The sequence below is a fragment of the Oncorhynchus mykiss genome, chromosome 11, assembly GCF_057628025.1.
Source record: "Oncorhynchus mykiss isolate SJ-2025 chromosome 11, ASM5762802v1, whole genome shotgun sequence".
NCBI classification, from domain to species: domain Eukaryota; kingdom Metazoa; phylum Chordata; class Actinopteri; order Salmoniformes; family Salmonidae; genus Oncorhynchus; species Oncorhynchus mykiss.
The window spans coordinates 356831-428728 of NC_143032.1; the positions used below are offsets into that span (position 1 = coordinate 356831).

The window sequence follows — 71898 nt, forward strand, 5'->3', positions numbered from 1 at the left end:
CTCGCGTGGCCATCCTTCCAATATGTTCAGCGCTAGCCTCGCGTGGCCATCCTTCCAATATGTTCAACACTAGCCTCACGTGGCCATCCTTCCAAAATGTACAACACTAGCCTCAAGATGCCATCCTTCCAAAATGTACAACACTAGCCTCAAGATGCCATCCTTCCAATATGTTCAGCACTAGCCTCAAGATGCCATCCTTCCAATATGTTCAGCACTAGCCTCAAGATGCCATCCTTCCAATATGTTCAGCACTAGCGTGGCCATCCTTCCAAAATGTTCAACACTAGCCTCGCGTGGCCATCCTTCCAAAATGTTCAACACTAGCCTCGTGTGGCCATCCTTCCAAAATGTTCAACACTAGACTCGCGTGGCCATCCTTCCAAAATGTTCAACACTAGCCTCGCGTGGCCATCCTTCCAAAATGTACAACACTAGCCTCAAGATGCCATCCTTCCAATATGTTCAGCACTAGCCTCGCGTGGCTATCCTTCCAATAAGTTCAGCACTCGCGTGGCCATCCTTCCAAAATGTTCAACACTAGCCTCGCGTGGCCATCCTTCCAAAATGTTCAGCACTAGCCTCGCGTGGCTATACTTCCAATATGTTCAGCGCTAGCCTCGCGTGGCCATCCTTCCAATATGTTCAGCGCTAGCCTCGCGTGGCCATCCTTCCAATATGTTCAGTGCTAGCCTCGCTTGGCCATCCTTCCAATATGTTCAGCGCTAGCCTCGCGTGGCCATCCTTCCAATATGTTCAGCGCTAGCCTCGCGTGAACATCCTTCCAATATGTTCAGCGCTAGCCTCGCGTGGCCATCCTTCCAATATGTTCAGCGCTAGCCTCGCGTGGCCATCCTTCCAAAATGTTCAGCGCTAGCCTCGCGTGGCCATCCTTCCAATATGTTCAGCGCTAGCCTCGCGTGGCCATCCTTCCAATATGTTCAGCGCTAGCCTCGCGTGGCCATCCTTCCAATATGTTCAGCGCTAGCCTCGCGTGGCCATCCTTCCAATATGTTCAGCGCTAGCCTCGCGTGGCCATCCTTCCAATATGTTCAACACTAGCCTCACGTGGCCATCCTTCCAAAATGTACAACACTAGCCTCAAGATGCCATCCTTCCAAAATGTACAACACTAGCCTCAAGATGCCATCCTTCCAATATGTTCAGCACTAGCCTCAAGATGCCATCCTTCCAATATGTTCAGCACTAGCCTCAAGATGCCATCCTTCCAATATGTTCAGCACTAGCGTGGCCATCCTTCCAAAATGTTCAACACTAGCCTCGCGTGGCCATCCTTCCGAAATGTTCAACACTAGCCTCGTGTGGCCATCCTTCCAAAATGTTCAACACTAGACTCGCGTGGCCATCCTTCCAAAATGTTCAACACTAGCCTCGCGTGGCCATCCTTCCAAAATGTACAACACTAGCCTCAAGATGCCATCCTTCCAATATGTTCAGCAGTAGCCTCACGTGGCTATCCTTCCAATATGTTCAACACTCGCATGGCCATCCTTCCAAAATGTTCAACACTAGCCTCGCGTGGCCATCCTTCCAAAATGTTCAACACTAGCCTCGCGTGGCCAGCCTTCCAAAATGTTCAACACTAGCCTCGCGTGGCCATCCTTCCAAAATGTACAACACTAGCCTCAAGATGCCATCCTTCCAATATGTTCAGCACTAGCCTCGCGTGGCTATCCTTCCAATATGTTCAGCGCTAGCCTCGCGTGGCCATCCTTCCAATATGTTCAGCGCTAGCCTCGCGTGGCCATCCTTCCAATATGTTCAGCGCTAGCCTCGCGTGGCCATCCTTCCAATATGTTCAGCGCTAGCCTCGCGTGGCCATCCTTCCAATATGTTCAGCGCTAGCCTCGCGTGGCCATCCTTCCAAAATGTTCAGCGCTAGCCTCGCGTGGCCATCCTTCCAAAATGTTCAGCGCTAGCCTCGCGTGGCCATCCTTCCAAAATGTTCAGCGCTAGCCTCGCGTGGCCATCCTTCCAAAATGTTCAGCGCTAGCCTCGCTTGGCCATCCTTCCAAAATTTTCAACAATAGCCTCGCGTGGCCATCCTTCCAAAATGTTCAACAATAGCCTCGCGTGGCCATCCTTCCAAAATGTTCAACACTAGCCTTGCGTGGCCATCCTTCCAAAATGTTCAACACTAGCCTCGCGTGGCTATCCTTCCAATATGTTCAGCGCTAGCCTCGCGTGGCCATCCTTCCAATATGTTCAACAATAGCCTCGCGTGGCCATCCTTCCAAAATGTTCAACACTAGCCTCGCGTGGCCATCCTTCCAAAATGTTCAACACTAGCCTCGTGTGGCCATCCTTCTAAAATGTTCAACACTAGCCACGCGTGGCCATCCTTCCAAAATGTTCAACAATAGCCTCGCGTGGCCATCCTTCCAAAATGTACAACACTAGCCTCAAGATGCCATCCTTCCAATATGTTCAGCACTAGCCTCGCGTGGCTATCCTTCCAATAAGTTCAGCACTCGCGTGGCCATCCTTCCAAAATGTTCAACACTAGCCTCGCGTGGCCATCCTTCCAAAATGTTCAGCACTAGCCTCGCGTGGCTATACTTCCAATATGTTCAGCGCTAGCCTCGCGTGGCCATCCTTCCAATATGTTCAGCGCTAGCCTCGCGTGGCCATCCTTCCAAAATGTTCAACACTAGCCTCGCGTGGCCATCCTTCCAACATGTACAACACTAGACTCAAGATGCCATCCTTCCAAAATGTACAACACTAGCCTCAATATGCCATCCTTCCAATATGTTCAACACTAGCCTCGCGTGGCCATCCTTCCAAAATGTTCAACACTAGCCTCGTGTGGCCATCCTTCTAAAATGTTCAACACTAGCCACGCGTGGCCATCCTTCCAAAATGTTCAACAATAGCCTCGCGTGGCCATCCTTCCAAAATGTACAACACTAGCCTCAAGATGCCATCCTTCCAATATGTTCAGCACTAGCCTCGCGTGGCTATCCTTCCAATAAGTTCAGCACTCGCGTGGCCATCCTTCCAAAATGTTCAACACTAGCCTCGCGTGGCCATCCTTCCAAAATGTTCAGCACTAGCCTCGCGTGGCTATACTTCCAATATGTTCAGCGCTAGCCTCGCGTGGCCATCCTTCCAATATGTTCAGCGCTAGCCTCGCGTGGCCATCCTTCCAATATGTTCAGTGCTAGCCTCGCTTGGCCATCCTTCCAATATGTTCAGCGCTAGCCTCGCGTGGCCATCCTTCCAATATGTTAAGCGCTAGCCTCGCGTGAACATCCTTCCAATATGTTCAGCGCTAGCCTCGCGTGGCCATCCTTCCAATATGTTCAGCGCTAGCCTCGCGTGGCCATCCTTCCAAAATGTTCAGCGCTAGCCTCGCGTGGCCATCCTTCCAATATGTTCAGCGCTAGCCTCGCGTGGCCATCCTTCCAATATGTTCAGCGCTAGCCTCGCGTGGCCATCCTTCCAATATGTTCAGCGCTAGCCTCGCGTGGCCATCCTTCCAATATGTTCAGCGCTAGCCTCGCGTGGCCATCCTTCCAATATGTTCAACACTAGCCTCACGTGGCCATCCTTCCAAAATGTACAACACTAGCCTCAAGATGCCATCCTTCCAAAATGTACAACACTAGCCTCAAGATGCCATCCTTCCAATATGTTCAGCACTAGCCTCAAGATGCCATCCTTCCAATATGTTCAGCACTAGCGTGGCCATCCTTCCAAAATGTTCAACACTAGCCTCGCGTGGCCATCCTTCCAAAATGTTCAACACTAGCCTCGTGTGGCCATCCTTCCAAAATGTTCAACACTAGACTCGCGTGGCCATCCTTCCAAAATGTTCAACACTAGCCTCGCGTGGCCATCCTTCCAAAATGTACAACACTAGCCTCAAGATGCCATCCTTCCAATATGTTCAGCAGTAGCCTCGCGTGGCTATCCTTCCAATATGTTCAACACTCGCATGGCCATCCTTCCAAAATGTTCAACACTAGCCTCGCGTGGCCATCCTTCCAAAATGTTCAACACTAGCCTCGCGTGGCCAGCCTTCAAAAATGTTCAACACTAGCCTCGCGTGGCCATCCTTCCAAAATGTTCAACACTAGCCTCGCGTGGCTATCCTTCCAATATGTTCAGCGCTAGCCTCGCGTGGCCATCCTTCCAATATGTTCAGCGCTAGCCTCGCGTGGCCATCCTTCCAATATGTTCAGCGCTAGCCTCGCGTGGCCATCCTTCCAATATGTTCAGCGCTAGCCTCGCGTGGCCATCCTTCCAATATGTTCAGCACTAGCCTCGCGTGGCCATCCTTCCAAAATGTTCAGCGCTAGCCTCGCGTGGCCATCCTTCCAAAATGTTCAGCGCTAGCCTCGCGTGGCCATCCTTCCAAAATGTTCAGCGCTAGCCTCGCGTGGCCATCCTTCCAAAATGTTCAGCGCTAGCCTCGCGTGGCCATCCTTCCAAAATGTTCAGCGCTAGCCTCGCTTGGCCATCCTTCCAAAATGTTCAACAATAGCCTCGCGTGGCCATCCTTCCAAAATGTTCAACAATAGCCTCGCGTGGCCATCCTTCCAAAATGTTCAACACTAGCCTTGCGTGGCCATCCTTCCAAAATGTTCAACACTAGCCTCGCGTGGCTATCCTTCCAATATGTTCAGCGCTAGCCTCGCGTGGCCATCCTTCCAATATGTTCAACAATAGCCTCGCGTGGCCATCCTTCCAAAATGTTCAACACTAGCCTCGCGTGGCCATCCTTCCAAAATCTTCAACACTAGCCTCGTGTGGCCATCCTTCTAAAATGTTCAACACTAGCCACGCGTGGCCATCCTTCCAAAATGTTCAACAATAGCCTCGCGTGGCCATCCTTCCAAAATGTACAACACTAGCCTCAAGATGCCATCCTTCCAATATGTTCAGCACTAGCCTCGCGTGGCTATCCTTCCAATAAGTTCAGCACTCGCGTGGCCATCCTTCCAAAATGTTCAACACTAGCCTCGCGTGGCCATCCTTCCAAAATGTTCAGCACTAGCCTCGCGTGGCTATACTTCCAATATGTTCAGCGCTAGCCTCGCGTGGCCATCCTTCCAATATGTTCAGCGCTAGCCTCGCGTGGCCATCCTTCCAATATGTTCAGCGCTAGCCTCGCGTGGCCATCCTTCCAATATGTTCAGCGCTAGCCTCGCGTGAACATCCTTCCAATATGTTCAGCGCTAGCCTCGCGTGGCCATCCTTCCAATATGTTCAGCGCTAGCCTCGCGTGGCCATCCTTCCAAAATGTTCAGCGCTAGCCTCGCGTGGCCATCCTTCCAATATGTTCAGCGCTAGCCTCGCGTGGCCATCCTTCCAATATGTTCAGCGCTAGCCTCGCGTGGCCATCCTTCCAATATGTTCAGCGCTAGCCTCGCGTGGCCATCCTTCCAATATGTTCAGCGCTAGCCTCGCGTGGCCATCCTTCCAATATGTTCAACACTAGCCTCGCGTGGCCATCCTTCCAAAATGTTCAACACTAGCCTTGCGTGGCTATCCTTCCAATATGTTCAGCGCTAGCCTCGCGTGGCCATCCTTCCAATATGTTCAGCGCTAGCCTCGCGTGGCCATCCTTCCAAAATGTTCAACACTAGCCTCGCGTGGCCATCCTTCCAAAATGTTCAACACTAGCCTCGCGTGGCCATCCTTCCAAAATGTTCAACACTAGCCTCGCGTGGCCATCCTTCCAAAATGTACAACACTAGCCTCAAGATGCCATCCTTCCAATATGTTCAGCGCTAGCCTCGCGTGGCTATCCTTCCAATATGTTCAGCGCTAGCCTCGCGTGGCCATCCTTCCAATATGTTCAGCGCTAGCCTCGCGTGGCCATCCTTCCAATATGTTCAGTGCTAGCCTCGCTTGGCCATCCTTCCAATATGTTCAGCGCTAGCCTCGCGTGGCCATCCTTCCAATATGTTCAGCGCTAGCCTCGCGTGAACATCCTTCCAATATGTTCAGCGCTAGCCTCGCGTGGCCATCCTTCCAATATGTTCAGCGCTAGCCTCGCGTGGCCATCCTTCCAAAATGTTCAGCGCTAGCCTCGCGTGGCCATCCTTCCAATATGTTCAGCGCTAGCCTCGCGTGGCCATCCTTCCAATATGTTCAGCGCTAGCCTCGCGTGGCCATCCTTCCAATATGTTCAGCGCTAGCCTCGCGTGGCCATCCTTCCAATATGTTCAGCGCTAGCCTCGCGTGGCCATCCTTCCAATATGTTCAACACTAGCCTCACGTGGCCATCCTTCCAAAATGTACAACACTAGCCTCAAGATGCCATCCTTCCAAAATGTACAACACTAGCCTCAAGATGCCATCCTTCCAATATGTTCAGCACTAGCCTCAAGATGCCATCCTTCCAATATGTTCAGCACTAGCCTCAAGATGCCATCCTTCCAATATGTTCAGCACTAGCGTGGCCATCCTTCCAAAATGTTCAACACTAGCCTCGCGTGGCCATCCTTCCAAAATGTTCAACACTAGCCTCGTGTGGCCATCCTTCCAAAATGTTCAACACTAGACTCGCGTGGCCATCCTTCCAAAATGTTCAACACTAGCCTCGCGTGGCCATCCTTCCAAAATGTACAACACTAGCCTCAAGATGCCATCCTTCCAATATGTTCAGCAGTAGCCTCACGTGGCTATCCTTCCAATATGTTCAACACTCGCATGGCCATCCTTCCAAAATGTTCAACACTAGCCTCGCGTGGCCATCCTTCCAAAATGTTCAACACTAGCCTCGCGTGGCCAGCCTTCCAAAATGTTCAACACTAGCCTCGCGTGGCCATCCTTCCAAAATGTACAACACTAGCCTCAAGATGCCATCCTTCCAATATGTTCAGCACTAGCCTCGCGTGGCTATCCTTCCAATATGTTCAGCGCTAGCCTCGCGTGGCCATCCTTCCAATATGTTCAGCGCTAGCCTCGCGTGGCCATCCTTCCAATATGTTCAGCGCTAGCCTCGCGTGGCCATCCTTCCAATATGTTCAGCGCTAGCCTCGCGTGGCCATCCTTCCAATATGTTCAGCGCTAGCCTCGCGTGGCCATCCTTCCAAAATGTTCAGCGCTAGCCTCGCGTGGCCATCCTTCCAAAATGTTCAGCGCTAGCCTCGCGTGGCCATCCTTCCAAAATGTTCAGCGCTAGCCTCGCGTGGCCATCCTTCCAAAATGTTCAGCGCTAGCCTCGCTTGGCCATCCTTCCAAAATTTTCAACAATAGCCTCGCGTGGCCATCCTTCCAAAATGTTCAACAATAGCCTCGCGTGGCCATCCTTCCAAAATGTTCAACACTAGCCTTGCGTGGCCATCCTTCCAAAATGTTCAACACTAGCCTCGCGTGGCTATCCTTCCAATATGTTCAGCGCTAGCCTCGCGTGGCCATCCTTCCAATATGTTCAACAATAGCCTCGCGTGGCCATCCTTCCAAAATGTTCAACACTAGCCTCGCGTGGCCATCCTTCCAAAATGTTCAACACTAGCCTCGTGTGGCCATCCTTCTAAAATGTTCAACACTAGCCACGCGTGGCCATCCTTCCAAAATGTTCAACAATAGCCTCGCGTGGCCATCCTTCCAAAATGTACAACACTAGCCTCAAGATGCCATCCTTCCAATATGTTCAGCACTAGCCTCGCGTGGCTATCCTTCCAATAAGTTCAGCACTCGCGTGGCCATCCTTCCAAAATGTTCAACACTAGCCTCGCGTGGCCATCCTTCCAAAATGTTCAGCACTAGCCTCGCGTGGCTATACTTCCAATATGTTCAGCGCTAGCCTCGCGTGGCCATCCTTCCAATATGTTCAGCGCTAGCCTCGCGTGGCCATCCTTCCAAAATGTTCAACACTAGCCTCGCGTGGCCATCCTTCCAACATGTACAACACTAGACTCAAGATGCCATCCTTCCAAAATGTACAACACTAGCCTCAATATGCCATCCTTCCAATATGTTCAACACTAGCCTCGCGTGGCCATCCTTCCAAAATGTTCAACACTAGCCTCGTGTGGCCATCCTTCTAAAATGTTCAACACTAGCCACGCGTGGCCATCCTTCCAAAATGTTCAACAATAGCCTCGCGTGGCCATCCTTCCAAAATGTACAACACTAGCCTCAAGATGCCATCCTTCCAATATGTTCAGCACTAGCCTCGCGTGGCTATCCTTCCAATAAGTTCAGCACTCGCGTGGCCATCCTTCCAAAATGTTCAACACTAGCCTCGCGTGGCCATCCTTCCAAAATGTTCAGCACTAGCCTCGCGTGGCTATACTTCCAATATGTTCAGCGCTAGCCTCGCGTGGCCATCCTTCCAATATGTTCAGCGCTAGCCTCGCGTGGCCATCCTTCCAATATGTTCAGTGCTAGCCTCGCTTGGCCATCCTTCCAATATGTTCAGCGCTAGCCTCGCGTGGCCATCCTTCCAATATGTTAAGCGCTAGCCTCGCGTGAACATCCTTCCAATATGTTCAGCGCTAGCCTCGCGTGGCCATCCTTCCAATATGTTCAGCGCTAGCCTCGCGTGGCCATCCTTCCAAAATGTTCAGCGCTAGCCTCGCGTGGCCATCCTTCCAATATGTTCAGCGCTAGCCTCGCGTGGCCATCCTTCCAATATGTTCAGCGCTAGCCTCGCGTGGCCATCCTTCCAATATGTTCAGCGCTAGCCTCGCGTGGCCATCCTTCCAATATGTTCAGCGCTAGCCTCGCGTGGCCATCCTTCCAATATGTTCAACACTAGCCTCACGTGGCCATCCTTCCAAAATGTACAACACTAGCCTCAAGATGCCATCCTTCCAAAATGTACAACACTAGCCTCAAGATGCCATCCTTCCAATATGTTCAGCACTAGCCTCAAGATGCCATCCTTCCAATATGTTCAGCACTAGCGTGGCCATCCTTCCAAAATGTTCAACACTAGCCTCGCGTGGCCATCCTTCCAAAATGTTCAACACTAGCCTCGTGTGGCCATCCTTCCAAAATGTTCAACACTAGACTCGCGTGGCCATCCTTCCAAAATGTTCAACACTAGCCTCGCGTGGCCATCCTTCCAAAATGTACAACACTAGCCTCAAGATGCCATCCTTCCAATATGTTCAGCAGTAGCCTCGCGTGGCTATCCTTCCAATATGTTCAACACTCGCATGGCCATCCTTCCAAAATGTTCAACACTAGCCTCGCGTGGCCATCCTTCCAAAATGTTCAACACTAGCCTCGCGTGGCCAGCCTTCCAAAATGTTCAACACTAGCCTCGCGTGGCCATCCTTCCAAAATGTTCAACACTAGCCTCGCGTGGCTATCCTTCCAATATGTTCAGCGCTAGCCTCGCGTGGCCATCCTTCCAAAATGTTCAGGGCTAGCCTCGCGTGGCCATCCTTCCAATATGTTCAGCGCTAGCCTCGCGTGGCCATCCTTCCAAAATGTTCAGCGCTAGCCTCGCGTAGCCATCCTTCCAAAATGTTCAGCGCTAGCCTCGCGTGGCCATCCTTCCAAAATGTTCAACAATAGCCTCGCGTGGCCATCCTTCCAAAATGTTCAACAATAGCCTCGCGTGGCCATCCTTCCAAAATGTTCAACACTAGCCTCGCGTGGCCATCCTTCCAAAATGTTCAACACTAGCCTTGCGTGGCTATCCTTCCAATATGTTCAGCGCTAGCCTCGCGTGGCCATCCTTCCAATATGTTCAGCGCTAGCCTCGCGTGGCCAGCCTTCCAATAAGTTCAGCGCTAGCCTCGCGTGGCCATCCTTCCAATATGTTCAGCGTTAGCCTCGCGTGGCCATTCTTCCAATATGTTCAGCGCTAGCCTCGCGTGGCCATCCTTCCAATATGTTCAGTGCTAGCCTCGCGTGGCCATCCTTCCAAAATGTTCAGCGCTAGCATCGCTTGGCAATCCTTCCAAAATGTTCAACAATAGCCTCGCGTGGCCATCCTTCCAAAATGTTCAACACTAGCCTCGCGTGGCCATCCTTCCAAAATGCTAAACACTAGCCTCGCGTGGCCATCCTTCCAAAATGTTCAACACTAGCCTCGCGTGGCCATCCTTCCAAAATGTTCAACACTAGCCTCGCGTGGCCATCCTTCCAAAATGTTCAACACAAGCCTCGCATGGCTATCCTTCCAATATGTTCAGCACTAGCGTGGCCATCCTTCCAAAATGTTAAACACTAGCCTTGCGTGGCCATCCTTCCAAAATGTTCAGCGCTAGCCTCGCGTGGCCATCCTTCCAAAATGTTCAGCGCTAGCCTCGCGTGGCCATCCTTCCAAAATGTTCAGCGCTAGCCTCGCGTGGCCATCCTTCCAAAATGTTCAGCGCTAGCCTCGCGTGGCCATCCTTCCAAAATGTACAACACTAGCCTCAAGATGCCATCCTTCCAAAATGTACAACACTAGCCTCAAGATGCCATCCTTCCAATATGTTCAGCACTAGCCTCAAGATGCCATCCTTCCAATATGTTCAGCACTAGCCTCAAGATGCCATCCTTCCAATATGTTCAGCACTAGCGTGGCCATTCTTCCAAAAATGTTCAACACTAGCCTCGCGTGGCCATCCTTCCAAAATGTTCAACACTACCCTCGTGTGGCCATCCTTCCAAAATGTTCAACACTAGACTCGCGTGGCCATCCTTCCAAAATGTTCAACACTAGCCTCGCGTGGCCATCCTTCCAAAATGTACAACACTAGCCTCAAGATGCCATCGTTCCAATATGTTCAGCACTAGCCTCGCGTGGCTATCCTTCCAATAAGTTCAGCACTCGCGTGGCCATCCTTCCAAAATGTTCAACACTAGCCTTGCGTGGCCATCCTTCCAAAATGTTCAACACTTGCCTCGCGTGGCCAGCCTTCCAAAATGTTCAACACTAGCCTCGCGTGGCCATCCTTCCAATATGTTCAGCACTAGCCTCGCGTGGCTATCCTTCCAATATGTTCAGCGCTAGCCTCGCGTGGCCATCCTTCCAATATGTTCAGCGCTAGCCTCGCGTGGCCATCCTTCCAATATGTTCAGCGCTAGCCTCGCGTGGCCATCCTTCCAAAATGTACAACACTAGCCTCAAGATGCCATCCTTCCAAAATGTACAACACTAGCCTCAAGATGCCATCCTTCCAATATGTTCAGCACTAGCCTCAAGATGCCATCCTTCCAATATGTTCAGCACTAGCCTCAAGATGCCATCCTTCCAATATGTTCAGCACTAGCGTGGCCATTCTTCCAAAATGTTCAACACTAGCCTCGCGTGGCCATCCTTCCAAAATGTTCAACACTAGTCTCGCGTGGCCATCTTTCCAAAATGTTCAAAACTAGCCTCGCGTGGCCATCCTTCCAAAATGTACAACACTAGCCTCAAGATGCCATCGTTCCAATATGTTCAGCACTAGCCTCGCGTGGCTATCCTTCCAATAAGTTCAGCACTCGCGTGGCCATCCTTCCAAAATGTTCAACACTAGCCTCGCGTGGCCATCCTTCCAAACTGTTCAACACTGGCCTCGCGTGGCCAGCCTTCCAAAATGTTCAACACTAGCCTCGCGTGGCCATCCTTCCAATATGTTCAGCACTAGCCTCGCGTGGCTATCCTTCCAATATGTTCAGCGCTAGCCTCGCGTGGCCATCCTTCCAATATGTTCAGCGCTAGCCTCGCGTGGCCATCCTTCCAATATGTTCAGCGCTAGCCTCGCGTGGCCATCCTTCCAAAATGTTCAGCGCTAGCCTCGCGTGGCCATCCTTCCAAAATGTTCAGGGCTAGCCTCGCGTGGCCATCCTTCCAATATGTTCAGCGCTAGCCTCGCGTGGCCATCCTTCCAAAATGTTCAGCGCTAGCCTCGCGTAGCCATCCTTCCAAAATGTTCAGCGCTAGCCTCGCGTGGCCATCCTTCCAAAATGTTCAACAATAGCCTCGCGTGGCCATCCTTCCAAAATGTTCAACAATAGCCTTGCGTGGCCATCCTTCCAAAATGTTCAACACTAGCCTCGCGTGGCCATCCTTCCAAAATGTTCAACACTAGCCTTGCGTGGCTATCCTTCCAATATGTTCAGCGCTAGCCTCGCGTGGCCATCCTTCCAATATGTTCAGCGCTAGCCTCGCGTGGCCATCAATCCAAAATGTTCAACACTAGCCTCGCGTGGCCATCCTTCCAAAATGTTCAACACTAGCCTCGCGTGGCCATCCTTCCAAAATGTTCAACACTAGCCTCGCGTGGCCATCCTTCCAAAATGTACAACACTAGCCTCAAGATGCCATCCTTCCAATATGTTCAGCGCTAGCCTCGCGTGGCTATCCTTCCAATATGTTCAGCGCTAGCCTCGCGTGGCCATCCTTCCAATATGTTCAGCGCTAGCCTCGCGTGGCCATCCTTCCAATATGTTCAGCGCTAGCCTCGCGTGGCCATCCTTCCAATATGTTCAGCGCTAGCCTCGCGTGGCCATCCTTCCAATATGTTCAGCGCTAGCCTCGCGTGGCCATCCTTCCAATATGTTCAGCGCTAGCCTCGCGTGGCCATCCTTCCAATATGTTCAGCGCTAGCCTCGCGTGGCCATCCTTCCAATATGTTCAGCGCTAGCCTAGCGTGGCCATCCTTCCAAAATGTTCAGCGCTAGCCTCGCGTGGCCATCCTTCCAAAATGTTCAGCGCTAGCCTCGCGTGGCCATCCTTCCAAAATGTTCAGCGCTAGCCTCGCGTGGCCATCCTTCCAAAATGTTCAGCGCTAGCCTCGCGTGGCCATCCTTCCAAAAGGTTCAACACTAGCCTCGCGTGGCCATCCTTCCAAAATGTTCAACACTAGCCTCGCGTGGCCATCCTTCCAAAATGTTCAACACTAGCCTCGCGTGTCCATCCTTCAAAAATGTTCAACACTAGCCTCGCGTGGCCATCCCTCCAAAATGTTCAACACTAGCCTCGCGTGGCCATCCTTCCAACATGTACAACACTAGACTCAAGATGCCATCCTTCCATACTTACAAAATGTACAACACTAGCCTCAATATGCCATCCTTCCAATATGTTCAGCACTAGCCTCAAGATGCCATCCTTCCAATATGTTCAGCACTAGCGTGGCCATCCTTCCAAAATGTTCAACACTAGCCTCGCGTGGCCATCCTTCCAAAATGTTCAACACTAGCCTCGCGTGGCCATCCTTCCAAAATGTTCAACACTACCCTCGTGTGGCCATCCTTCCAAAATGTTCAACACTAGACTCGCGTGGCCATCCTTCCAAAATGTTCAACACTAGCCTCGCGTGGCCATCCTTCCAAAATGTACAACACTAGCCTCAAGATGCCATCGTTCCAATATGTTCAGCACTAGCCTCGCGTGGCTATCCTTCCAATAAGTTCAGCACTCGCGTGGCCATCCTTCCAAAATGTTCAACACTAGCCTTGCGTGGCCATCCTTCCAAAATGTTCAACACTAGCCTTGCGTGGCCAGCCTTCCAAAATGTTCAACACTAGCCTCGCGTGGCCATCCTTCCAATATGTTCAGCACTAGCCTCGCGTGGCTATCCTTCCAATATGTTCAGCGCTAGCCTCGCGTGGCCATCCTTCCAATATGTTCAGCGCTAGCCTCGCGTGGCCATCCTTCCAATATGTTCAGCGCTAGCCTCGCGTGGCCATCCTTCCAAAATGTACAACACTAGCCTCAAGATGCCATCCTTCCAAAATGTACAACACTAGCCTCAAGATGCCATCCTTCCAATATGTTCAGCACTAGCCTCAAGATGCCATCCTTCCAATATGTTCAGCACTAGCCTCAAGATGCCATCCTTCCAATATGTTCAGCACTAGCGTGGCCATTCTTCCAAAATGTTCAACACTAGCCTCGCGTGGCCATCCTTCCAAAATGTTCAACACTAGACTCGCGTGGCCATCCTTCCAAAATGTTCAACACTAGCCTCGCGTGGCCATCCTTCCAAAATGTACAACACTAGCCTCAAGATGCCATCGTTCCAATATGTTCAGCACTAGCCTCGCGTGGCTATCCTTCCAATAAGTTCAGCACTCGCGTGGCCATCCTTCCAAAATGTTCAACACTAGCCTCGCGTGGCCATCCTTCCAAACTGTTCAACACTGGCCTCGCGTGGCCAGCCTTCCAAAATGTTCAACACTAGCCTCGCGTGGCCATCCTTCCAATATGTTCAGCACTAGCCTCGCGTGGCTATCCTTCCAATATGTTCAGCGCTAGCCTCGCGTGGCCATCCTTCCAAAATGTTCAACACTAGCCTCGCGTGGCCATCCTTCCAAAATGTACAACACTAGCCTCAAGATGCCATCCTTCCAATATGTTCAGCGCTAGCCTCGCGTGGCTATCCTTCCAATATGTTCAGCGCTAGCCTCGCGTGGCCATCCTTCCAATATGTTCAGCGCTAGCCTCGCGTGGCCATCCTTCCAATATGTTCAGCGCTAGCCTCGCGTGGCCATCCTTCCAATATGTTCAGCGCTAGCCTCGCGTGGCCATCCTTCCAATATGTTCAGCGCTAGCCTCGCGTGGCCATCCTTCCAATATGTTCAGCGCTAGCCTCGCGTGGCCATCCTTCCAATATGTTCAGCGCTAGCCTCGCGTGGCCATCCTTCCAATATGTTCAGCGCTAGCCTAGCGTGGCCATCCTTCCAAAATGTTCAGCGCTAGCCTCGCGTGGCCATCCTTCCAAAATGTTCAGCGCTAGCCTCGCGTGGCCATCCTTCCAAAATGTTCAGCGCTAGCCTCGCGTGGCCATCCTTCCAAAATGTTCAGCGCTAGCCTCGCGTGGCCATCCTTCCAAAAGGTTCAACACTAGCCTCGCGTGGCCATCCTTCCAAAATGTTCAACACTAGCCTCGCGTGGCCATCCTTCCAAAATGTTCAACACTAGCCTCGCGTGTCCATCCTTCAAAAATGTTCAACACTAGCCTCGCGTGGCCATCCCTCCAAAATGTTCAACACTAGCCTCGCGTGGCCATCCTTCCAACATGTACAACACTAGACTCAAGATGCCATCCTTCCAAAATGTACAACACTAGCCTCAATATGCCATCCTTCTAATATGTTCAGCACTAGCCTCAAGATGCCATCCTTCCAATATGTTCAGCACTAGCGTGGCCATCCTTCCAAAATGTTCAACACTAGCCTCGCGTGGCCATCCTTCCAAAATGTTCAACGCTAGCCTCGCGTGGCCATCCTTCCAAAATGTTCAACGCTAGCCTCGCGTGGCCATCCTTCCAAAATGTTCAGCGCTACCCTCGCGTGGCCATCCTTCCAAAATGTTCAGCGCTAGACTCGCGTGGCCATCCTTCCAAAATGTTCAGCGCTAGCCTCGCGTGGCCATCCTTCCAAAATGTTCAGCGCTAGCTTCGCGTGGCCATCCTTCCAAAATGTTCAGCGCTAGCCTCGCGTCGCCATCCTTCCAAAATGTTCAACAATAGCCTCGCGTGGCCATCCTTCCAAAATGTTCAACACTAGCCTCGCGTGGCCATCCTTCCAAAATGTTCAACACTAGCCTCGTGTGGCCATCCTTCCAAAATGTTCAACACTAGCCACGCGTGGCCATCCTTCCAAAATGTTCAACACTAGCCTCGCGTGGCCAGCCTTCCAAAATGTTCAACACTAGCCTCGCGTGGCCATCCTTCCAATATGTTCAGCACTAGCCTCGCGTGGCTATCCTTCCAATATGTTCAGCGCTAGCCTCGCGTGGCCATCCTTCCAATATGTTCAGCGCTAGCCTCGCGTGGCCATCCTTCCAATATGTTCAGCGCTAGCCTCGCGTGGCCATCCTTCCAAAATGTACAACACTAGCCTCAAGATGCCATCCTTCCAAAATGTTCAACAATAGCCTTGCGTGGCCATCCTTCCAAAATGTTCAACACTAGCCTCAAGATGCCATCCTTCCAATATGTTCAGCACTAGCCTCAAGATGCCATCCTTCCAATATGTTCAGCACTAGCGTGGCCATTCTTCCAAAATGTTCAACACTAGCCTCGCGTGGCCATCCTTCCAAAATGTTCAACACTACCCTCGTGTGGCCATCCTTCCAAAATGTTCAACACTAGACTCGCGTGGCCATCCTTCCAAAATGTTCAACACTAGCCTCGCGTGGCCATCCTTCCAAAATGTACAACACTAGCCTCAAGATGCCATCGTTCCAATATGTTCAGCACTAGCCTCGCGTGGCTATCCTTCCAATAAGTTCAGCACTCGCGTGGCCATCCTTCCAAAATGTTCAACACTAGCCTCGCGTGGCCATCCTTCCAAAATGTTCAACACTGGCCTCGCGTGGCCAGCCTTCCAAAATGTTCAACACTAGCCTCGCGTGGCCATCCTTCCAATATGTTCAGCACTAGCCTCAAGATGCCATCGTTCCAATATGTTCAGCACTAGCCTCGCGTGGCTATCCTTCCAATAAGTTCAGCACTCGCGTGGCCATCCTTCCAAAATGTTCAACACTAGCCTCGCGTGGCCATCCTTCCAAAATGTTCAACACTGGCCTCGCGTGGCCAGCCTTCCAAAATGTTCAACACTAGCCTCGCGTGGCCATCCTTCCAATATGTTCAGCACTAGCCTCGCGTGGCTATCCTTCCAATATGTTCAGCGCTAGCCTCGCGTGGCCATCCTTCCAATATGTTCATCGCTAGCCTCGCGTGGCCATCCTTCCAATATGTTCAGCGCTAGCCTCGCGTGGCCATCCTTCCAAAATGTTCAGCGCTAGCCTCGCGTGGCCATCCTTCCAAAATGTTCAGGGCTAGCCTCGCGTGGCCATCCTTCCAAAATGTTCAGGGCTAGCCTCGCGTGGCCATCCTTCCAATATGTTCAGCGCTAGCCTCGCGTGGCCATCCTTCCAAAATGTTCAGCGCTAGCCTCGCGTAGCCATCCTTCCAAAATGTTCAGCGCTAGCCTCGCGTGGCCATCCTTCCAAAATGTTCAACAATAGCCTCGCGTGGCCATCCTTCCAAAATGTTCAACAATAGCCTTGCGTGGCCATCCTTCCAAAATGTTCAACACTAGCCTCGCGTGGCCATCCTTCCAAAATGTTCAACACTAGCCTTGCGTGGCTATCCTTCCAATATGTTCAGCGCTAGCCTCGCGTGGCCATCCTTCCAAAATGTTCAGCGCTAGCCTCGCGTGGCCATCCTTCCAAAATGTTCAGCGCTAGCCTCGCGTGGCCATCCTTCCAAAAGGTTCAACACTAGCCTCGCGTGGCCATCCTTCCAAAATGTTCAACACTAGCCTCGCGTGGCCATCCTTCCAAAATGTTCAACACTAGCCTCGCGTGTCCATCCTTCAAAAATGTTCAACACTAGCCTCGCGTGGCCATCCTTCCAAAATGTTCAACACTGGCCTCGCGTGGCCAGCCTTCCAAAATGTTCAACACTAGCCTCGCGTGGCCATCCTTCCAATATGTTCAGCACTAGCCTCGCGTGGCTATCCTTCCAATATGTTCAGCGCTAGCCTCGCGTGGCCATCCTTCCAATATGTTCAGCGCTAGCCTCGCGTAGCCATCCTTCCAAAATGTTCAACACTAGCCTCGCGTGGCCATCCTTCCAAAATGTTCAACGCTAGCCTCGCGTGGCCATCCTTCCAAAATGTTCAACGCTAGCCTCGCGTGGCCATCCTTCCAAAATGTTCAGCGCTAGCCTCGCGTGGCCATCCTTCCAAAATGTTCAGCGCTAGCCTCGCGTGGCCATCCTTCCAAAATGTTCAGCGCTAGCCTCGCGTGGCCATCCTTCCAAAATGTTCAGCGCTAGCCTCGCGTGGCCATCCTTCCAAAATGTTCAGCGCTAGCCTCGCGTGGCCATCCTTCCAAAATGTTCAACAATAGCCTCGCGTGGCCATCCTTCCAAAATGTTCAACACTAGCCTCGCGTGGCCATCCTTCCAAAATGTTCAACACTAGCCTCGTGTGGCCATCCTTCCAAAATGTTCAACACTAGCCACGCGTGGCCATCCTTCCAAAATGTTCAACACTAGCCTCGCTTGGCCATCCTTCCAAAATGTACAACACTAGCCTCAAGATGCCATCCTTCCAATATGTTCAGCACTAGCCTCGCGTGGCTATCCTTCCAATAAGTTCAGCACTCGCGTGGCCATCCTTCCAAAATGTTCAACACTAGCCTCGCGTGGCCATCCTTCCAAAATGTTCAGCACTAGCCTCGCGTGGCTATACTTCCAATATGTTCAGCGCTAGCCTCGCGTGGCCATCCTTCCAATAAGTTCAGCGCTAGCCTCGCATGGCCATCCTTCCAATATGTTCAGCGTTAGCCTCGCGTGGCCATTCTTCCAATATGTTCAGCGCTAGCCTCGCGTGGCCATCCTTCCAATATGTTCAGCGCTAGCCTCGCGTGGCCATCCTTCCAAAATGTTCAGCGCTAGCATCGCTTGGCAATCCTTCCAAAATGTTCAACAATAGCCTCGCGTGGCCATCCTTCCAAAATGTTCAACACTAGCCTCGCGTGGCCATCCTTCCAAAATGCTAAACACTAGCCTCGCGTGGCCATCCTTCCAAAATGTTCAACACTAGCCTCGCGTGGCCATCCTTCCAAAATGTTCAACACTAGCCTCGCGTGGCCATCCTTCCAAAATGTTCAACACAAGCCTCGCATGGCTATCCTTCCAATATGTTCAGCACTAGCGTGGCCATCCTTAAAAAATGTTAAACACTAGCCTTGCGTGGCCATCCTTCCAAAATGTTCAGCGCTAGCCTCGCGTGGCCATCCTTCCAAAATGTTCAGCGCTAGCCTCGCGTGGCCATCCTTCCAAAATGTTCAGCGCTAGCCTCGCGTGGCCATCCTTCCAAAATGTTCAGCGCTAGCCTCGCGTGGCCATCCTTCCAAAATGTACAACACTAGCCTCAAGATGCCATCCTTCCAAAATGTTCAACACTAGCCTCGTGTGGCCATCCTTCCAAAATGTTCAACACTGGCCTCGCGTGGCCAGCCTTCCAAAATGTTCAACACTAGCCTCGCATGGCCATCCTTCCAATATGTTCAGCACTAGCCTCGCGTGGCTATCCTTCCAATATGTTCAGCGCTAGCCTCGCGTGGCCATCCTTCCAATATGTTCAGCGCTAGCCTCGCGTGGCCATCCTTCCAATATGTTCAGCGCTAGCCTCGCGTGGCCATCCTTCCAAAATGTTCAGCGCTAGCCTCGCGTGGCCATCCTTCCAAAATGTTCAGCGCTAGCCTCGCGTGGCCATCCTTCCAAAATGTACAACACTAGCCTCAAGATGCCATCCTTCCAAAATGTACAACACTAGCCTCAAGATGCCATCCTTCCAATATGTTCAGCACTAGCCTCAAGATGCCATCCTTCCAATATGTTCAGCACTAGCCTCAAGATGCCATCCTTCCAATATGTTCAGCACTAGCGTGGCCATTCTTCCAAAATGTTCAACACTAGCCTCGCGTGGCCATCCTTCCAAAATGTTCAACACTACCCTCGTGTGGCCATCCTTCCAAAATGTTCAACACTAGACTCGCGTGGCCATCCTTCCAAAATGTTCAACACTAGCCTCGCGTGGCCATCCTTCCAAAATGTACAACACTAGCCTCAAGATGCCATCGTTCCAATATGTTCAGCACTAGCCTCGCGTGGCTATCCTTCCAATAAGTTCAGCACTCGCGTGGCCATCCTTCCAAAATGTTCAACACTAGCCTCGCGTGGCCATCCTTCCAAAATGTTCAACACTGGCCTCGCGTGGCCAGCCTTCCAAAATGTTCAAAACTAGCCTCGCGTGGCCATCCTTCCAATATGTTCAGCACTAGCCTCGCGTGGCTGTCCTTCCAATATGTTCAGCGCTAGCCTCGCGTGGCCATCCTTCCAATATGTTCAGCGCTAGCGTGGCCATCCTTCCAATATGTTCAGCGCTAGCGTGGCCATCCTTCCAAAATGTTCAACACTAGCCTCGCGTGGCCATCCTTCCAAAATGTTCAACGCTAGCCTCGTGTGGCCATCCTTCCAAAATGTTCAACGCTAGCCTCGCGTGGCCATCCTTCCAAAATGTTCAACACTGGCCTCGCGTGGCCAGCCTTCCAAAATGTTCAAAACTAGCCTCGCGTGGCCATCCTTCCAATATGTTCAGCACTAGCCTCGCGTGGCTATCCTTCCAATATGTTCAGCGCTAGCCTCGCGTGGCCATCCTTCCAATATGTTCAGCGCTAGCGTGGCCATCCTTCCAAAATGTTCAACACTAGCCTCGCGTGGCCATCCTTCCAAAATGTTCAACGCTAGCCTCGTGTGGCCATCCTTCCAAAATGTTCAACGCTAGCCTCGCGTGGCCATCCTTCCAAAATGTTCAGCGCTAGCCTCGCGTGGCCATCCTTCCAAAATGTTCAGCGCTAGCCTCGCGTGGCCATCCTTCCAATATGTTCAGCGCTAGCCTCGCGTGGCCATCCTTCCAATATGTTCAGCGCTAGCCTCGCTTGGCCATCCTTCCAATATGTTCAGCGCTAGCCTCGTGTGGCCATCCTTCCAATATGTTCAGCGCTAGCCTCGCGTGAACATCCTTCCAATATGTTCAGCGCTAGCCTCGCGTGGCCATCCTTCCAATCAAATCAAATCAAAATCAAATCAAATTTATTTTATATAGCCCTTCGTACATCAGCTGATATCTCAAAGTGCTGTACAGAAACCCAGCCTAAAACCCCAAACAGCAAGCAATGCAGGTGAAGAAGCACGGTGGCTAGGAAAAACTCCCTAGAAAGGCCAAAACCTAGGAAGAAACCTAGAGAGGAACCAGGCTATGTGGGGTGGCCAGTCCTCTTCTGGCTGTGCCGGGTGGAGATTATAACAAAACATGGTCAAGATGTTCAAATGTTCATAAATGACCAGCATGGTCGAATAATAATAAGGCAGAATAGTTGAAACTGGAGCAGCAGCACAGTCAGGTGGACTGGGGACAGCAAAGAGTCATCATGTCAGGTATTCCTGGGGCATGGTCCTAGGGCTCAGGTCCTCCGAGAGAGAGAAAGAAAGAGAGAATTAGAGAGAGCATATGTGGGATGGCCAGTCCTCTTCTGGCTGTGCCGGGTGGAGATTATAACAGAACATGGCCAAGATGTTCAAATGTTCATAAATGATCAGCATGGTTGAATAATAATAAGGCAGAACAGTTGAAACTGGAGCAGCAGCACAGCCAGGTGGACTGGGGACAGCAAGGAGTCATCATGTCAGGTTGTCCTGGGGCATGGTCCTAGGGCTCAGGTCCTCCGAGAGAGAGAAAGAGAGAAGGAGAGAATTAGAGAACGCACACTTAGATTCACACAGGACACCGAATAGGACAGGAGAAGTACTCCAGATATAACAAACTGACCCTAGCCCCCCGACACATAAACTACTGCAGCATAAATACTGGAGGCTGAGACAGGAGGGGTCAGGAGACACTGTGGCCCACTCCGAGGACACCCCCGGACAGGGCCAAACAGGAAGGATATAACCCCACCCACTTTGCCAAAGCACAGCCCCCACACCACTAGAGGGATATCTTCAACCACCAACATACCATCCTGAGACAAGGCTGAGTATAGCCCACAAAGACCTCCGCCACGGCACAACTTAAGGGGGGGGGGGGGGCGCCAACCCAGACAGGATGACCACATCAGTGACTCAACCCACTCAGGTGACGCACCCCCTCCAGGGACGGCATGAGAGAGCCCCAGTAAAGCCAGTGACTCAGCCCCTGTAATAGGGTTAGAGGCAGAGAATCCCAGTGGAAAGAGGGGAACCGGCCAGGCAGAGACAGCAAGGGTGGTTCGTTGCTCCAGAGCCTTTCCGTTCACCCTCCCACTCCTGGGCCAGACTACACTCAATCATATGACCCACTGAAGAGATGAGTCTTCAGTAGAGACTTAAAGGTTGAGACCGAGTTTGCGTCTCTGACATGGGTAGGCAGACCGTTCCATAAAAATGGAGCTCTATAGGAGAAAGCCCTGCCTCCAGCTGTTTGCTTAAAAATTCTAGGGACAATTAGGAGGCCTGCGTCTTGTGACCGTAGCGTACGTGTAGGTATGTACGGCAGGACCAAATCACAGAGATAGATAGGAGCAAGCCCATGTAATGCTTTGTAGGTTAGCAGTAAAACCTTGAAATCAGCCCTTGCTTTGACAGGAAGCCAGTGTAGAGAGGCTAGCACTGGAGTAATATGATCAAATTTTTTGGTTCTAGTCAGGATTCTAGCAGCCGTATTTAGCACTAACTGAAGTTTATTTAGTGCTTTATCCGGGTAGCCGGAGAGTAGAGCATTGCAGTAGTCTAACCTGGAAGTGACAAAAGCATGGATTAATTTTTCTGCATCATTTTTGGACAGAAAGTTCCTGATTTTTGCAATGTTACGTAGATGGAAAAAAGCTGTCCTTGAAATGGTCTTGATATGTTCTTCAAAAGAGAGATCAGGGTCCAGAGTAACGCCGAGGTCCTTCACAGTTTTATTTGAGACGACTGTACAACCATTAAGATTAATTGTCAGATTCAACAGAAGATCTCTTTGTTTCTTGGGACCTAGAACAAGCATCTCTGTTTTGTCCGAGTTTAAAAGTAGAAAGTTTGCAGCCATCCACTTCCTTATGTCTGAAACACATTCTTCTAGCAAGGGCAATTTTGGGGCTTCACCATGTTTAATTGAAATGTACAGCTGTGTGTCATCCGCATAGCAGTGAAAGTTAACATTATGTTTTCGAATAACATCCCCAAGAGGTAAAATATATAGTGAAAACAATAGTGGTCCTAAAACGGAACCTTGAGGAACACCGAAATTTACAGTTGATTTGTCAGAGGACAGACCATTCACAGAGACAAACTGATATCTTTCCGACAGATAAGATCTAAACCAGGCCAGAACTTGTCCGTGTAGACCAATTTGGGTTTCCAATCTCTCCAAAATATGTTCAGCGCTAGCCTCGCGTGGCCATCCTTCCAAAATGTTCAGCGCTAGCCTCGCGTGGCCATCCTTCCAATATGTTCAGCGCTAGCCTCGCGTGGCCATCCTTCCAATATGTTCAGCGCTAGCCTCGCGTGGCCATCCTTCCAATATGTTCAGCGCTAGCCTCGCGTGGCCATCCTTCCAATATGTTCAGCGCTAGCCTCGCGTGGCCATCCTTCCAATATGTTCAGCGCTAGCCTCGCGTGGCCATCCTTCCAATATGTTCAACACTAGCCTCGCGTGGCCATCCTTCCAAAATGTACAACACTAGCCTCAAGATGTCATCCTTCCAAAATGTACAACACTAGCCTCAAGATGCCATCCTTCCAATATGTTCAGCACTAGCCTCAAGATGCCATCCTTCCAATATGTTCAGCACTAGCCTCAAGATGCCATCCTTCCAATATGTTCAGCACTAGCGTGGCCATCCTTCCAAAATGTTCAACACTAGCCTCGCGTGGCCATCCTTCCAAAATGTTCAACACTAGACTCGCGTGGCCATCCTTCCAAAATGTTCAACACTAGCCTCGCGTGGCCATCCTTCCAAAATGTACAACACTAGCCTCAAGATGCCATCCTTCCAATATGTTCAGCACTAGCCTCGCGTGGCTATCCTTCCAATATGTTCAGCGCTAGCCTCGCGTGGCCATCCTTCCAATATGTTCAGCGCTAGCCTCGCGTGGCCATCCTTCCAATATGTTCAGCGCTAGCCTCGCGTGGCCATCCTTCCAATATGTTCAGCGCTAGCCTCGCGTGGCCATCCTTCCAATATGTTCAGCGCTAGCCTCGCGTGGCCATCCTTCCAAAATGTTCAGCGCTAGCCTCGCGTGGCCATCCTTCCAAAATGTTCAGCGCTAGCCTCGCGTGGCCATCCTTCCAAAATGTTCAACACTAGCCTCGCGTGGCCATCCTTCCAAAATGTTCAACACTAGCCTCGCGTGGCCATCCTTCCAAAATGTTCAACACTAGCCTCGTGTGGCCATCCTTCCAAAATGTTCAACACTAGCCTCGCGTGGCCATCCTTCCAAAATGTACAACACTAGCCTCAAGATGCCATCCTTCCAATATGTTCAGCACTAGCCTCGCGTGGCTATCCTTCCAATATGTTCAGCGCTAGCCTCGCGTGGCCATCCTTCCAATATGTTCAGCGCTAGCCTCGCGTGGCCATCCTTCCAATATGCTCAGCGCTAGCCTCGCGTGGCCATCCTTCCAATATGTTCAGCGCTAGCCTCGCGTGGCCATCCTTCCAATATGTTCAGCGCTAGCCTCGCGTGGCCATCCTTCCAATATGTTCAGCGCTAGCCTCGCGTGGCCATCCTTCCAATATGTTCAGCGCTAGCCTCGCGTGGCCATCCTTCCAAAATGTTCAGCGCTAGCCTCGCGTGGCCATCCTTCCAAAATGTTCAGCGCTAGCCTCGCGTGGCCATCCTTCCAAAATGTTCAACACTAGCCTCGCGTGGCCATCCTTCCAAAATGTTCAACACTAGCCTCGCGTGGCCATCCTTCCAAAATGTTCAACACTAGCCTCGTGTGGCCATCCTTCCAAAATGTTCAACACTAGCCTCGCGTGGCCATCCTTCCAAAATGTACAACACTAGCCTCAAGATGCCATCCTTCCAATATGTTCAGCACTAGCCTCGCGTGGCTATCCTTCCAATATGTTCAGCGCTAGCCTCGCGTGGCCATCCTTCCAATATGTTCAGCGCTAGCCTCGCGTGGCCATCCTTCCAATATGCTCAGCGCTAGCCTCGCGTGGCCATCCTTCCAATATGTTCAGCGCTAGCCTCGCGTGGCCATCCTTCCAATATGTTCAGCGCTAGCCTCGCGTGGCCATCCTTCCAATATGTTCAGCGCTAGCCTCGCGTGGCCATCCTTCCAATATGTTCAGCGCTAGCCTCGCGTGGCCATCCTTCCAATATGCTCAGCGCTAGCCTCGCGTGGCCATCCTTCCAATATGTTCAGCGCTAGCCTCGCGTGGCCATCCTTCCAATATGTTCAGCGCTAGCCTCGCGTGGCCATCCTTCCAAAATGTTCAGCGCTAGCCTCGCGTGGCCATCCTTCCAAAATGTTCAGCGCTAGCCTCGCGTGGCCATCCTTCCAAAATGTTCAGCGCTAGCCTCGCGTGGCCATCCTTCCAAAATGTTCAGCGCTAGCCTCGCGTGGCCATCCTTCCAAAATGTTCAGCGCTAGCCTCGCGTGGCCATCCTTCCAAAATGTTCAACAATAGCCTCGCGTGGCCATCCTTCCAAAATGTTCAACAATAGCCTCGCGTGGCCATCCTTCCAAAATGTTCAACACTAGCCTCGCGTGGCCATCCTTCCAAAATGTTCAACACTAGCCTCGCGTGGCTATCCTTCCAATATGTTCAGCGCTAGCCTCGCGTGGCCATCCTTCCAATATGTTCAGCGCTAGCCTCGCGTGGCCATCCTTCCAATAAGTTCAGCGCTAGCCTCGCGTGGCCATCCTTCCAAAATGTTCAGCGCTAGCCTCGCGTGGCCATCCTTCCAAAATGTTCAACAATAGCCTCGCGTGGCCATCCTTCCAAAATGTTCAACAATAGCCTCGCGTGGCCATCCTTCCAAAATGTTCAACACTAGCCTCGCGTGGCCATCCTTCCAAAATGTTCAACACTAGCCTCGCGTGGCTATCCTTCCAATATGTTCAGCGCTAGCCTCGCGTGGCCATCCTTCCAATATGTTCAGCGCTAGCCTCGCGTGGCCATCCTTCCAATAAGTTCAGCGCTAGCCTCGCGTGGCCATCCTTCCAATATGTTCAGCGCTAGCCTCGCGTGGCCATTCTTCCAATATGTTCAGCGCTAGCCTCGCGTGGCCATCCTTCCAAAATGTTCAGCGCTAGCATCGCTTGGCAATCCTTCCAAAATGTTCAACAATAGCCTCGCGTGGCCATCCTTCCAAAATGTTCAACACTAGCCTCGCGTGGCCATCCTTCCAAAATGTTCAACACTAGCCTCGCGTGGCCATCCTTCCAAAATGTTCAACACAAGCCTCGCATGGCTATCCTTCCAATATGTTCAGCACTAGCGTGGCCATCCTTCCAAAATGTTCAACACTAGCCTTGCGTGGCCATCCTTCCAAAATGTACAACACTAGCCTCAAGATGCCATCCTTGCAATATGTTCAATACTAGCCTCGCGTGGCTATCCTTCCAATATGTTCAATACTAGCCTCGCGTGGCCACTCTCCAAAATGTTCAACACTAGCCTCGCGTGGCCATCCTTCCAAAATGTTCAACACTAGCCTCTCGTGGCCATCCTTCCAAAATGTTCAACACTAGCCTCGCGTGGCCATCCTTCCAAAATGTTCAACACTAGCCTCAAGATGCCATCCTTCCAATATGTTCAGCAGTAGCCTCGCGTGGCTATCCTTCCAATAAGTTCAACACTCGCGTGGCCATCCTTCCAAAATGTTCAACACTAGCCTCGCGTGGCCATCCTTCCAAAATGTTCAACACTAGCCTCGCGTGGCCATCCTTCCAAAATGTTCAACACTAGCCTCGCGTGGCCATCCTTCCAAAATGTTCAACACTAGCCTCGCGTGGCCATCCTTCCAAAATGTACAACACTAGCCTCAAGATGCCATCCTTCCAATATGTTCAGCGCTAGCCTCGCGTGGCCATCCTTCCAAAATGTTCAGCGCTAGCCTCGCGTGGCCATCCTTCCAAAATGTTCAGCGCTAGCCTCGCGTGGCTATCCTTCCAATATGTTCAGCGCTAGCCTCGCGTGGCCATCCTTCCAATATGTTCAGCGCTAGCCTCGCGTGGCCATCTTTCCAATATGTTCAGCGCTAGCCTCGCGTGGCCATTCTTCCAATATGTTCAGCGCTAGCCTCGCGTGGCCATCCTTCCAATATGTTCAGCGCTAGCCTCGCGTGGCCATCCTTCCAAAATGTTCAGCGCTAGCATCGCTTGGCAATCCTTCCAAAATGTTCAACAATAGCCTCGCGTGGCCATCCTTCCAAAATGTTCAACACTAGCCTCGCGTGGCCATCCTTCCAAAATGCTAAACACTAGCCTCGCGTGGCCATCCTTCCAAAATGTTCAACACTAGCCTCGCGTGGCCATCCTTCCAAAATGTTCAACACTAGCCTCGCGTGGCCATCCTTCCAAAATGTTCAACACAAGCCTCGCATGGCTATCCTTCCAATATGTTCAGCACTAGCGTGGCCATCCTTCCAAAATGTTCAACACTAGCCTTGCGTGGCCATCCTTCCAAAATGTACAACACTAGCCTCAAGATGCCATCCTTGCAATATGTTCAATACTAGCCTCGCGTGGCTATCCTTCCAATATGTTCAATACTAGCCTCGCGTGGCCACTCTCCAAAATGTTCAACACTAGCCTCGCGTGGCCATCCTTCCAAAATGTTCAACACTAGCCTCTCGTGGCCATCCTTCCAAAATGTTCAACACTAGCCTCGCGTGGCCATCCTTCCAAAATGTTCAACACTAGCCTCAAGATGCCATCCTTCCAATATGTTCAGCAGTAGCCTCGCGTGGCTATCCTTCCAATAAGTTCAACACTCGCGTGGCCATCCTTCCAAAATGTTCAACACTAGCCTCGCGTGGCCATCCTTCCAAAATGTTCAACACTAGCCTCGCGTGGCCATCCTTCCAAAATGTTCAACACTAGCCTCGCGTGGCCATCCTTCCAAAATGTTCAACACTAGCCTCGCGTGGCCATCCTTCCAAAATGTACAACACTAGCCTCAAGATGCCATCCTTCCAATATGTTCAGCACTAGCCTCGCGTGGCTATCCTTCCAATATGTTCAGCGCTAGCCTCGCGTGGCCATCCTTCCAATATGTTCAGCGCTAGCCTCGCGTGGCCATCCTTCCAATATGTTCAGCGCTAGCCTCGCGTGGCCATCCTTCCAATATGTTCAACAATAGCCTCGCGTGGCCATCCTTCCAAAATGTTCAACAATAGCCTCGCGTGGCCATCCTTCCAAAATGTTCAACACTAGCCTCGCGTGGCCATCCTTCCAAAATGTTCAACACTAGCCTCGCGTGGCTATCCTTCCAATATGTTCAGCGCTAGCCTCGCGTGGCCATCCTTCCAATATGTTCAGCGCTAGCCTCGCGTGGCCATCCTTCCAATAAGTTCAGCGCTAGCCTCGCGTGGCCATCCTTCCAATATGTTCAGCGCTAGCCTCGCGTGGCCATTCTTCCAATATGTTCAGCGCTAGCCTCGCGTGGCCATCCTTCCAAAATGTTCAGCGCTAGCATCGCTTGGCAATCCTTCCAAAATGTTCAACAATAGCCTCGCGTGGCCATCCTTCCAAAATGTTCAACACAAGCCTCGCATGGCTATCCTTCCAATATGTTCAGCACTAGCGTGGCCATCCTTCCAAAATGTTCAACACTAGCCTTGCGTGGCCATCCTTCCAAAATGTACAACACTAGCCTCAAGATGCCATCCTTGCAATATGTTCAATACTAGCCTCGCGTGGCTATCCTTCCAATATGTTCAATACTAGCCTCGCGTGGCCACTCTCCAAAATGTTCAACACTAGCCTCTCGTGGCCATCCTTCCAAAATGTTCAACACTAGCCTCGCGTGGCCATCCTTCCAAAATGTTCAACACTAGCCTCAAGATGCCATCCTTCCAATATGTTCAGCAGTAGCCTCGCGTGGCTATCCTTCCAATAAGTTCAACACTCGCGTGGCCATCCTTCCAAAATGTTCAACACTAGCCTCGCGTGGCCATCCTTCCAAAATGTTCAACACTAGCCTCGCGTGGCCATCCTTCCAAAATGTTCAACACTAGCCTCGCGTGGCCATCCTTCCAAAATGTTCAACACTAGCCTCGCGTGGCCATCCTTCCAAAATGTACAACACTAGCCTCAAGATGCCATCCTTCCAATATGTTCAGCGCTAGCCTCGCGTGGCCATCCTTCCAAAATGTTCAGCGCTAGCCTCGCGTGGCCATCCTTCCAAAATGTTCAGCGCTAGCCTCGCGTGGCTATCCTTCCAATATGTTCAGCGCTAGCCTCGCGTGGCCATCCTTCCAATATGTTCAGCGCTAGCCTCGCGTGGCCATCTTTCCAATATGTTCAGCGCTAGCCTCGCGTGGCCATTCTTCCAATATGTTCAGCGCTAGCCTCGCGTGGCCATCCTTCCAATATGTTCAGCGCTAGCCTCGCGTGGCCATCCTTCCAAAATGTTCAGCGCTAGCATCGCTTGGCAATCCTTCCAAAATGTTCAACAATAGCCTCGCGTGGCCATCCTTCCAAAATGTTCAACACTAGCCTCGCGTGGCCATCCTTCCAAAATGCTAAACACTAGCCTCGCGTGGCCATCCTTCCAAAATGTTCAACACTAGCCTCGCGTGGCCATCCTTCCAAAATGTTCAACACTAGCCTCGCGTGGCCATCCTTCCAAAATGTTCAACACAAGCCTCGCATGGCTATCCTTCCAATATGTTCAGCACTAGCGTGGCCATCCTTCCAAAATGTTCAACACTAGCCTTGCGTGGCCATCCTTCCAAAATGTACAACACTAGCCTCAAGATGCCATCCTTGCAATATGTTCAATACTAGCCTCGCGTGGCTATCCTTCCAATATGTTCAATACTAGCCTCGCGTGGCCACTCTCCAAAATGTTCAACACTAGCCTCGCGTGGCCATCCTTCCAAAATGTTCAACACTAGCCTCTCGTGGCCATCCTTCCAAAATGTTCAACACTAGCCTCGCGTGGCCATCCTTCCAAAATGTTCAACACTAGCCTCAAGATGCCATCCTTCCAATATGTTCAGCAGTAGCCTCGCGTGGCTATCCTTCCAATAAGTTCAACACTCGCGTGGCCATCCTTCCAAAATGTTCAACACTAGCCTCGCGTGGCCATCCTTCCAAAATGTTCAACACTAGCCTCGCGTGGCCATCCTTCCAAAATGTTCAACACTAGCCTCGCGTGGCCATCCTTCCAAAATGTTCAACACTAGCCTCGCGTGGCCATCCTTCCAAAATGTACAACACTAGCCTCAAGATGCCATCCTTCCAATATGTTCAGCACTAGCCTCGCGTGGCTATCCTTCCAATATGTTCAGCGCTAGCCTCGCGTGGCCATCCTTCCAATATGTTCAGCGCTAGCCTCGCGTGGCCATCCTTCCAATATGTTCAGCGCTAGCCTCGCGTGGCCATCCTTCCAATATGTTCAACAATAGCCTCGCGTGGCCATCCTTCCAAAATGTTCAACAATAGCCTCGCGTGGCCATCCTTCCAAAATGTTCAACACTAGCCTCGCGTGGCCATCCTTCCAAAATGTTCAACACTAGCCTCGCGTGGCTATCCTTCCAATATGTTCAGCGCTAGCCTCGCGTGGCCATCCTTCCAATATGTTCAGCGCTAGCCTCGCGTGGCCATCCTTCCAATAAGTTCAGCGCTAGCCTCGCGTGGCCATCCTTCCAATATGTTCAGCGCTAGCCTCGCGTGGCCATTCTTCCAATATGTTCAGCGCTAGCCTCGCGTGGCCATCCTTCCAAAATGTTCAGCGCTAGCATCGCTTGGCAATCCTTCCAAAATGTTCAACAATAGCCTCGCGTGGCCATCCTTCCAAAATGTTCAACACAAGCCTCGCATGGCTATCCTTCCAATATGTTCAGCACTAGCGTGGCCATCCTTCCAAAATGTTCAACACTAGCCTTGCGTGGCCATCCTTCCAAAATGTACAACACTAGCCTCAAGATGCCATCCTTGCAATATGTTCAATACTAGCCTCGCGTGGCTATCCTTCCAATATGTTCAATACTAGCCTCGCGTGGCCACTCTCCAAAATGTTCAACACTAGCCTCGCGTGGCCATCCTTCCAAAATGTTCAACACTAGCCTCTCGTGGCCATCCTTCCATGTCTTGGAAGTCTGGAGAAATCCACTATAAGATTCTGGGTTTTAATGGCATTGTAGGTTTTTGTTCCAACCCTCATGTAGTGCACCTAACTAACTGGTTGATAAATTGAATCATGTTAGTTACTACTGGGTTTGAAGCGAAAACCTACAGGATGGTAGCTCTCCAGGAACAGAGTTGGTCAGCCCTGCAATAGTGATTTGGGAGAGGCAAATAAATAATCTGAACCAATTATGCTAATCTGCTATGTTAACTTTCCGTTGTAATACACCCATAAATTAAGAAGCAATGAAGTCCACCTGGAACGCACCCGTGTCGACCTGTGACACGCCCGCGGGTTAGCAACGCAACTACAGCCTTGCGACGAACTCACCCGTGTCAACCTGCATCCTGGAACTCGCCTGCAGGTTCTCAGTAAAAGCTAGTCAGCTGCGTCACGAGTTTCCAGAGTTCATTCAGAGGTGACGTTTAAAACTGTGTTTTAAATGTTTTATTAATTTAGGAGCTGCAAATGCAATGCTCACTTATTATTGATTAATTACCAGTTTGCTTCCTATGGCGGACAAGGGAGGTCTGGTTGGCGGCCATGCTGGAAATGTGATCTAGCGTTATTGTCAATACAGTACATCTACAACACGATATGAAATGTTGATTTAAACCTTCTGGCCAACTAGTGGGTCAGGCGGCGCCCCACTGTCTGATTCATATCGCTTGATTTCTGATGATAGTTCTCGATTATATCGACTGATTGCATTTGTGTGAGTAAATATGAGTAAATAGACAGAGTGAATTTACTAACGCACCCTTAGTCAGTTAATCAGGCCTTCTCCATGGTAACCAGATACTCATTCTGCCTTTTTTTTCCTACTGTGTTATTGACTTGTTAATTGTTTACTCCATGTGTAACTCTGTGTTGTTGTCTGTTCACACTGCTATGCTTTATCTTGGCCAGGTCGCAGTTGCAAATGAGAACTTCTCAACTAGCCTACCTGGAGAAGAGAAATAAATAAAGGTTAAAAAAAATAAAATAAAAAACTACCTTAAAGCCCCTACCTAAGGAAATATTTGACGGGCTCTATGCAACGCCATTTTTTATTTTACCTTTTATTTTACTAGGCAAGTCAGTTAAGAACGAATTCTTATTTTCAATGACGGCCTAGGAACAGTGGGTTAACTGCCTGTTCAGGGGCAGAACGACAGATTTGTACCTTGTCAGCTCGGGGATTCGAACTTGCAACCTTTACTAGTCCAACGCTCTAACCACTAGGCTACCCTGCCGCCCCATTAAACAATTCATTTAGGTAAGAGACAATAATGTAAACCTTTAAGGGAAACACTTAAGATGTTTATGCAACCGGGCCATGCATGAGTTTATGAAAGATTCAATTAACCATTATGCTCTTCCTCAGAGCAACAGCGCCATATGCTGGTGAAAGCTGGAATACTTTGTCGAATCTGCACCAAGTGTATTTATCAATTTTCTAGGGAATAACATGTTGAAACTGCCACTTGATAACTGAAGCATTCATTTACTTGTTTTCTGAGATTTCATCATTCTGTTCCATCCACATTGTCGCTCCGCCCGCGGTCCATGCTTCGTAGCGCAACATCAGCACTGCTGAGGACCAGCATTGAGATTCGCACTCTTCGCTCGGTGCCGAGGGTCTGCCGGTTTCTACAGTCGCTGCTGCGCAGTCCGACACAAAACAGGTCGTTTTCTCTTTCGGTTTGCTTGTGTAAGAAAAATAAAAGTCTTTGGCTGGAGCTTTCCGAAGGACACAAAATGAGTGGCAATATTGAAGAAATCCTCGCCCCACTGAGGCTGGCAGTGAAAGAACAGGTAAATTGACATTTAAAGCCACGGGAATTAAGCTAAACCCTTATTTTATTCACTCCAAAGATCCCCACATCATCCATGCATTCATTAGTAATCGCCCAGAAATGACAGCTCAAACAAAGCTGCTGTAGCTGGTTATTTTGCAAGCTAACATTTACATACAACGTTAGCAGAGGTCTTTGAATGTAGCATAGCCATGTAGCTAGCTAACTAACCGGTAGCCAGCATGCTAACTGATTTATATATATTTTTGCCTATTAGTTGGAGATCTGTAGAGCAGATTTATGGAAGCAGTAAATAACTGATTTAATACAGCTATATTATGTTGACCGTTATACCAGCTAGCTTGGATATGATTTCATAAATAATTGTATTAACATCCATGCCTGCGACTTATTTCCCCCCATGCCACGTTTCAGCCCAGAGCTGATTCACAGTGATATTTGGGTGGCAGTGTTTCCCCTAGTATTTTTTTTTTAGTTTTGCGGCTGTCAAAGTTAGCTTTGAGAGGGGCGAGGTAGTGGCTAGCCAATTGTGCGGTCTCCGACCAAAGCTTTTAAAGGCCCTCCTCTTGGCCACAAATATACAATTGTGCTGTTTTAATGCAAATTTCCTGCAATTCTGCCCATTTTGTCATGGAACCGAGAGAAAATGTGCAGTTTCAAAGCTATTTCCTGTAATTAGACATTTTGCCTTGGTTGATGAAGAGTTCTTACTCTGAGTGACTTAAACATAACAAAATCAATGGGGTCCCCATGACATTTTCGGAAATAAAAATTTATGACTGTCTAGTGTTTATTGGTGATTGTGAGTTTGTTTTTATGCCAAGGCAGCAGCTACTCTTCCTTGGGTCCCTCAAAATGAAGGCAGTTATACGTTTTTAAAAACATTACAATACATTCACAACACCCTGTGTGCCCTCCGGCTCCTACTCTACTACTACATATCTACAACACAGGTAACTCTTTATCCACATTATAGCAGGGGATGTAAAGCCATAACACAAGTTTTTCCAGTAACAGACTATGATCGATAATGTCAAAAGCCGCACTAAAGTCTAACAAAACAGCCCCCACAATCTTGAAATAGTTGGTAATATCAGTGGGTTTTGTGATGAGCCATGTGATTCAATGAATGATGGAGCTGAGTTTGTCTTTTTGCCCAGAATTTCATTTAATGTGCTCAAACTTTTTACTATCATTCTTTGTCATTTTTCTTTATTTCATAGTGTAGTTTCTTCTTTTTATTCAGTTTAGTCACATGATTTCTCCATGTGCAGTACATTTGCCAATCGGTTGTACAGCCAGACCTATTTGCCACCTCTTTTGCCTCATCCTTCTCAACCAATTGTTCAATTCGTCAACAATCCTCAGGGATTTAAGTTTACAGTCATTTTCTTAATGGTGGGTGTATGATTATTAGTAACTGGAATAAGCAGTTTCATAAACGTGTCAAGTGCAGCGTCTGGTTGCTCCTCATTAGACACCACAAACCAACAAATATTATTTACATCAACCACATAGGAATCACTACAAATCTTTTTGTGACCTCTTATACACTATATCAGCACGATTCTGCCAACAGTTGTAAAAGATGATCTTTTAATTTTTTTATATTTAGCTCCTTTTTCTACAGACTTTTTATATCTGGTTTTAGTTGTTTTAAATTTACACTGAAAATGATTTACCATCCTGAAAATGTTTGTGTATACAGTACTAGTCAAAATTTTGGACACCTACTCATTCAATGGTTTTTCTTTATTTTTACTATTTTCTACATGGTAGACCAATAATGAAGACATCAAAACTATGAAATAACAAATATGGAAGCATGTATTCAACAAAAACGTGTTAAACAAATAAAAATATATTTTTCAAAGTATCCACCATTTGCCTTGACAGCTTTGCACACTCTTTGCATTCTCTCAACCAGCTTCATGAGGTAGTCAACTGGAATGCATTTCAATGAACCTTGGCCTTGTTAAAAGTTAATTTGTGGAATTTCTTCCTTAATGCGTTTTGAGCCAGTCAGTTGTTTTGTGACCAGGTATGGGTGGCATAAAGAAGATGGAAGGGCTGGGCGATATGGCCAAAATATTATATCACGGTATTTAAAAAAACCAAAAATGGATGGTTTGACGTGTTTTTAGTTTTTGAATAATAAAAGTTATACATTTGCTTTAGGAGTAGTGAGTGATTCTAGGGTGGCAACACATAGACTCATTGAAATCACTTAGAATGTTTCTCCATTCTTATTATTTTATGCTGTTTAATTCAACTTCAACCAAAACAAATTTCAGCACTTTTATAATTTCTGTATTTCCTGCACTCAATTGCAGTGGTGGAAAAAGTACCCAATTGTCATACTTGAGTAAAAGTAAAGATACATTCATAGAAAAGTGAAAGTCACCCAGTAAAATACTACTTGAGTAAAAGTCTTAGTGTTTGGATTTAAATATACTTAAGTATCAAATCATTTCATATTCCTTATATTAAGCAAACCAGATGGCACAAATAAATAAACCCCTTTAATTTATGGATAGCCAGGGGCACACTCCAACACTCAAGACATGATTTACAAACAAAGCATTTGTGTTTTTATGTTTATGTATATATCATGTGTAGAGGTCGACCGATTATGATTTTTCAACGCCAATACCGATTATTGGAGAACCAAAAAAAGCCGATACCGATTAATCGGCAGATTTTATTTATTTGTAATAATGACAATTACAACAATATTAAATGAACACCTATTTTAACTAAATATAATACATCAATAAAACTCCATTTAGCCTCAAATAAATAATGAAACATGTTCAATTTGGTTGAAATAATGCAAAAACAAAGTTGTAAAAGTGCAATATGTGCTATGTAAGAAAGCTAACGTTTCAGTTCCTTATTCAGAACATGAGAACATATGAAAGTTGGTGGTTCCTTTTAACATGAGACTTCAATATTCCAAGGTAAGAGGTTTTGGGTTGTAGTTAATATATAGTATTTATAGGACTATTTCCCTCTATACCATTTCTATTTCATATACCTTTGACTATTGGATGTTCTTATAGGCACTTTTTAGTATTGCCGGTGTAACAGTATAGCTTCCGTCCCTCTCCTTGCCGCTACCTGGGCTCGAACCAGGAAAGCATCGACAACAGCCACATTCGAAGCAGCGTTACCCATCGCTCCACAGAAGCCGCGGCCCTTGCGGAGCAAGGGGAATAACTACTCCAAGTCTCGGAGCGAGTGACGTTTGAAACGCTATCAGCGCGCACCCCGCTAACTAGCTAGCCATTTCACATCGAATACACCAGCCATTAGGCTGATAGGCTTGAAGTCATAAACAGTGCTGTTTATGTTTTGCAAAGAGCTGCTGGCAAAAGGCACAAAAGTGCTGTTTGAATGAATGCTTACGAGTCTGCTGCTGCCTACCATCGCTCAGTCAGACTGCTCTATCAAATATCAAATCATAGACTTAATTATAACACACAAATACGAACCTTTGGTCATTAATATGGTCGAATCCGGAAACTACACTGCTCAAAAAAATTAAGGGAACACTTAAACAACACAATGTAACTCCAAGTCAATCACACTTCTGTGAAATAAAACTGTCCACTTAGGAAGCAACACTGATTGACAATAAATGTCACATGCTGTTGTGCAAATGGAATAGACAACAGGTGGAAATTATAGGCAATTAGCAAGACACCCCCAATAAAGGAGTGGTTTTGCAGGTGGGGACCACAGACCACTTCTCAGTTCCTATGCTTCCTGGCTGATGTTTTGGTCACTTTTGAATGCTGGCGGTGCTTTCACTCTAGTGGTAGCATGAGACGGAGTCTACAACCCACACAAGTGGCTCAGGTAGTGCAACTCATCCAGGATGGCACATCAATGCGAGCTGTGGCAAGAAGGTTTGCTGTGTCTGTCAGCGTAGAGTCCAGAGCATGGAGGCGCTACCAGGAAACTGGCCAGTACATCAGGAGACGTGGAGAAGGCCGTAGGAGTGCAACAACACAGCAGCAGGACCGCTACCTCCGCCTTTGTGCAAGGAGGAGCAGGAGGAGCACTGCCAGAGCCTTGCAAAATGACCTCCAGCAGGCCACAAATGTGCATGTGTCTGCTCAAACGGTCAGAAACAGACTCCATGAGGGTGGTATGAGGGCCCGACGTCCACAGGTGGGGGTTGTGCTTACAGCCCAACACCGTGCAGGATGTTTGACATTTGCCAGAGAACACCAAGGTTGGCAAATTCAACCACTGGCGCCCTGTGCTCTTCACAGATGAAAGCAGGTTCACACTGAGCGGTTTGGCGGTGGGTCAGTCATGGTGTGGTTCTTTGGGGGGCCACACAGCCCTCTATGTGCTCGCCAGAGGTAGCCTGACTGCCATTAGGTACCGAGATGAGATCCTCAGACCCCTTGTGAGACCATATGCTGGTGTGGTTGGCCCTGGGTTCCTCCTAATGCAAGACAATGCTAGACCTCATGTGGCTGGAGTGTGTCAGCAGTTCCTGCAAGAGGAAGGCATTGATGCTATGGACTGGCCCGCCCATTCCCCAGACCTGAATCCAATTGAGCACATCTGGGACATCATGTCTCGTTCCATCCACCAACACCACGTTGCACCACAGACTGTCCAGGAGTTGGCGGATGCTTTAGTCCAGGTCTGGGAGGAGATCCCTCAAGAGACCATCCGCCACCTCATCAGGAGCATACCCAGGCGTTGTAGGGAGGTCATACAGGCACGTGGAGGCCACACACACTACTGAGCCTCATTATGACTTGTTTTAAGGACATTACATCAAAGTTGGATCAGCCTGTAGTGTGGTTTTCCACTTTAATTTTGAGTGTGACTCCAAATCCAGACCTCCATGGGTTGATAAATTTGATTTCCATTGATCATTTTTGTGTGATTTTGTTGTCAGCACATTCAACTATGTAAAGAAAACCAGTATTTAATATTTAATTCATTCAGATCTAGGATGTGTTATTTTAGTGTTCCCTTTATTTTTTTGAGCAGTGTATAATTTCGAAAACAAAAACATTTATTTCAGTGAAGTACGGAACCGTTCGGTATTTTATCTAACGGGTGGCATCCCTAAGTCTAAATATTCTTGTTACATTGCGAAACCTTCAATGTTATGTCATAATTATGTAAAATTCTGGCAAATTAGTTTGCAATGAGCCAGGCTGCCCAAACTGTTGCATATACCCTGACTGCGTGCAATGAACGCAAAAGAAGTGACACAATTTCACCTGGTTAATATTGCCTCCTAACCTGGATTTCTTTTAGCTAAATATCCAGGTTTAAAAATATATACTTCTGTGTATTGATTTTAAGGCATTGGTGTTTATGGTTAGGTACAGTCGTGCAACAATTGTGCTTTTTTCGAAAATGCGCTTTTGTTAAATCATCCCCCAGTGTTGCATCGATTATATGCAACGCAGAACACGCTTGATAAACTAGTAATATCAATCATGTGTAGTTAACTAGTGATTATGATTGTTTTTATAAGATAAGTTTAATGCTAGCTAGCAACTTACCTTGGCTTCTACTGCATTCGCATGACAGGCACTCTCCTCGTGGAGTGAGAGGCAGGTGTTTAGAGCGTTGTACTAGTTAACCGTCGTTCTGCCCCCGAACAAGGCAGTTAACCCACTGTTCCTAGGCCGTCATTGAAAATAAGAATTTGTTCTTAACTGACTTGCCTAGTTAAATAAAGGTGTAAAAAAAAATTGGGGGGGCAAAATCGGCGTACAAAAATACAGATTTCCGATTGTTATGAAAACTTGAAATCGGTCCTAATTAATCGGCCGACCTCATCATATGTATATACTGTACTCTATACCATCTACTGCATCTTGCCTATGCTGTTCTATACCATCACGCATTCATAAAAAAAATAAATGATGTACATATTCTTATTCATTCCTTTACACTTGTGTGTGTATAAGGTAATTGTTGTGAAATTGTTAGGTTAGATTACTCGTTGAATATTACTGCATTGTCGGAACTAGAAGCACAAGCATTTCTCTACACTCGCATTAACATCTGCTAACCATGTGTATGTGACAAATAAAATTTGATTTGATTTGTTTAGTGAGTCCTCCAGATCAGAGGCAAATGTGTGAATTGGACCATTTTCCTGTCTTGCCAAGCATTCAAAATGTAATGAGTACTTTAGGTGTCAGGGAAAATGTATGGAGTAAAAAGTATTTTCATTAGGAATGTAGTGAAGTAACAGTTGCCAAAAAGAGTAAACTACAGATACCAAAAAAAAAATGTATTTGTATTTTTAACCAAATATTGCGATTTGACTTGTGAATTAGAGCAAAACTGTTGGAATCGTGGAAATATAATGACTATTCTATAGTTAGATTATAATAGTGGGCACTTTGAATACTGTGTTTGAGATGACAACGAATTAAAATGCCAGGGAGGAGTTATTGTGACAGGGTAGGAACTAAAGTGTCGGTAAGTGTTTCCTAGGGTACTCTATAAGCTTTGGCTACATTGCATGTCCTCTTAGCTACTTCATGTAGCTAACATATTCTTGCTTTGCATATTTATCTTTGATTTAAAAGATACTGTTGCACAAACAACATGCTGATTTAGACCTACACCATCACTGGTATTATCAGGCTGTTTTAGCTAGCTACGCTTGCTCATACTCAGTACATTTATTAGCGGCTAACAATTAGCGTCTGTCATGGAAATATTCAGTCAATCATATTTCTCAAATACCGGAGCCTGTGAGTTCAAATAGACTTTTATTATGTTGTAATACAAGCCGAGCTGGTTCATGAAAACAACTAAGTTTAGGGTTAGTTACACAGTAACTCCTCTTAATGACTCATCCCCTCTGGCATTTAGCCACCGTTATCTTATTGCCTTGCACTAATTTTAGTTTGGTTTCATATTAGGGCATGGAAACTTTAGCCACACCAATAGTTAAAAAGTACAGACATGTTCTCGACTAAGACGGGTGCATGCATGTAGGACCATATCAACAGTCTGTCGCACTTTACAGAAATAACCAGACATGTCTTCCTTCTAGCTCCTCTGAAAGGAACACCCATGTTCTGGAAAAGTCCCAAGAGGTGTAACCATAGCAACAGTACATATTAGGTCATAACACTGTTGCAGGAATAACCAGTCGTGTCCACACCCCAGACAAGTGCATGTCTAATGGTGTCTAATGACCCAGAGCACATATAGAGTGCACCCATCTTACTAGCTCTTCTGCAATTAATAATTAACATGCATGGTCTAGAAAATTCTCAATATGTCTCACAAGATTTAGGGCAACTTGCTAAGAAAATACAAACTAGCTGTTTGCAGATGTAAGAAACACAAACTAAGAGTCATTATAGAACGCTAGTGGATTTATATTAAGAAGCAAAGTGAAAACAGCATCGTTGTCATCAGCATTGTTGCATGTGCTGCATTGATCATGCAGACTGAACGCAAGTGTCTCGTGGTTGACAGGGGGCGTGGCTAGGTCTGTGTGGAAAGTGGCACGGAGAGAAAGAGCAGAGAGCGATGACTCAAGTGGCAAAGTAAACTATAAAAATTTACGTTACACATAGCGTATCACATTGAACAAACCAAACATTCAAATACCATTTTAGAAGGTAGTAAAAACTCAAACCGGTCCCTGCATCAATACCGGTATATCATAAAATACGGTATACCGCCCAGCCCTATTTAGTAAAAGACCAAGTCCATATTATGGCAAGAACGGCTCAAATCAGTAAAGAGAAACAACAGTCCATCATTACTTTAAGACATGAAGGTCAGTCAATACGGAACATTTCAATAATTGTTTTAATTTGTTCAAGTGCAGTTGCAAAAACCATCAAGCGTTATGATCAAACTGGCTCTCATGTGGACCACCACAGGAAAGGAAGACCCAGAGTTACCTCTGCTGCAGAGTATAAGTTCATTAGAGTTACCAGCCTCAGATTGCAGCCCAAATAAATGCTTCACAGAGTTCAAGTAACAGACACATCTCAACATCAACTGTTCAGAGGAGAAAACTAAAGAAAAGGACACCAATAAGAAGAAGAGACTTGCTTGGGCCAAGAAACACGAGATGAGTCCAAATTTTTGATTTTTGTTTCCAACTGCCGTATCTTTGAGATGCAGAGTAGGTGGTCTAATGATCTCTGCATGTGTGGTTCCCATCGTGAAGCATGGAGGAGGTGGTGTTATGGTGTGCTTTGATGGTGACACTGTCTGATTTATTTAGAATTCAAGGCACACTTAACCAGCATGGCTACCACAGCATTCTGCAGCGATATGCCATCCCATCTGGTTTGGGCTTAGTCCCACTATCATTTGTTTTTCAACTTAACAATGACCCAAAACACACCTCCAGGCTGTGTAAGGACTATTTGACCAAGGAAAATGATTGAGTGCTGCATCAGATTACCTGGCCTCCACAATCGCCCAACCTCAACCCGATTGAGATGGTTTGGGATGAGTTGGACCGCAGAGTGAAGAAAAAGTAACCAACAAGCGCTCAGCATATGTGGGAACACCTTCAAAACTGTTGGAAAAGCATTCCAGGTGAAGCTGGATGACAGAAAGCCAAGAGTGTGCAAAGCTGTCATGGCAAAGGTTGGCTACTTTGAAGAATCTCAAATATGAAATATTTTTTATTTGACGTTTTTGGTTACTACATGATTCCATGTGTTTCATAGTTTTGATGTCTTCACTATTATTCTACAATGTATAATATAGTAACAATAAAGATGAATTATTGAATGACTAGTTGTCCAAACTTTTGACTCTAGTACTGTATATACATTTTTTTTTCTTTCGTTTTGTAGAGAGAGGTTCATTTTTTATATATAATTTTTTTCTTAACTGACTTGTCTAGTAAAATAAAGGTCACGTTGTACAGCGCCATATTTTCCTACCGGAAACCCTGAGGGTTTTGTTGATCTTGGAATAGAAACACCATAATATTAATCAAATTAAGCTACATTTCTTAATCAATCCCATATACTATATTCTTACAAAAATAGTTTTAAATTCTTGCAAAACACAGCTTAGCCTTTTGTTAATCCACCTGTCGTCTCAGATTTTGAAATGATGCTTTACAGCGAAAATTTACACAAACGCTTGGATTGCTTATCGATCGCATGACAAAACATTAAGTACACTTAGCATCAGGTAGCTTGGTCACAAATCAGAAAAACAATCAAATTAATCGTTTACCTTTTGATCTTTGGATGTTTTCACTCACGAGACTCCCAGTTACACAACAAATGTTCCTTTTGTTCCATAAAGATTATTTTTATACCCAAAATACCGACGTTTGTTTGTCGCGTTCAGAAATCCACAGGAAAGAGCGGTCACGACTACGCAGACGGAAATTCCAAATAGTCTTCATAATGTCCACAGAAACATGTCAAACGTTTTTTATAATCATTCCTCAGGTAGTTTTTAAAATATATATTTGATAATATATCAACTGAGTGTGTAGGTTTTTCAATAACAGGGGGAGGAACAATGGCGGCTTTACTCTGTAGCGCAAAAACTCACTCAGAGCCCCCACCTATCCACTTACGCAATGTGATCTTTCACGCTCATTTTTCAAAATAAAAGCCTGAAACTATGTCTAAAGACTGTTGACACGTTAGGGAAGCCAGAGAAAAAGGAATCTGGTTGATATCCCTTTAAATGGAGGATAGGTATGCATAGGAACAGAGAGGTTTCAAAATAAGAGGCACTTCCTGATTGGATTTTCCTCAGGGTTTCGCCTGCAATATCAGTTATGTTATACTCACAGACATTATTTTGACAGTTTTGGAAACTTTAGAGTGTTTTCTATCCTAATCTGTCAATTATACGCATATTCTAGCATCTGGTCCTGAGAAATAGGCCGTTTACTTTGGGAACGTTATTTTTCCAAACATAATAGTGCCCCCTAACTTCAAGAGGGTAAGAACAAATCCTCATTTACAATTTACCATGAAGGTCTCCTGACTTTCAGTCAAATGTGGGAAGTATTCTGTCAGCTCTCAGTATAATTGTCATGTTACAGGGTGAGCTGGTGCGCCAGATGAAACAGGATGGTGCCCCTGATGTTGACGTCCTTAAAGCTGTTGCTGAACTGAAAGCTAGGAAGAGAACTCTGGAAACTAAGGTGAGCTCTGTTAAAGCATATCCTCCTAAAAGTATCTCCTACAGTATAACCTACTACACCACAGTATGCCAGAATCGCACCAAATACTTTTATCTTTCCAGTAACTATACAATCGGCCGTCTTTTAAAAGCTGAAATCAGCTTTGGTAGGTATGCACTACCTTAGATCAGTAGTGTTTTGTGTCTTCTCAAACTGTTAATCACCACACTACTGTTTGTATTCCAGGAACTGTCTCTGCAGCCCAAAGATGACATTGTTGACAGAACCAAGATGGAGGATACGTTGAAGAGGAGATTCTTCTATGACCAGGCCTTCGCTATCTATGGAGGTGAGATCTATGTAACACCTAGTTACACACGGAGGCACACACCTAGTTACACACGGAGGCACACACCTAGTTACACACGGAGGCACACACCTAGTTACACACGGAGGCACACACCTAGTTACACACGGAGGCACACACCTAGTTACACACGGAGGCACACACGATACAACAATCAGATGTTATTTGTGTGAGTGGTCTGTAATGTTCCCTCTACAGGTGTGAGTGGTCTGTAATGTTCCCTCTACAGGTGTGAGTGGTCTGTAATGTTCCCTCTACAGGTGTGAGTGGTCTGTATGACTTTGGCCCCGTGGGCTGTGCCCTTAAGAACAACATCTTGCAGGCCTGGAGGCAGCACTTCATCCAGGAGGAGCAGATCCTGGAGATCGACTGCACCATGCTCACCCCGGAGCCCGTTCTCAAGTGGGTCCTGATGCTGCACTGCAATTAGCCTAACTTTACTGACATAGTGGTTATCAGAGTGCTAATACAAAGGGAGGGACTGGACTGTGGGAGACAATCTCCATCAGACTTCTGTTATTGCACTATGGACATGTAGAGTTGTAGTTCTGATATAGTGGTATGTGGTTAGATATCTGTATAGGAAGAGAGTGCCTGGTGGTTGTGACAGACGGAGCTCCTGGTTGTTCCTAGAGACAGACAGACAGGGGGTTCCTAGAGACAGACAGACAGGGGGTTCCTAGAGACACAGACAGACGGGGGTTCCTAGAGACACAGACAGACGGGGGGTTCCTAGAGACACAGACAGACGGGGGGTTCCTAGAGACACAGACAGACGGGGGGTTCCTAGAGACACAGACAGACGGGGGGTTCCTAGAGACACAGACAGACGGGGGGTTCCTAGAGACACAGCCAGACGGGTGGTTCCTAGAGACACAGCCAGACGGGGGGGTTCCTAGAGACAGACAGACAGACGGGGGGTTCCTAGAGACAGACAGACAGACGGGGGGTGCCTGCAGACAGACAGACAGACAGAACATATTACGCATATACACAACATATTACGCATATACACAACATATTACACAACATATTACACAACTACATACATATGGACGAGCTATGTCAGAGCGGAACGGACTAAGATACCGTATAGAATACAGTATATACACATGAGATGAGTAATGCAGATATGAAAACATCTTTAAGTGACGAAGAATATAGATGACAGTCTCTACACATGAGATGAGTAATGCAAGATATGAAAATATCTTTAAGTGACGAAGAATATAGATGACAGTATCTACATATGAGATGAGTAATGCCAGATATGAAAACATCTTTAAGTGACGAAGAATATAGATGACAGTATCTACATATGAGATGAGTAATGCCAGATATGAAAATATCTTTAAGTGACGAAGAATATAGATGACAGTATCTACATATGAGATGAGTAATGCCAGATATGTAACATTAAAGTGACTAGTGTTCCATTCCTGAAAGTGGCCAGTGATTTCTAGTCTATGCCTATAGGCAGCAGCCTCTAAATGTGCTAGTGATGGCTGTTTAACAATCTGATGGCCTTGAGATAGAAGCTGGGTTTCAGTCTCTCGGTCCCAGCTTTGATGTACCTGTACTGACCTCGCCTTCTGGATGATAGTGGGGTGAACAGGCAGTGACTCGGGTGGTTGATGTCCTTGATGATCTTTGCTGTGAGTGTCATGGAGGGCAGGTAGTTTGCCCCCGGTGATACGTTGTGCAGACCACAACACCCTCTGGAGAGTCTTGCGGCAGTGCACCTTCTCCACTGCGGTCCCATTGATGTAGGTAGGGGGGTGCACCTAGGGCTGGGCGATATGGCAAATATATTATCTCTATCTATATATTTCTTTATTCGATGACGATAATTATCACGATTTTAATCAAATAATGTTTAAAAGGTGCCTATCTGCGTCAAACTCTAGAATGCCTGATCAAACCGTGGTCCAGTAACTGAAAGGTTGCGAGATCGAGTCCCCGAGCTGACAAGGCAGACAGACAGACAGGGGGTACAGACAGACAGACAGACAGGGGGTTCAGACAGACAGACAGGGGGTTCAGACAGACAGACAGACAGACAGACAGGGGGTTCAGACAGACAGACAGACAGACAGACAGGGGGTTCAGACAGACAGACAGGGGGTTCAGACAGACAGGGGGTTCAGACAGACAGACAGGGGGTTCAGACAGACAGACAGACAGACAGGGGGTTCAGACAGACAGACAGACAGACAGGGGGTTCAGACAGACAGACAGACAGACAGGGGGTTCAGACGGACCGACGGACAGGGGGTACAGACAGACCGACAGGGGGTTCAGACAGACAGACAGACCGACAGGGGGTTCAGACAGACCGACAGGGGGTACAGACGGACAGGGGGTACAGACGGTACAGACGAGACAGACAGACAGGGGGTTCAGACAGACAGACAGACAGGGGGTACAGACGGACAGGGGGTACAGACGGACAGGGGGTACAGACGGACAGGGGGTTCAGACAGACAGACGGACAGTGGGTTCAGACAAACAGACAGACAGGGGGTTCAGACAGACAGACAGACAGACAGACAGGGGGTTCAGACAGACAGACAGACAGGGGGTTCAGACAGACAAACAGACAGGGGGTTCAGACAGACAGGGGGTTCAGACAGACAGACGGTTTAGACAGACAGGGGGTTTAGACAGACAGGGCGTTTAGACAGACAGGGGGTTTAGACAGACAGGGGGTTTAGACAGACAGGGGGTTTAGACAGACAGGGGGTTTAGACAGACAGGTGGTTTAGACAGACGGGGTTTAGACAGACAGGGGGTTTAGACAGACAGACAGACAGGGGGTTTAGACAGACAGGGGGTTTAGACAGACAGGGGGTTCAGACAGACAGGAGGTTCAGACAGACAGGGGGTTCAGACAGACAGACAGACAGACAGACAGACAGACAGACAGACAGGGGGTTCAGACAGACAGACAGACAGACGGGGGGTTCCTACAGTCAGACGAGAAAGTGACAGATGCTGGTTAACGTGCTCAACATCTGCTCTGACGACGAGCTCATGTCTGAAGGAGACGACACCTGCGAGGGTAAAAAAAAACACGCCCTGTTAAGAACTCTTTTTATTTTTTAAAATATTTTTTTATATATATTGACTTTCAATGTGGTTCTTAGAGGTTTAGTACAGCTTACTGCTCTGTTCCAATCTGAATATTTGGGTATAATATGCTATTATGTCTACAGGACGTCTGGACACGTGGACAAGTTTGCGGACTACATGGTGAAAGACGTGAAGAACGGAGAGTGTTTCAGGGCAGACCACCTCCTCAAAGGTTAGTCTATACTTTTGAAGTGGTTTGAAAAAGAGAAATGCCTTATTCACTGGTATTTCCCAACCTCGACATCAATATAATAGAATTGAGCCCTGACATTCCAGAAGTCAAACCTTTCTTCAGTACTCTGTTGTCCCTCAGCATCAGTTGGCTGAGGCTTGTTAGTACTCTGTTGTCCCAGTGCATCAGTTGGCTGAGGCCTGTTAGTACTCTGTTGTCCCTGTGCATCAGTTGGCTGAGGCCTGTCAGTACTCTGTTGTCCCTCAGCATCAGTTGGCTGAGGCCTGTTAGTACTCTGTTGTCCCTGTGCATCAGTTGGCTGAGGCCTGTCAGTACTCTGTTGTCCCTCAGCATCAGTTGGCTGAGGCCTGTCAGTACTCTGTTGTCCCTGTGCATCAGTTGGCTGAGACCTGTCAGTACTCTGTTGTCCCTCAGCATCAGTTGGCTGAGGCCTGTCAGTACTCTGTTGTCCCTGTGCATCAGTTGGCTGAGGCCTGTTAGTACTCTGTTGTCCCTCAGCATCAGTTGGCTGAGGCCTGTCAGTACTATGTTGTGCCTGTGCATCAGTTGGCTGAGGCCTGTTAGTACTCTGTTGTCCCTCAGCATCAGTTGGCTGAGGCCTGTTAGTACTCTGTTGTCCCTCAGCATCAGTTGGCTGAGGCCTGTCAGTACTCTGTTGTCCCTCAGCCTCAGTTGGCTGAGGCCTGTCAGTACTCTGTTGTCCCTCAGCATCAGTTGGCTGAGGCCTGTTAGTATTCTGTTGTCCCTGTGCATCAGTTGGCTGAGACCTGTCAGTACTCTGTTGTCCCTCAGCATCAGTTGGCTGAGGCCTGTTAGTACTCTGTTGTCCCTGTGCATCAGTTGGCTGAGGCCTGTCAGTACTCTGTTGTCCCTCAGCATCAGTTGGCTGAGGCCTGTCAGTACTCTGTTGTCCCTGTGCATCAGTTGGCTGAGACCTGTCAGTACTCTGTTGTCCCTCAGCATCAGTTGGCTGAGGCCTGTCAGTACTCTGTTGTCCCTGTGCATCAGTTGGCTGAGGCCTGTTAGTACTCTGTTGTCCCTCAGCATCAGTTGGCTGAGGCCTGTCAGTACTATGTTGTGCCTGTGCATCAGTTGGCTGAGGCCTGTTAGTACTCTGTTGTCCCTCAGCATCAGTTGGCTGAGGCCTGTTAGTACTCTGTTGTCCCTCAGCATCAGTTGGCTGAGGCCTGTCAGTACTCTGTTGTCCCTCAGCCTCAGTTGGCTGAGGCCTGTCAGTACTCTGATGTCCCTCAGCATCAGTTGGCTGAGGCCTGTCAGTACTCTGTTGTCCCTGTGCATCAGTTGGCTGAGGCCTGTCAGTACTCTGTTGTCTCTCAGCATCAGTTGGCTGAGGCCTGTCAGTACTCTGTTGTCTCTCAGCATCAGTTGGCTGAGGCCTGTCAGTACTCTGTTGTCCCTGTGCATCAGTTGGCTGAGGCCTGTTAGTACTCTGTTGTCCCTCAGCATCAGTTGGCTGAGGCCTGTCAGTACTCTGTTGTCCCTGTGCATCAGTTGGCTGAGGCCTGTTAGTACTCTGTTGTCCCTCAGCATCAGTTGGCTGAGGCCTGTTAGTACTCTGTTGTCCCTCAGCATAAGTTGGCTGAGGCCTGTCAGTACTCTGTTGTCCCTCAGCCTCAGTTGGCTGAGGCCTGTCAGTACTCTGTTGTCCCTCAGCATCAGTTGGCTGAGGCCTGTTAGTACTCTGTTGTCCCTGTGCATCAGTTGGCTGAGACCTGTCAGTACTCTGTTGTCCCTCAGCATCAGTTGGCTGAGGCCTGTCAGTACTCTGTTGTCCCTGTGCATCAGTTGGCTGAGGCCTGTTAGTACTCTGTTGTCCCTCAGCATCAGTTGGCTGAGGCCTGTCAGTACTCTGTTGTGCCTGTGCATCAGTTGGCTGAGGCCTGTTAGTACTCTGTTGTCCCTCAGCATCAGTTGGCTGAGGCCTGTCAGTACTCTGTTGTCCCTCAGCCTCAGTTGGCTGAGGCCTGTCAGTACTCTGTTGTCCCTCAGCATCAGTTGGCTGAGGCCTGTCAGTACTCTTTTGTCCCTCAGCATCAGTTGGCTGAGCCCTGACAGTACTCTGTTGTCCCTGTGCATCAGTTGGCTGAGGCCTGTTAGTACTCTGTTGTCCCTCAGCATCAGTTGGCTGAGGCCTGTTAGTACTCTGTTGTCCCTCAGCATCAGTTGGCTGAGGCCTGTCAGTACTCTGTTGTCCCTCAGCATCAGTTGGCTGAGGCCTGTTAGTACTCTGTTGTCCCTGTGCATCAGTTGGCTGAGGCCTGTCAGTACTCTGTTGTCCCTGTGCATCAGTTGGCTGAGGCCTGTCAGTACTCTGTTGTCTCTCAGCATCAGTTGGCTGAGGCCTGTCAGTACTCTGTTGTCTCTGAGCATCAGTTGGCTGAGGCCTGTCAGTACTCTGTTGTCCCTGTGCATCAGTTGGCTGAGGCCTGTTAGTACTCTGTTGTCCCTCAGCATCAGTTGGCTGAGGCCTGTCAGTACTCTGTTGTCCCTGTGCATCAGTTGGCTGAGGCCTGTTAGTACTCTGTTGTCCCTCAGCATCAGTTGGCTGAGGCCTGTTAGTACTCTGTTGTCCCTCAGCATAAGTTGGCTGAGGCCTGTCAGTACTCTGTTGTCCCTCAGCCTCAGTTGGCTGAGGCCTGTCAGTACTCTGTTGTCCCTCAGCATCAGTTGGCTGAGGCCTGTCAGTACTCTTTTGTCCCTCAGCATCAGTTGGCTGAGCCCTGACAGTACTCTGTTGTCCCTGTGCATCAGTTGGCTGAGGCCTGTTAGTTCTCTGTTGTCCCTGTGCATCAGTTGGCTGAGGCCTGTCAGTACTCTGTTGTCCCTCAGCATCAGTTGGCTGAGGCCTGTCAGTACTCTGTTGTCCCTGTGCATCAGTTGGCTGAGGCCTGTCAGTACTCTGTTGTCTCTCAGCATCAGTTGGCTGAGGCCTGTCAGTACTCTGTTGTCTCTCAGCATCAGTTGGCTGAGGCCTGTCAGTACTCTGTTGTCTCTCAGCATCAGTTGGCTGAGGCCTGTCAGTACTCTGTTGTCTCTCAGCATCAGTTGGCTGAGGCCTGTCAGTACTCTGTTGTCCCTGTGCATCAGTTGGCTGAGGCCTGTCAGTACTCTGTTGTCCCTGTGCATCAGTTGGCTGAGGCCTGTCAGTACTCTGTTGTCCCTCAGCATCAGTTGGCTGAGGCCTGTCAGTACTCTGTTGTCCCTGTGCATCAGTTGGCTGAGGCCTGTTAGTACTCTGTTGTCCCTCAGCATCAGTTGGCTGAGGCCTGTCAGTACTCTTTTGTCCCTCAGCATCAGGTGGCTGAGGCCTGTCAGTACTCTTTTGTCCCTCAGCATCAGTTGGCTGAGGCCTGTCAGTACTCTGTTGTCCCTCAGAATCAGTTGGCTGAGGCCTGTTAGTACTCTGTTGTCCCTGTGCATCAGTTGGCTGAGGCCTGTTAGTACTCTGTTGTCCCTCAGCATCAGTTGGCTGAGGCCTGTCAGTATTCTGTTGTCCCTCAGCATCAGTTGGCTGAGGCCTGTCAGTACTCTTTTGTCCCTCAGCATCAGTTGGCTGAGGCCTGTTAGTACTCTGTTGTCCCTCAGAATCAGTTGGCTGAGGCCTGTCAGTACTCTGTTGTCCCTGTGCATCAGTTGGCTGAGGCCTGTTAGTACTCTGTTGTCCCTGTGCATCAGTTGGCTGAGGCCTGTTAGTACTCTGTTGTCCCTCAGCATCAGTTGGCTGAGGCCTGTTAGTACTCTGTTGTCCCTGTGCATCAGTTGGCTGAGGCCTGTCAGTACTCTGCTGTCCCTGTGCATCATTTGGCTGAGGCCTGTTAGTACTCTGTTGTCCTTCAGCATCAGTTGGCTGAGGCCTGTTAGTACTCTGTTGTCCCTCAGCATCAGTTGGCTGAGGCCTGTCAGTACTCTGCTGTCCCTGTGCATCAGTTGGCTGAGGCCTGTCAGTACTCTGTTGTCCCTGTGCATCAGTTGGCTGAGGCCTGTTAGTACTCTGTTGTCCCTCAGCATCAGTTGGCTGAGGCCTGTCAGTACTCTGTTGTCCCTCATATCAGTAGATATGACTGTGCCCCTGTGTTTCTCTGTTCAGCTCACCTCCAGAAGCTGATGTCTGATAAGAAGTGTCCTGCAGAGAATAAGGCCGAGATGGAGGAAGTGGTCACTCAGGTTGGTATTGGTTTAGAGACATGCATCAGATATACTAGAATAGATATATACCATACCTTCAGCAATCCCCGACTGCATAAATGGAGCTCAAAGTTATTGTTTATGTCATCAAGTGACTGACATTGTTTTCATGGGTCTCCAGATGGACAACTACACTCAACAGGAGTTGACTGACCTCTTTGTGAAATACAGTGTCAAGTCCCCCACCACAGGAAATGACGTTTCAGCCCCTCATCTCTTCAACCTGATGTTCCAGACGTCTATCGGACCAGGGGGAAACATGACAGGGTAATGAAGTAATTACTCACTCTGTACCCAGATGTTGGTTGTACTGGGTGGGATGTACTGTAGGGTTACCAATGCTGCCATTGGTAGTTTTGCCTTTGAACAGAGTTCCAATTACCTCATTAGTTGTGGACCAGTACCAGTGTTTTACTGAGTGTGTCTGACTGTGTTCTGCAGCTACTTGAGGCCTGAAACGGCTCAGGGAATCTTCCTCAACTTCAAGCGTCTGTTGGAATTCAACCAGGGAAAGCTTCCATTCGCTGCTGCTCAGATCGGCAACTCCTTCAGGAACGAGATCTCACCTCGCTCAGGACTCATCCGTGTCAGGTGAGTTCTAGTCTGGAGATGAAGCTATGTTTCTACCTGTCAGTCTGTGGTGTTAGTTTCTACCAGTCAGTCTGTGGTGTTAGTTTCTACCAGTCAGTCTGTGGTGTTAGTTTCTACCAGTCAGTCTGTGGTGTTAGTTTCTACCAGTCAGTCTGTGGTGTTAGTTTCTACCTGTCAGTCTGTGGTGTTAGTTTCTACCAGTCAGTCTGTGGTGTTAGTGTCTACCTGACAGTCAGTCAGTCTGTTGTGGTGTTAGTGTCTACCTGACAGTCTGTTGTGGTGTTAGTTTCTACCTGACAGTCTGTTGTGGTGTTAGTGTCTACCTGACAGTCTGTTGTGGTGTTAGTTTCTACCTGACAGTCTGTTGTGATGTTAGTCTGTTGTGATGTTAGTTTCTACCTGACAGTCTGTTGTGGTGTTAGTTTCTACCTGACAGTCAGTCTGTTGTGATGTTAGTTTCTACCTGACAGTCAGTCTGTTGTGGTGTTAGTTTCTACCTGTCAGTCTGTTGTGGTGTTAGTTTCTACCTGACAGTCAGTCTGTTGTGGTGTTAGTTTCTACCTGACAGTCAGTCTGTTGTGGTGTTAGTTTCTACCTGACAGTCAGTCTGTTGTGGTGTTAGTTTTTACCTGACAGTCTGTTGTGATGTTAGTGTCTACCTGTCAGTCTGTTGTGGTGTTAGTGTCTACCTGACAATCTGTTGTGGTGTTAGTTTCTACCTGTCAGTCAGTTGTGATGTTAGTTTCTACCTGACAGTCTGTTGTGGTGTTAGTGTCTACCTGTCAGTCTGTTGTGGTGTTAGTGTCTATCTGCCAGTCTGTTGTGGTGTTAGTTTCTACCTGACAGTCAGTCAGTTGTGATGTTAGTTTCTACCTGTCAGTCTGTTGTGGTGTTAGTTTCTACCTGTCAGTCTGTTGTGGTGTTAGTTTCTACCTGACAGTCTGTTGTGGTGTTAGTTTCTACCTGACAGTCAGTCAGTTGTGATGTTAGTTTCTACCTGTCAGTCTGTTGTGGTGTTAGTTTCTACCTGACAGTCTGTTGTGGTGTTAGTGTCTACCTGACAGTCTGTTGTGGTGTTAGTTTCTACCTGACAGTCTGTTGTGATGTTAGTCTGTTGTGATGTTAGTTTCTACCTGACAGTCTGTTGTGGTGTTAGTTTCTACCTGACAGTCAGTCTGTTGTGATGTTAGTTTCTACCTGACAGTCAGTCTGTTGTGGTGTTAGTTTCTACCTGTCAGTCTGTTGTGGTGTTAGTTTCTACCTGTCAGTCTGTTGTGGTGTTAGTGTCTACCTGTCAGTCTGTTGTGGTGTTAGTGTCTACCTGTCAGTCTGTTGTGGTGTTAGTGTCTACCTGACAATCTGTTGTGGTGTTAGTTTCTACCTGTCAGTCAGTTGTGATGTTAGTTTCTACCTGACAGTCTGTTGTGGTGTTAGTGTCTACCTGTCAGTCTGTTGTGGTGTTAGTTTCTACCTGACAGTCAGTCAGTTGTGATGTTAGTTTCTACCTGTCAGTCTGTTGTGGTGTTAGTTTCTACCTGTCAGTCTGTTGTGGTGTTAGTTTCTACCTGACAGTCTGTTGTGGTGTTAGTTTCTACCTGACAGTCTGTTGTGGTGTTAGTTTCTACCTGACAGTCAGTCAGTTGTGATGTTAGTTTCTACCTGTCAGTCTGTTGTGGTGTTAGTGTCTATCTGTCAGTCTGTTGTGGTGGTAGTTTCTATCTGACAGTCTGTTGTGGTGTTAGTCTGTTGTGGTGTTAGTTTCTACCTGACAGTCAGTCTGTTGTGGTGTTAGTTTCTACCTGACAGTCAGTCAGTTGTGATGTTAGTTTCTACCTGACAGTCTGTTGTGGTGTTAGTGTCTATCTGTCAGTCTGTTGTAATGTTAGTGTCTATCTGTCAGTCTGTTGTGGTGTTAGTGTCTATCTGTCAGTCTGTTGTAATGTTAGTGTCTACCTGTCAGTCTGTTGTGGTGTTAGTGTCTATCTGTCAGTCTGTTGTGGTGTTAGTTTCTACCTGACAGTCAGTCAGTTGTGATGTTAGTGTCTATCTGTCAGTCTGTTGTGGTGTTAGTGTCTATCTGTCAGTCTGTTGTGGTGTTAGTTTCTACCTGACAGTCAGTCTGTTGTGGTGTTAGTTTCTACCTGACAGTCAGTCAGTTGTGATGTTAGTTTCTACCTGACAGTCTGTTGTTGTGTTAGTGTCTACCTGTCATTCTGTTGTGGTGTTAGTGTCTATCTGTCAGTCTGTTGTGGTGTTAGTGTCTATCTGTCAGTCTGTTGTGGTGTTAGTGTCTATCTGTCAGTCTGTTGTGGTGTTAGTGTCTACCTGTCAGTCTGTTGTGGTGTTAGTTTCTACCTGTCAGTCTGTTGTGGTGTTAGTGTCTATCTGTCAGTCTGTTGTGGTGTTAGTGTCTATCTGTCAGTCTGTTGTGGTGTTAGTGTCTATCTGTCAGTCTGTTGTGGTGTTAGTGTCTATCTGTCAGTCTGTTGTGGTGTTAGTTTCTACCTGACAGTCAGTCAGTTGTGATGTTAGTGTCTACCTGACAGTCTGTTGTGGTGTTAGTGTCTATCTGTCAGTCTGTTGTGGTGTTAGTGTCTATCTGACAGTCAGTCTGTTGTGATGTTAGTTTCTACCTGACAGTCAGTCTGTGATGTTAGAGGGTCTGTTGAAATAGTAATGGTTGTGCTTCCAGAGAGTTCACCATGGCTGAGATTGAGCACTTTGTGGACCCGACTGAGAAGTTCCACCCCAAGTTCCCTAACGTGGCTGACCTGGAGATCATCCTGTACTCCTCCAAGGCCCAGACCAGTGGTCAGTCTGCTCACATCATGAGGCTGGGGGATGCTGTGGAGCAGGTAGGATGCTATAGCAGTAGCTTCAGTAAGGACGTAACCAATACCAGAGTCATATTGATAACTTTGTCTCTCTCAGGGGGTGATCAATAACTCCGTCCTGGGATATTTCATCGGGAGAATCTACCTCTACCTCACTAAAGTGGGTGTGGCCAAAGACAAGCTTCGCTTCCGTCAGCACATGGACAACGAGATGGCCCACTACGCCTGTGACTGCTGGGACGCAGAGACCAAAACATCCTATGTAGGTCCTCCATGACCCCTAACCCACTATGCATGTGACTTTTATTTATTTTATTTAACTAGGCAAGTCAGTTAAGAACAAATTCTTATTTACAATGACGGCCTAGGAACAGTGGGTTAACTGCCTGTTCAGGGGCAGAACGACAGATTTGTCAGCTCGGGGGTTTGAACTTGCAACCTTCCGGTTACTAGTCCAACGCTCTTAACCACTAGGCTACCCTGCCGCCCCAGGAACGCAGAGACCAAAACATCCTATGTAGGTCCTCCATGACCCCTAACCCACTATGCATGTGACTTTTATTTATTTTATTTAACTAGGCAAGTCAGTTAAGAACAAATTCTTATTTACAATGACGGCCTAGGAACAGTGGGTTAACTGCCTGTTCAGGGGCAGAACGACAGATTTGTCAGCTCGGGGGTTTGAACTTGCAACCTTCCGGTTACTAGTCCAACGCTCTTAACCACTAGGCTACCCTGCCGCCCCAGGAACGCAGAGACCAAAACATCCTATGTAGGTCCTCCATGACCCCTAACCCCTAACCTTAACCCACTATGCCTGTGACTGCAGGAACGCAGAGACCAAAACATCCTATGTAGGTCCACCATGACCCCTAACCTTAACCCACTATGCCTGTGACTGCAGGAACGCAGAGACCAAAACATCCTATGTAGGTCCTCCATGACCCCTAACCTTAACCCACTATGCCTGTGACTGCAGGAACGCAGAGACCAAAACATCCTATGTAGGTCCTCCATGACCCCTAACCCCTAACCGTAACCCACGATGCCTGTGACTGCTGGGACACAGAGACCAAAACATCCTATGTAGGTCCTCCATGACCTCTAACCTTAACCCACTATGCCTGTGACTGCAGGAACGCAGAGACCAAAACATCCTACGTAGGTCCTCCATGACCCCTAACCTCTAACCTTAACCCACTATGCCTGTGACTGCTGGGACACAGAGACCAAAACATCCTACATAGGTCCTCCATGACCCCTAACCTCTAACCTTAACCCACTATGCCTGTGACTGCAGGAACGCAGAGACCAAAACATCCTACGTAGGTCCTCCATGGCCCCTAACCTCTAACCTTAACCCACTATGCCTGTGACTGCAGGAACGCAGAGACCAAAACATCCTACGTAGGTTCTCCATAACCCCTAACCTCTAACCTTAACCCACTATGCCTGTGACTGCAGGAACGCAGAGACCAAAACATCCTATGTAGGTCCTCCATGACCCCTAACCTTAACCCACTATGCCTGTGACTGCAGGAACGCAGAGACCAAAACATCCTACGTAGGTTCTCCATGACCCCTAACCTCTAACCTTAACCCACTATGCCAGTGACTGCTGGGATGCAGACCAAAACATCCTACTTCGGTCCCACCCTCCACTGCTAGCTGTGTCTACAACCAGGCCCCAACTTATCATGTGTTGATTTAACCTTAACCCCATAATAACCCTGTCTCTGTTCCTTCTGTTTCCTGCAGGGCTGGATCGAGATAGTAGGCTGTGCTGACCGCTCCTGTTTCGACCTGCTGTGCCACGCCCGGGCTACCAAGGTCCCTCTAGTGGCCGAGAAGCCTCTTAAAGAACCCAAAGTAGTCGATATTGTCCAGTTTGAGCCCAATAAGGGAGCCATCGGTAAAGCCTATAAGAAGGACGCCAAACTAGCGATGGAGTACCTAGCTGTCTGTGACGAGTGTTTCATCACTGAACAGGAGATGCTGCTCAACAGCAGCGGGTGAGTTGGTGAAGGTCATAGGTCATATGTGACAGAATCAATAGATTTAATACTTTAGCCTCCGTAATGGTACGCAATATTCCAGTCTCATTGACGATGCTAAACCTAATGGTAACCTTCCCCCAGGGAGTTCACCATAGAGACGGAGGGAAAGACTTTTAAACTCACCAAGGACATGGTCAGTGTGAAGCGGTTTCAGAAGACCCTGCATGGTGAGACAACCTAGATGTCTTCTAGAGGAGGTTGTTGAATGACATCCTCTTTCTACTGAATGGAAGCCATGCAGGAAGACAGCAGACAACTGTACTTTGTTTAACTGATTCAGAATGTGTTTCTGCTTCACTACAGTGGAGGAGGTGGTCCCTAATGTCATCGAACCCTCCTTTGGCATCGGTAGAATCATGTACTCAATCTTCGAGCACACATTCCAAGTCAGAGAGGGAGACGAACAGAGAACGGTAGGGAGGCATCAAACAACTACTGTACATGCACTGACTGGGCTGTTAGAACGTAGTTCTTAAAGAGTTTTACAGTGTAATAATGGGTTTGAAATGTCTTTGTCTCCAGTTCTTCAGCTTCCCTACCACTGTAGCTCCATATAAATGCTCCGTCCTTCCTTTGAGCCAAAACCAGGAATTCATGCCTTTTGTTAAGGAACTCTGTAAGTACTCCTTCCACGCTCTATTTCTGTTTCAAACAAGTCCATGATTATTTGAGAACAAATGTAGAACAGTTTAGTGTCATTGTGTTCAGTGTCATATTGTGTTCAGTGTCAGATGCTACATAAGTTATTTAACTAACATGTTCTGTCTCCCTCCCCCACCCTTTCTCCTCCCTCCCTGCAGCTGAAGCGATGACCAAACAGGGCGTGTCCCACAAGGTGGACGACTCGTCAGGATCCATTGGGCGGCGCTACGCCAGAACAGACGAGATCGGAGTGGCGTTCGGCATCACCATCGACTTTGACACGGTGAACAAGACGCCCCACACCGCCACTCTGAGGGACCGCGACTCCATGAGGCAGATCAGGGCCGAGGTACGACATCTTTACTTCATACGCGTCAACGTACTGCTCTGTACTAGAAGTGATTAACGGAAAGGTCATGTTGATGAACCGGGTTGCCTGTTTTCTGTTTCCTCTCCAGGTTAGTGAGTTGCCAGGAATCATCCGTGATCTGGCAAACGGTGTCATGACTTGGGCTGAGGTGGAGAGCAAGTACCCCATCTTTGAGGGACAGGAGACCAGCAAGAAGGACACTGCCGAGGAATGAAGTTAATCTTACTCAGTATGTCTGTCCTATGAAACGCCCACAGACGTTTTTACATTTCTCCATCCATAGGGACGGTTTTACTGCAACTGTATTTCAGGAAGCAGTCAGTCCTCACGATGTCCTAACACACAACTGCAACCACTGAAATTAAACTTCAAAATAAATGTTATATAATCATTGTACTGAACAATTATAAACAGGGTGGCAGAGTAATGATTTGTCCCTGTTCTGGTAAATATTCACCTGCGTACTGGAATCTGCTCAGTTGGAGAGAGGAGGGGAGAGAGAGAGTGCGTGAGGGGGGGAAGAGATCTTCTCAGCCTGGTATAAAAAGAGAAATGTGTTCAGGTTGTCAGTCTTGTGTGGAAAGAGAAGAGAGACTTCCAGTTTCAGGACTGATTAAATGGAAAACATCTCTGGTTCAATAAAGTGAGCCTGCTCTTACTGGAACCAGCCTGTGTCTGTGTCAATGACTGAAAAATAACCTGATTCCCTTTATGCTGCCCTGCTTTAGACCAGGCCCCTAGCATCATTACTTTAGACCAGGTCCCTAGCATCATTACTTTAGACCAGGTCCCTAGCCTGCATTACTTTAGACCAGGCCCCTAGCATCATTACTTTAGACCAGGCCCCTAGCCTGCATTACTTTAGACCAGGCCCCTAGCCTGCATTACTTTAGACCAGGCCCCTAGCATCATTACTTTAGACCAGGCCCCTAGCCTGCATTACTTTAGACCAGGCCCCTAGCCTGCATTACTTTAGACCAGGCCCCTAGCCTGCATTACTTTAGACCAGGCCCCTAGCCTGCATTACTTTAGACCAGGCCCCTAGCCTGCATGACTTTAGACCAGGCCCCTAGCATCATTACTTTAGACCAGGCCCCTAGCCTGCATGACTTTAGACCAGGCCCCTAGCCTGCATGACTTTAGACCAGGCCCCTAGCATCATTACTTTAGACCAGGCCCCTAGCATCATGACTTTAGACCAGGCCCCTAGCCTGCATGACTTTAGACCAGGCCCCTAGCCTGCATGACTTTAGACCAGGCCCCTAGCCTGCATGACTTTAGACCAGGCCCCTAGCATCATTACTTTAGACCAGACCCCTAGCATCATGACTTTAGACCAGGCCCCTAGCCTGCATGACTTTAGACCAGGCCCCTAGCCTGCATTGCTTTAGACCAGGCCCCTAGCCTGCATTACTTTAGACCAGGCCCCTAGCCTGCATGACTTTAGACCAGGCCCCTAGCATCATTACTTTAGACCAGGCCCCTAGCATCATTACTTTAGACCAGGCCCCTAGCCTGCATGACTTTAGACCAGGCCCCTAGCCTGCATGACTTTAGACCAGGCCCCTAGCATCATTACTTTAGACCAGGCCCCTAGCCTGCATTACTTTAGACCAGGCCCCTAGCCTGCATGACTTTAGACCAGGCCCCTAGCCTGCATGACTTTAGACCAGGCCCCTAGCCTGCATGACTTTAGACCAGGCCCCTAGCCTGCATCACTGCTTTAGACCAGAACCCTAGCCTGCATGACTTTAGACCAGGCCCCTAGCCTGCATGACTTTAGACCAGGCCCCTAGCCTGCATGACTTTAGACCAGGCCCCTAGCCTGCATGACTTTAGACCAGGCCCCTAGCCTGCATGACTTTAGACCAGGCCCCTAGCCTGCATGACTTTAGACCAGGCCCCTAGCCTGCATGACTTTAGACCAGACCCCTAGCATCATTACTTTAGACCAGGCCCCTAGCATCACTGCTTTAGACCAGGCCCCTAGCCTGCATTACTTTAGACCAGGCCCCTAGCATCACTACTTTAGACCAGGCCCCTAGCATCATTACTTTAGACCAGGCCCCTAGCATCATTACTTTAGACCAGGCCCCTAGCCTGCATGACTTTAGACCAGGCCCCTAGCATCATTACTTTAGACCAGGCCCCTAGCATCATTACTTTAGACCAGGCCCCTAGCCTGCATGACTTTAGACAAGGCCCCTAGCCTGCATGACTTTAGACCAGGCCCCTAGCCTGCATGAATTTAGACCAGGCCCCTAGCCTGCATGACTTTAGACCAGGCCCCTAGCCTACATGACTTTAGACCAGGCCCCTAGCCTGCATGACTTTAGACCAGGCCCCTAGCCTGCATGACTTTAGACCAGGCCCCTAGCCTGCATGACTTTAGACCAGGCCCCTAGCCTGCATGACTTTAGACCAGGCCCCTAGCCTGCATGACTTTAGACCAGGCCCCTAGCCTGCATGACTTTAGACCAGGCCCCTAGCCTGCATGACTTTAGACCAGACCCCTAGCATCATTACTTTAGACCAGGCCCCTAGCATCACTGCTTTAGACCAGGCCCCTAGCCTGCATTACTTTAGACCAGGCCCCTAGCATCACTACTTTAGACCAGGCCCCTAGCATCATTACTTTAGACCAGGCCCCTAGCATCATTACTTTAGACCAGGCCCCTAGCCTGCATGACTTTAGACCAGGCCCCTAGCCTGCATGACTTTAGACCAGGCCCCTAGCCTGCATGACTTTAGACAAGGCCCCTAGCCTGCATGACTTTAGACCAGGCCCCTAGCCTGCATGAATTTAGACCAGGCCCCTAGCCTGCATGACTTTAGACCAGGCCCCTAGCCTGCATGACTTTAGACCAGGCCCCTAGCCTGCATGACTTTAGACCAGGCCCCTAGCCTGCATGAATTTAGACCAGACCCCTAGCATCATTACTTTAGACCAGGCCCCTAGCATCACTGCTTTAGACCAGGCCCCTAGCCTGCATTACTTTAGACCAGGCCCCTAGCATCACTACTTTAGACCAAGCCCCTAGCCTGCATGACTTTAGAACAGGCCCCTAGCCTGCATGACTTTAGACCAGGCCCCTAGCATCATTACTTTAGACCAGGCCCCTAGCCTGCATGACTTTAGACCAGGCCCCTAGCCTGCATGACTTTAGACCAGGCCCCTAGCCTGCATGACTTTAGACCAGGCCCCTAGCCTGCATGACTTTAGACCAGACCCCTAGCATCATTACTTTAGACCAAGCCCCTAGCCTGCATGACTTTAGACCAGGCCCCTAGCCTGCATGACTTTAGACCAGGCCCCTAGCATCACTACTTTAGACCAAGCCCCTAGCCTGCATGACTTTAGACCAGGCCCCTAGCCTGCATGACTTTAGACCAGGCCCCTAGCATCATTACTTTAGACCAGGCCCCTAGCCTGCATTACTTTAGACCAGGCCCCTAGCCTGCATGACTTTAGACCAGGCCCCTAGCCTGCATGACTACTTTAGACCAGGCCCCTAGCATCACTGCTTTAGACCAGGCCCCTAGCCTGCATGACTTTAGACCAGGCCCCTAGCATCATTACTTTAGACCAGGCCCCTAGCCTGCATGACTTTAGACCAGGCCCCTAAATCAAATCAAATCAAATTTATTTATATAGCCCTTCGTACATCAGCTGATATCTCAAAGTGCTGTACAGAAACCCAGCCTAAAACCCCAAACAGCAAGCAATGCAGGTGTAGAAGCACGGTGGCTAGGAAAAACTCCCTAGAAAGGCCAAAACCTAGGAAGAAACCTAGAGAGGAACCAGGCTATGTGGGGTGGCCAGTCCTCTTCTGGCTGTGCCGGGTGGAGATTATAACAGAACATGGCCAAGATGTTCAAATGTTCATAAATGACCAGCATGGTCGAATAATAATAAGGCAGAACAGTTGAAACTGGAGCAGCAGCACGGCCAGGTGGACTGGGGACAGCAAGGAGTCATCATGTCAGGTAGTCCTGGGGCATGGTCCTAGGGCTCAGGTCCTCCGAGAGAGAGAAAGAAAGAGAGAAGGAGAGAATTAGAGAACGCACACTTAGATTCACACAAGACACCGAATAGCCTGCATGACTTTAGACCAGGCACCTAGCCTGCATCATTACTTTAGACCAGGCCCCTAGCCTGCATCATTACTTTAGACCAGACCCCTAGCCTGCATCACTACTTTAGACCAGGCCCCTAGCCTGCATTACTGCTTTAGACCAGGCCCCTAGCCTGCATCACTACTTTAGACCAGACCCCTAGCCTGCATCACTACTTTAGACCAGGCCCCTAGCCTGGATCACTGCTTTAGACCAGGCCCCTAGCCTGGATCACTACTTTAGACCAGGCCCCTAGCCTGCATCATTACTTTAGACCAGGCACCTAGCCTGCATCATTACTTTAGACCAGGCACCTAGCCTGCATCATTACTTTAGACCAGGCCCCTAGCCTGCATCACTACTTTAGACCAGACCCCTAGCCTGCATCACTACTTTAGACCAGGCCCCTAGCCTGGATCACTGCTTTAGACCAGGCCCCTAGCCTGGATCACTACTTTAGACCAGGCCCCTAGCCTGCATCATTACTTTAGACCAGGCACCTAGCCTGCATCATTACTTTAGACCAGGCACCTAGCCTGCATCACTGCTTTATACCAGGCCCCTAGCCTGCATTACTGCTTTAGACCAGGCCCCTAGCCTGCATTACTTTAGACCAGACCCCTAGCCTGCATCACTGCTTTAGACCAGGCCTCTAGCCTGCATCATTGCTTTAGACCAGGCCCCTAGCATCACTGCTTTAGACCAGGCCCCTAGCCTGCATTACTTTAGACCAGGCCCCTAGCATCACTACTTTACACCAAGCCCCTAGCCTGCATGACTTTAGACCAGGCCCCTAGCCTGCATGACTTTAGACCAGGCCCCTAGCCTGCATGACTACTTTAGACCAGGCCCCTAGCATCACTGCTTTAGACCAGGCCCCTAGCCTGCATGACTTTAGACCAGGCCCCTAGCATCAGGCCCCTAGCCTGCATTACTTTAGACCAGGCCCCTAGCCTGGATCACTACTTTAGACCAGGCCCCTAGCCTGCATCATTACTTTAGACCAGGCACCTAGCCTGCATCATTACTTTAGACCAGGCACCTAGCCTGCATCATTACTTTAGACCAGGCACCTAGCCTGCATCATTACTTTAGACCAGGCCCCTAGCCTGCATCACTGCTTTATACCAGGCCCCTAGCCTGCATTACTGCTTTAGACCAGGCCCCTAGCCTGCATTACTTTAGACCAGACCCCTAGCCTGCATCACTGCTTTAGACCAGGCCTCTAGCCTGCATCATTGCTTTAGACCAGGCCCCTAGCATCACTGCTTTAGACCAGGCCCCTAGCCTGCATTACTTTAGACCAGGCCCCTAGCATCACTACTTTACACCAAGCCCCTAGCCTGCATGACTTTAGACCAGGCCCCTAGCCTGCATTACTTTAGACCAGGCCCCTAGCCTGCATGACTTTAGACCAGGCCCCTAGCCTGCATGACTTTAGACCAGGCCCCTAGCCTGCATGACTACTTTAGACCAGGCCCCTAGCATCACTGCTTTAGACCAGGCCCCTAGCCTGCATGACTTTAGACCAGGCCCCTAGCATAATTACTTTAGACCAGGCCCCTAACCTGCATTACTTTAGACCAGGCCCCTAGCCTGCATGACTTTAGACCAGGCCCCTAGCCTGCATGACTTTAGACCAGGCCCCTAGCATCATTACTTTAGACCAGGCCCCTAGCCTGCATGACTTTAGACCAGGCCCCTAGCCTGCATGACTTTAGACCAGGCCCCTAGCCTGCATGACTTTAGACCAGGCCCCTAGCCTGCATGACTTTAGACCAGGCCCCTAGCCTGCATGACTTTAGACCAGGCCCCTAGTCTGCATGACTTTAGACCAGGCCCCTAGCCTGCATCACTGCTTTAGACCAGGCCCCTAGCCTGCATCACTGCTTTAGACCAGGCCCCTTGCCTGCATCATTACTTTAGACCAGGCCCCTAGCCTGCATCATTACTTTAGACCAGGCCCCTAGCCTGGATCACTACTTTAGACCAGGCCCCTAGCCTGCATCACTACTTTAGACTAGGCCCCTAGCCTGGATCACTACTTTAGACCAGGCACCTAGCCTGGATCACTACTTTAGACCAGGCACCTAGCCTGCATCATTACTTTAGACCAGGCCCCTAGCCTGCATCACTACTTTAGACCAGGCCCCTAGCCTGCATCACTACTTTAGACCAGGCCCCTAGCCTGCATCACTACTTTAGACCAGGCCCCTAGCCTGCATCACTGCTTTAGACCAGGCCCCTAGCCTGCATTACTGCTTTAGACCAGGCCCCTAGCATCACTACTTTAGACCAGGCCCCTAGCATCACTGCTTTAGACCAGGCCCCTAGCCTGCATTACTTTAGACCAGGCCCCTAGCATCACTACTTTAGACCATGCCCCTAGCATCACTGCGTTAGACCAGGCCCCTAGCCTGCATGACTTCAGACCAGGCCCCTAGCCTGCATGACTTCAGACCAGGCCCCTAGCCTGCATGACTTTAGACCAGGCCCCTAGCCTGCATGACTTTAGACCAGGCCCCTAGCCTGCATGACTTTAGACCAGGCCCCTAGCCTGCATGACTTTAGACCAGGCCCCTAGTCTGCATGACTTCAGACCAGGCCCCTAGCCTGCATCATTGCTTTAGACCAGGCCCCTAGCCTGCATCATTGCTTTAGACCAGGCCCCTAGCCTGCATTACTTTAGACCAGGCCCCTAGCCTGCATTACTTTAGACCAGGCCCCTAGCATCATTACTTTAGACCAAGCCCCTAGCATCACTACTTTAGACCAGGCCCCTAGCCTGCATTACTTTAGACTAGGCCACTAGCCTGCATCACTGCTTTAGACCAGGCCCCTAGCCTGCATTACTGCTTTAGACCAGGCCCCTAGCCTGCATTACTTTAGACCAGGCCCCTAGCATCATTACTTTAGACCAGGCCCCTAGCCTGCATTACTTTAGACCAGGCCCCTAGCATCACTACTTTAGACCAGGCCCCTAGCCTGCATGACTTTAGACCAGGCCCCTAGCCTGCATTACTTTAGACCAGGCCCCTAGCCTGCATTACTTTAGACCAGGCCCCTAGCATCACTACTTTAGACCAGGCCCCTAGCATCACTGCTTTAGACCAGGCCCCTAGCCTGCATTACTTTAGACCAGGCCCCTAGCATCACTACTTTAGACCATGCCCCTAGCATCACTGCGTTAGACCAGGCCCCTAGCCTGCATTACTTTAGACCAGGCCCCTAGCATCACTACTTTAGATGTTTCACCATTTTATTGCAGCCCTGAACTAGCTCACCTGATTTACCTAGTCAAAGGATTGATGATTAGTTGACCATGTGTGATTGCCCTGGAATAGATCAAGTACATGGAATGGCTGGGTGTCCCAGAGGAGAGGTTTGGGAACCACTAGACTTGACACTATATGGAACTCATATTGTATTACAACTGTCCACCAGAGGGCAGAGAATGACACTTTTCTTTACAACAAATTAATTTGTGCTCGAGACAAAACAGACATGTTCACCCTGTAATTTAGGTATTTTCTATATCCACTCCAAAGGAAAACTACACTACTATTCTAGTGGTCTGTGTTCCATTAGTATGGGTGGGGAAGGAAACATTACTGAGACTACACATTGGTTATGTTCCCATGCTCAGACGTTGCTGACGCACGCCTGATCTTACAAGGCAGGGAAAAGTATTCTACGTATCAGCTTACCACATATATTATAGCAATTTGGTGCCCGACTGCAGTCGATGACGTGGCACTCAACCGTTCCATGCAAAGTCTGAGCAGGGGAACGCGACACTAATGCTGTGTCCAGTCTCATAGAAATGCAACAATCTCTGCACTCATTCTTATTCTCATACTCTGATCAAAAACTTTATAAGTGACATGATTTTTCTACACCTGCATTGCTTGCTGTTTAGGGTTTTAGGCTGGGTTTCTGTACAGCACTTTGAGATATCAGCTGATGTACGAAGGGCTATATACAGTGCCTTGCGAAAGTATTCGGCCCCCTTGAACTTTGCGACCTTTTGCCACATTTCAGGCTTCAAACATAAAGATATAAAACTGTATTTTTTTGTGAAGAATCAACAACAAGTGGGACACAATCATGAAGTGGAACAACATTTATTGGATATTTCAAACTTTTTTAACAAATCAAAAAATGAAAAATTGGGCGTGCAAAATTATTCAGCCCCTTTACTTTCAGTACAGCAAACTCTCTCCAGAAGTTCAGTGAGGATCTCTGAATGATCCAATGTTGACCTAAATGACTAATGATGATAAATACAATCCACCTGTGTGTAATCAAGTCTCCGTATAAATGCACCTGCACTGTGATAGTCTCAGAGGTCCGTTAAAAGCGCAGAGAGCATCATGAAGAACAAGGAACACACCAAGCAGGTCCGAGATACTGTTGTGAAGAAGTTTAAAGCCGGATTTGGATACAAAAAGATTTCCCAAGCTTTAAACATCCCAAGGAGCACTGTGCAAGCGATATTGAAATGGAAGGAGTATCAGACCACTGCAAATCTACCAAGACCTGGCCGTCCCTCTAAACTTTCAGCTCATACAAGGAGAAGACTGATCAGAGATGCAGCCAAGAGGCCCATGATCACTCTGGATGAACTGCAGAGATCTACAGCTGAGGTGGGAGACTCTGTCCATAGGACAACAATCAGTCGTATATTGCACAAATCTGGCCTTTATGGAAGAGTGGCAAGAAGAAAGCCATTTCTTAAAGATATCCATAAAAAGTGTCGTTTAAAGTTTGCCACAAGCCACCTGGGAGACACACCAAACATGTGGAAGAAGGTGCTCTGGTCAGATGAAACCAAAATGTAACTTTTTGGCAACAATGCAAAACGTTTTGTTTGCGTAAAAGCAACACAGCTGAACACACCATCCCCACTGTCAAACATGGTGGTGGCAGCATCATGGTTTGGGCCTGCTTTTCTTCAGCAGGGACAGGGAAGATGGTTAAAATTGATGGGAAGATGGATGGAGCCAAATACAGGACCATTCTGGAAGAAAACCTGCAAAAGACCTGAGACTGCAAAAGTCTGCAAAAGACCTGAGACTGGGACGGAGATTTGTCTTCCAACAAGACAATGATCCAGAACATAAAGCAAAGTCTACAATGGAATGGTTCAAAAATAAACATATCCAGGTGTTAGAATGGCCAAGTCAAAGTCCAGACCTGAATCCAATCGAGAATCTGTGGAAAGAACTGAAAACTGCTGTTCACAAATGCTCTCCATCCAACCTCACTGAGCTCGAGCTGTTTTGCAAGGAGGAATGGGAAAACAATTCAGTCTCTCGATGTGCAAAACTGATAGAGACATACCCCAAGCGACTTACAGCTGTAATCGCAGCAAAAGGTGGCGCTACAAAGTATTAACTTAAGGGGGCTGAATAATTATGCACGCCCAATTTTTCAGTTTTTGATTTGTTAAAAAAGTTTGAAATATCCAAGAAATGTCGTTCCACTTCATGATTGTGTCCCACTTGTTGTTGATTCTTCACAAAAAAATACAGTTTTATATGTTTATGTTTGAAGCCTGAAATGTGGCAAAAGGTCGCAAAGTTCAAGGGGGCCGAATACTTTCGCAAGGCACTGTAAATAAATTTGATTTGAGGAGCGCCGCTGCACAGCTATTTTCAGGTCTCTCCTGAGATGTTTGATTGGGTTCAAGTCCAGGCTCTGGCTGGGCCACTCAAGGACACACAGAGACTTGTCCCGAAGCCACTCCTGCGTTGTCTTGGCTGTGTACATAGGGTTGTTGTCCTGTTGGAAGGTGAACCTTCTGGAGCACGTTTTCATCAAGGATCTCTCTGTACTTTGCTCCGCTCAGCTTTCCCTCGATCCTGACTAGTCTCCCAGTCCCTGCCGCTGAGAAACATCCCCACAGCATGAGGCTGCCTCCAACATGCTTCACGGCCAGCTCTATGAAGTGTCTTGGTGGTTCCAAACTTCTTCCATTTAAGAATGATGGAGGCCACTGTGTTCTTGCTGCAGACATTTTTTTGGTACCCTTCCCCAGACCTGTGCCTCAACACAATCATGTCTCGGAGCTTTACGGACAATTCCTTCAAACTCATGACTTGGTTTTTGCTCTGACATGCACTGTCAACTGTGGGACCTTTATATAGACAGGTGTGTGCCTTTCCAAATCATGTCCAATCAATTGAATTTACCACAGGTGGACTTTCAAGTTGTAGAAACATCTCAAGGATGATCAATGGAAACAGGATGCACCTGAGCTCAATTTCGAGTCTCATAGCAAAGGGTCTGAATACTTACGTAAATAAGGTATTTCTGTTTTTTATACATTTTAATTCTAAACCTGTTTTCGCTTTGTCATTATGGGGTACTGTGTGTAGATTGATGGGGAAAAAACATTGATTTAATCCATTTTTGAATAAGGCTGTAACGTAACAAAATGTGGGAAGGGGTTTGAATACTTTCCGAATGCACTGTATCTAGAAGTGAGCGACATAAGACAAACTGATCTGGAAGGAATCAGAAAAGCCTTGACCTTGCAGCTGTCATTGTTCTTTGAAATGATTATTTGTGTGACTGAAAAATATTGCTGTCCTCAGCCACACAGTCGCAGGGCTTATAGAAGTTCTGATGATCCTCATGGGCAGGACATCTAGATCTTATGATGGTCATCAGACTGGGCAGGGCTTCTAGAAGATCTGATGGTCCTCATGGGCAGGGCTTCTAGATCTTATGGTGGTCATCAGACTGGGCAGGGCTTCTAGAAGATCTGATGGTCCTCATGGGCAGGGATTCTAGGTCTTATGATGGTCATCAGACTGGGCAGGGCTTTTAGAAGATCTGATGGTCCTCATGGGCAGAGATTCTAGATCTTATGATGGTCATCAGACTGGGCAGGGCTTCTAGAAGATCTGATCGTCCTCATGGGCAGGGCTTCTAGATCTTATGATGGACATCAGACTGGGCAGGGCTTCTAGAAGAGCTGATCGTCCTCATGGGCAGGGCTTCTAGATGTTATGATGGTCCTCATGGGCAGGGCTTCTAGATGTTATGATGGTCCTCATGGGCAGGGCTTCTAGATGTTAGGATGGTCCTCATGGACAGGGCTTCTAGATGTTATGATGGTCCTCATGGGCAGGGCTTCTAGATGTTATGATGGTCCTCATGGGCAGGACATCTAGATCTTATGATGGTCATCAGACTGGGCAGGGCTTCTAGAAGATCTGATGATCCTCATGGGCAGGGATTCTAGATCTTATGATGGTCATCAGACTGGGCAGGGCTTCTAGAAGATCTGATCGTCCTCATGGGCAGGGCTTATAGATCTTATGATGGACATCAGACTGGGCAGGGCTTCTAGAAGAGCTGATCGTCCTCATGGGCAGGGCTTCTAGATGTTATGATGGTCCTCATGGGCAGGGCTTCTAGATGTTATGATGGTCCTCATGGGCAGGGCTTCTAGATGTTAGGATGGTCCTCATGGGCAGGGCTTCTAGATGTTATGATGGTCCTCATGGGCAGGGCTTCTAGATGTCTTGATGGTCATCAGAATGGACAAGGCTTCTAAGCTCAGCAAAAAAAGTTACTGTCAACTGCGATGATCTTCAGCAAACTTAACGTGTAACTATTTGTATGAATGTAACAAGATTCAACAACTGAGACAAACTGAACAAGTTCCACAGACATGTGACTAACAGAAATTGAATAATGTGTCCCTGAACAAAGAGGGGGGTCAAAAACAAAAGTAACAGTCAGTATCTGGTGTGGCTACCAGCTGCGTTAAGTACTGCAGTGCTTCTCCTCCTCATGCAGATTTGCCTGTTCTTGCTGTGAGATGTTACCCCACTCTTCCACCAAGGCACCTGCAAGTTCCCGGAATTTCTGTGGGGAATGGCCCTAGCCCTCACCCTCCAATCCAACAGGTCCCAGATGTGCTCAATGGGATTGAGATCCGGTCTCTTCACTGGCCATGGCAGGACTGACGTTCCTGTCACACAGAACGAGCAGTATGGCTGGTGGCATTGTCATGCTGGAGGGTCATTTCAGGATGACCTGCAGGAAGTGTACCACGTGAGGGAGGTGGATGTCTTCCCTGTAACGTACAATGTTGAGAATGCCTGTAATGACAATCGATCCCACTCCAGAGTACAGGCCTCGGTGTAACGCTCATTCCTTTGACGATAAACGCAAATCCAACCATCACCCCTGGTGAGACAAAACTGCGACTTGTCAGTGAAGAGCACTTTTTGCCAGTCCTGTCTGGTCCAGCGACAGTGGGTTTGTGCCCATATGCGACGTTGTTGCCGGTGATATCTGGCAAGGACCTGCCTTACAACAGTCTCTCAGCCTATTGCGGAAAGTCTGAGCACTGATGGAGGGATTGTGTGTTCCTGGTGTAACTCGGGCAGTTGTTGTTGCCATCCTGTACCTGTCCCTCGGGTGTGATGTTAGGATGTACTGATCCTGTGCAGGTGTTGTTATACGTGGTCTGCCACTACGAGGACGATCAGCTGTCCGCCCTGTCTCCCTGTAGCACTGTCTTAGGCGTCTTACAGTACGGACATGGCAATTTATTGCCCTGGCCACATCTGCAGTCCTCATGCCTCCTTACAGCATGCCTAAGGCACATTCACGCAGATGAGCAGGGACCCTGGGCATCTTTCTTTTGGTGTTTTTCAGAATCAATAGAAAGACCTAGAAAGCAACGTTTCTTTTTTTGCTGAGTTTAATGTTATGATGGTCCTCATTATAGGGCGTCCATCCTAAAGTGTTGTATGTTTACTTCCTCGATTATTTTTTATTATAGTAGCATTTTCTAAATTAAAACTGATGCCCTGCAACTGAACATGGACATTTTATTGGACTCCTGTTTCCACATATCGAGGATGTTGCTAAGGTTGGTTGAAAATTCTCAATGCTACACCGAACAGTACCTATCATTTAACTTCCAGTAATGGACACCAACAATCTGTGGTTAAATCACACTAACTGGTGTAACAGTCTGTGGCTAAGATAACTGGTGATCAGCAGATGATGGGAGAGGTGGTCATGATGAAACTGCCATTCACAAAGGAACACACTAAGTTCACGGTATACTTGCACAGCTGTGGGAGGAGTGTTGTCATGATCAAACTGCTATTCAGCTCCTCATGAGTCATCTGCTTGAAATCCAGCATAATGTCTAATCCCTCGAGAGGAATACAGGTCTGCTACAATGACGCAGGCAAAGGAATTCTGTTTCAGTATCTAGAATCCACTCCAGGAAGAAGCCCAGGCACCACACAGTATTTTTTGGAAGACAAAAAATGATAAATTTACTCTGTACAGTTTGAAGGACACTTGAATTGTGCCAGCATAACATCAACAATAGGTTAGAATAGTTGAACATGCATACATGTACACAGCAATGAGAGTACATTTAGAACAATATCTAGCCTAATAGAAATAAATATGGCATGACCATCAACCTTTGCACAGTGACCACATTGTACAAATGTACCTAGGTAGGTAGACAGACATGGCCATAGCTAGATACTATCAGGCATGCTTAGGCAAATCGTTTTATAGTAAAAAAAAGTTTCAGTTTGAGATTTACAACAGTAAATTGTTGTATTATTGTTTGTCCTCACTGTTAGCTAGTAAACTTAGCTAGCTAGCTGTATAGCCAATAATTGTTATGTACAGTGCATTCAGAGAGTATTTAGAGCCCTTGACTTTTTCCACATTTTGTTACGTTACAGCCTTATTCTAAAATGGATCAGCGTGGCAGATGTGTTGTTACCTACCCTTACCACCTGGGGACGGCCCGTCAGGAAGTCCAGGATCCATTTGCAGAGGGAGGTGTTTAGTCCCAGGGTCCTTAGCTTAGTGATGAGCTTTGAGTGCACTATGGTGTTGAATGCTGAGCTGTAGTCGATGAATAGCATTCTCACGTAGGTGTTCCTTTAGACCAGGTGGGAAAGGGCAGTGTGGAGTGCAATAGAGATTGCATCATTTGTGGATCGGTTGGGGCAGTATGCAATTTGGAGTGGGTGTAGGGTTTCTGGGAGGATTATGTTGATGTGAGCCATTACCAGCCTTTCAAAGCACTTCATGGCTACTGACGTGAGTGCTACAGGGCGGTAGTCATTTAGTCAGGTTACCTTCGCTTTCTTGGGCACAGAGACAATGGTAGTCTCATGTAGGCATTACAGACTCGGTCAGGGAGAGGTTGAAACTGTAATTGAAGACACTTGCCAGTTTGTCCGCGCATGCTCCGATTACACATCCTGGTAATTCGTCTGGCCCAGCGGCATTGTGAGTGTTGACCTATTTAAAGGTCTTGCTCATATCGGCTACGGAGTGCGTGATCACACAGTCGTCCGGAACGCTGGTGCTCTCATGCATGCTTCAGTGTTGCTTGCCTCAAAGCGAGCATAAAAGGCATTTAGCCCATCTGGTAGGCTTGCGTCACTGGGCAACACGCGGATATTTAACAAAAGCTGGGCGACATTGCGTCTATCTCTCAGATTACTGCAGTAAGTGATTCACTAGAAAACTCTAACAATAACCAAGATATAACCATTAACCACATTTCAAAGTCATTATGATATAACCAATACAAGCCTAACCTTCGCATGCATCAAACATGCATGATTGTAACAGAAGAAACATGAATCGACTTATTTTCTAAATCCTCCATACAGCC

The 71898-nt window shown here is 48.2% G+C and overlaps 1 protein-coding gene across 1 annotated transcript; it reads left to right on the top strand.

The window, feature by feature from the left end:
• The first annotated feature begins 32163 nt into the window (after positions 1–32163).
• On the top strand, positions 32164–57759 carry gars1 (glycyl-tRNA synthetase 1). Its single transcript, XM_036934636.2, has 16 exons — positions 32164–32566; positions 42623–42724; positions 42950–43052; positions 43331–43472; positions 46286–46374; positions 50504–50580; positions 50723–50868; positions 51043–51192; positions 53885–54047; positions 54124–54288; positions 55785–56038; positions 56165–56250; positions 56387–56496; positions 56606–56699; positions 56884–57074; positions 57184–57759. Exons 1-16 carry the CDS (start codon positions 32318–32320, stop codon positions 57307–57309), a joined length of 2247 nt encoding a protein of 748 aa, XP_036790531.1. The 5' UTR covers positions 32164–32317; the 3' UTR covers positions 57310–57759.
• Positions 57760–71898: the final 14139 nt, after the last annotated feature.

Excerpts from the sequence above, each read along its gene's own strand:
- gars1 (XM_036934636.2), top strand. The coding sequence starts at position 32,318 with ATGCTTCGTAGCGCAACATCAGCACTGCTGAGGACCAGCATTGAGATT. Across the intron at positions 46,375-50,503 it reads GGCAGACCACCTCCTCAAAG|CTCACCTCCAGAAGCTGATG; the intron begins GTTAGTCTATAC and ends TTCTCTGTTCAG. Across the intron at positions 56,039-56,164 it reads ATGCTGCTCAACAGCAGCGG|GGAGTTCACCATAGAGACGG; the intron begins GTGAGTTGGTGA and ends ACCTTCCCCCAG.